General features: G+C 42.0%; 2 protein-coding genes across 2 annotated transcripts; both read left to right on the top strand.

Moving 5' to 3' along the window:
- Window positions 1-261: 261 nt before the first annotated feature.
- Window positions 262-756, top strand: LOC145398045 (uncharacterized). The gene has a single exon (XM_080271006.1). The coding sequence runs from the start codon at window positions 262-264 to the stop codon at window positions 754-756; it is 495 nt and encodes a 164-aa protein (XP_080127132.1).
- Window positions 757-33,422: 32,666 nt separating this feature from the next.
- Window positions 33,423-37,021, top strand: LOC145398044 (glutamate receptor ionotropic, delta-2-like). The gene is made up of 2 exons (XM_080271005.1): window positions 33,423-34,049; window positions 36,815-37,021. The coding sequence occupies exons 1-2, from the start codon at window positions 33,423-33,425 to the stop codon at window positions 37,019-37,021; spliced, it is 834 nt and encodes a 277-aa protein (XP_080127131.1).
- The last annotated feature ends 35,068 nt before the right edge of the window (window positions 37,022-72,089 follow it).

The following is a 72,089-nucleotide window of genomic DNA, read 5'->3' as shown; positions in this document are numbered from 1 at the left end:
CTTCTTACTATAGTGGATAGATTCACCAGGTGGCCAGAAGCCATCCCAATCTCAGACACTTCCGCAACAAACTGTGCCCGTGCCCTTATCTCCCACTGGATCTCCCACTTTGGCATACCAATAGACATCACATCGGACAGGGGTGCACAGTTCACTTCTGACCTTTGGTTTGCAGTGTTTCGACTATTTAGAACTATGCTACACTGTACGACAGCTTACCATCCACAAGCAAATGGCCTTGTGGAGCACTTTCACAGACACATGAAGACAGCTCTCAAGGCAAGGCTCACAGGCCCTGACTGGATCGATGAGTTGCCGTGGGTCATGCTTGACATTCGCACAACCCCTAAAGAAGACCTAGCAACTTCTTCGACTGAGTTGGTGTATGGTGTTCCACTCACGGTTCCAGGGGACTTCATCCCAGTAGCTCGTGGGGATCAAGAAACACCAGCAACACTATTAACACGCCTACGTCAGAAGATCGGGTCACTTGCCCCCATTCCAACTTCCCGGCTTTGTGCCACACAATCATACATTCCACCCAATCTTCTGGACTGCCAGTTTGTCTTCCTCTGCTGGGATGCACATCGCACACCCCTGCAAAGGCCTTATGAAAGTCCTTTCAAGGTCCTACAAAATGACCCCACTGCTTTCATCATTGATAGGGACGGCAAATCGGAGACAGTCTCAATTGACTGCCTCAAACCGGCACACCTGGACATTGACCAACCAGTCCAGGTAGCACAACCTCACTGAAGAGGCCGTCCTCCATCTAGGCCAACCCCTCCTGCTACCCATCAGGCCCCACCCAAGGATTCTGGAGGAACCCTTACAAGATCAGGTTGCTCCTCTCGGAAGCCGGACCGTCTTCAATACTCCAGTTCTGGGGGGGGTCATGTGGCTGGTTGAACAACACAGGTTACGAACAGTTGTCAAGTTGTAGTATGGTGCTTCAGTGCTTCACCCAACCATTTAAACGACTGGAGGTTAGCTGGCAGGATGTAACCACCTGGGAGTCAGTCATCCACACACAGTCGGCACAATAACACACCCGTGACTCAGTATCTGAATCACTTATTTGTAACTTAAGAATAAATTATATTTCTGCTGCCCAGCATTTCTAATCGCCTAAGCTGCTACAATATATATATATCAGCATGTAAGGATGTGCGGCACTTTCGTTCAATCGTTGATTCACTTGCGAAAGTGACAGTTCGATGTCTGTGTTGATCTTGATGATGATCAAAGTGTTATTATTCTTAGAAGGGTAGGGCTGTATTTCGAATACTGTGAACAGGTCGTCAGTTATGAATGGTACATGAACTACTACTGATGTTGGTGTTAGTGTTGCTTCTAAATATGGATAATATTGCATGAAATCCCTACTTCGGAACAAAGGCTCCAATTTATGTTTATGTATGCATTGACTAATTATCTGACGTAGCTCATGAACTGGAAGTAAGTCATTTATGATCTTGCCATTACCGGCATTCGAAATTCCTTGCATAAGTGCCCTGTAACGAACTCTAGTGTTGTCTAATTGGAGTAGAATTGTGTCAATGTGTTCCGTGATGATGGAGAAGTGTTGGAAAAGTGTTATGTTACCTTCCATGTCATTTATTTTATCTACACTTTCGAGAGCTATGTTTTCCGGCTTTTTCAGATTTTTCAGGATTGTCTTCATTGCTGAGTTATGTCTTGCGATGAATTTATCTTGGTATGTTAGTACCTGAGCTATTTTATTAAATTTTGTTGTTTATTTCTTGAAGGTCTTCCTCTGTAGCCAATCCAAAGATGTTCCCAAGAACTGCGCCACCCAGGTCGAACAAACCGCGCTTTTGGCGAGTACGTGTGATGTTGTTCTTGGTGCTCAATACCTCCGTTCCATGAGATGGGAGATCTTGGATCATGATGAGCATAATTGACGTAGCCTGTTCTATTTTCCATTTCGCTAACTTCATTATTTCATCCACTTCCTTTGTGTTATGTCTTTGTGAAACTTAGCCTCCTATCATGAAGTCCAGGGTCCTCTGGGGTCTCGCGATGTTATCTAGATAAAAAAGTAATTCGTATAAGTAATCCAAAGTGATTTCAGTACTCATGACATCTTTTACAACTGACGTCGTGGCCGTTGGAGCTATGAGGCAGCCTTGCCGCACTGTGTGTTGGGGGTCTAAGTGAACATATCCTTTTGCAATATATAGGAGAATCCATAGCATAAGTTTCTTCTATTAATTTTCTACTATGGTCATGCTGTGGTCGATGATAGTGACGATGTGCGTTACGGTTGACTAACTGAGAACAATAACTTGATTGTTATTTCTATTTCATTTATAGAAGGAGTTTAAATCGATATTCAAATCATGTAAATGATGTACCATAGATTTTATTGGAACACTTGCACCTATGTTTGATTGTTTGGTATATGACCTTAATTTATTTTTGTAATTATTGTTGTTTTCTTGATTGGTTTCATGAGTTATGTTTGGTTGTTCGATGGTATCCGAGGCTGTATAATTATTGGATAGTTCCCTTGAAACTCGTTTTAAATAGTCAATATGAACTTGTTTCTCTTTGCTACTTGACAGTGACCTAATTAAAACTTTGTTTGCTTTTATGTTAATTACTCTGTATGGGCTCTCAAATTTGGGGGATAATTTATTGTCTCTTGTATGAATGATACCATAGACAATGTCTCCTAAGCTGATAGTCGAGTCTCTTGCCTTTTTATTAAATGCCTCCGTCATTTCTTCCTTGGACATCGTTAATTGTTTTTTGACTCTTTTGTGTATATCCTGGAATTCACGTAAACGGAGTTTAGAGTAATCATCGTAATTGTTTTTGGGCAGACTTTCACCTTCTCATATGGAGCTCATATGGTAGTTTTTTTCTGTCCCATATATACTGAAATGTGGTGTGTCACCTATGGATTTATTTATAGATCCATTAATTGAGGCTTCTACTCTGTCAATCCAATCATCCCAGCTTGCATAATTTTCACTGAGAATGTGTCGTAGCACATCTAATACTTTTTTTGTTTTGTCTCTCTACTAACCCATTCGATGCTGGGTGAGGCTAAAACGTGAAACTTTTTGATGTATTGTTTACATATTCCTTGTAAGATATCAGAATTACATTCTCCTCCATTATCACTTACTAGTACCTTTGGGGTAGTAAAGCGACATATTACATTATCTCTTATTGCCTTTGCTACTGTCTCTGCTGTTTTATCTTTAATTGGAGCTAAAATGACATAACGGGAAAAATGATTCGTTGCTACGAATAAGTATAGGTTATTATTGTATGACAATGGCATCTTGAGTAAATCAACAGCGACAACGTCCCATGGTTGATGTGGTACAGGGTAATTACCCATCGGTGCAGGTGTGACTGGGTAACCTTTGTGTTTTGCACATGAATCGCATCTGTCTATGTGATTGTTTATATCTTTCCGTACTGATGGTCATTAATATAACAACTGTGCTTGTTTGAATGTCCTAGCCTTTCCAGGATGTCCTGCATGTGGGCTATCGTGTATCGTTCGTAAATCTTGGGGTATCATGTCATTGGGTACTACCAACTGGTTAGTATTTCTTCAGCATTTTATTTGTCCTGGGTTGATCTTGTATAAAGTATTAATGGTTATTGTGAATTGCTCGAGTGGTACATGTAGTTTGGGTAATTGTATGTCATCTCCACTTTCTAACTTGTATTCTTTAGACCATGTTGGATCAAATCTTTATGCTTTTGCGATTTCATCGTGGTTTGGGGTGCCTCCTTTGAGATCTAATGCCACGACCTGAATTGTGTTCGGGTTCCTAGATAACGCGTCGGCTACTAGATTAATTTTGCCTTGTATATAATGAATATGTAAATTGTAGTTTTCGACTGTACATGTCCATCTTGTTCTCCTCCCAGAGAGGAGTTTTTCTTTGAACATACCATCACTAGCGGTTTATGGTCGGTGAATAAGTGTATTTCGTAACCATATACCAAATCTCGAAACTTTTGTAATGCAAAAACCACTGCAAGTGCCTCTAAGTCTGTTGTGCAATAATTTTTCTCTGCACCTTTTATTTGTCTGCTGGCACATGCAATTGGTTGATTCTGTCTTCTTTTATCTTCCTGCATCAGTACAGCCCCTAATCCTTTAACTGGTGCATCTGTACGGATAATAAATGATTTTGTGAAATCCGGATATGCCAACCATAGTGCATTTGTTAGTTTATTTTTTAATTTGTTATACGCTTGTTTTTGTTCTTCTCCCCATTGGAATATAGCATCTTTTTTTAGTAGCTGGAATAGAGGAAAGGCTATATGAGAGAATTGTTGTACGAATGACCTATAGTACCCAGCTAGACCTAAAAATTGTCTAACTTCGTCATTTGTAGTGGGTTCAGGAAAGTCTCTCACTGCCTGTATTTTTTTCATTAGTGGTGTGAATACCATTAGCACTTAATGTGTGACCTAAGAATTTTATTTCCTTAAAGCAAAATTTGCATTTAGAATTTTTAAACCAGCATCACCAAGCTTTTTGTAAGAGTATGTCTAATTTCTGGAAATGTTCTGTGATATCTTTCGTTGCGATGATAATATCGTCAAGATAAACATATATTCCTTGTCCTAAAATTCCGGACAATACGTATTTCATAAGACGCTGGAATGTGCATGGGGCTGTCCTCAGTCCCATTGGCATCCTTCTATACTGATAGTGTCCTCTATTTGTGGAAAAGGCAGTGTATTTACGTGACTCCTGATCTACGGGAATTTGATAATAACCACTTAGCAAATCGATCGTGGAAAATGCATTATTTTTTGGTCCAATATTCTGTAGGATGTCGCAAAGCAATGGCATGGTATATCGGTCTGAGACTGTGTGATTCTTTAGTTTACGGTAATCTACTACCGCACGCATTTCTCCATTTCGTTTGGGCACGAAGAATAATGGGGCATTCCACGGGGAGACTGAAGGCTCAATAATTCCAAGTTTTAACATTTCATCGACATACTGATTTGTGAATGTATGCTGAGATTGTGGGATTCGATAAGCCGGTACGAAAATTGGTGGTGTATCTGGGTGCACGTTAATCTTGTGATTAATCAGGTAAGTACACCCTAATTGTTCTCCGGGTAATGCTACGGTGTCCCTGTGTTTTTCGAATAGGGTTAACAAATCATTTTCTTCATCAAATTCACCTGAGTGAATTAAATTCTCTTTTATGCTTTCTTTATCCCTAGAGTATATCTCACTTGTCACTCCAGCAACAACTATTTCCTTCACAGGGGCTGGACATTTTTAAATATTAACTATACAAGTCCCCTTTTTCACCTGTACTTCCCCATTCATGTGATTAATTATGATTATCTGAGTATACCCTTCATCGTTCATCTGACATAATGCGTTTTCTTCTGACAGCCCTTTTACTTTACATAATTCTTCTAATACAAAACAGAACTACTCCGTAATTTGCTCTTTATGGTAACTTTCATATATGAGTTAGGTGGTATAACTAAATCATTGGTCAGACGGACGGGAAAAACTGATAAATCAGTACCGTTACCTGGGTTTCTAGTCCTGGAGAGGGTGGTGTGAGTGGATCTATACACTCATCTGTTTGTGTACAGTATGTTTGTTTTAGCTTTTAATATTACCAATTCTTTTTGGTTCTCTTTTAGTAATCGGTGAGGACTCTGATGGTATTTCCTCTATGAATTCATTATCAAAGTTTATTCCATTCATTTGTGGGAGTAAAGTTATTTTCTCTGTTCTCATGCATCTTAAGCCCAGTAATATATGAGCTTTAATTGCTAAGTTATCAATGACATAGAAAAATGCAGAGATTGGTCTTGTAGTCTCTGTGAAACTGATGTTTAACCGTATGATACCTTTTACTGTGATTTGTTTGCCATCCACTGTATATAAGTCTAAATCAGATTCTTTCAGAAAAGTTACTTTCTTCTTATTTCTATCTCTCTATCTATCTATTGCCAGACGCCTCAATCCCTTTTGGGGTGGCCACAAACAAATCGCCTCCACGTCGCCCTGTCCCCCGCCATTTCATTGTCCTGCTCCCAACTCACACCCCCCTCTCTCCTATACCTCTCCACCCCATCCCTCCATCTCATCCTCGGCCTCCCCCTCCCTCTTCCCCCCTCCACCTCACTCATACACTCTCTTCGTCAGTTTCTCACCCTCCATCCTCTCCACATGGCCAAACCACCTCAGTATGTTCCTCATAACGCTTCCTATCACACCCACATCCACACCACAACGCTCCTTTATGTCCTCATTCGTCAGCCTCTCTCCATGTGACTCCACAGGCTCCTCTTAAATAACTCATTTCCACTGCTCTCACTCTTGACTTGTGTCCTTCCAACAACGTCCAAGCTTCACTTCCATACATTAGAGTTGGTATCATAATCCTGTCATGTAGTACTTTTTCACTTCCCTGTTTCTTATCACTGCTTTCAAGGAACCAGCAACCTTTCTTCCCTGCTGTACTCTTTCAAGCACTTCACCCTCCAAACCTCCATCCTTACCCATCACACTACCCAAGTACTTAAACGTACTCACATTTTCCAATTCCTCACCATCCAACCTCGCTGTACATTCACTGATTTCACCTCTCTTAAAGACCATCACTTTACCCTTCCCTACATTCACCTTTAGATTCCGTTTCTTACACACTCTCCCAAACTCATCCACCAAGCCTTGCAGCTCCCCTTTGTCTTCACTCAACAACACAGTATCATCTGCAAACAACAGTACAGGGAGTTTCCAAACACTATCCTCTCTCACCAGGGCCACTCCAACATCCACTACCCTACCTTGCACCTCTTTTATTACCCCATCCATGTACAGATTGAACAACCATGGAGACATGACACATCTCTGTTTCAACCCAACCTTCAAAGAGAAAAATTCACTTAGTTCACCATCCACATGCACTGCAGCCTTAGCACCATCATACATACTCTTCACAGTATTCAACAACTTCCAATCTTTTTTTTTTTTTTTTATGCATGGAAGAAGGAACCAAAGGCCATGAGCCCGCAGTAACAGTTCCCTCCAAGAGAAAAATAAAACACAACAGAGAGCCAAATTCAAGATCCGATCATTTTGAGATGCCTGGACACACTGCGTTTGAAAGACTGGAGATCATAGGCAGCAGCAAATACAGACAGAGGGAGACAGTTCCAGAGTTGACCTGTTGCATAAATGAAAGACTGGGAGTAACAGTTAACTCATGCATTAGAGAGTTGGACAGAAAAGGGATGGGAGTTTCCTGCCAGACGGGTGCTATGAGCCCGTCATAGAGGTGGAGGAATGCAATCAGACAGTTCAGAGGAGCAGTGACCATTAAAGTAGCGATAGAAAAGAGATAAAGATACAACAGCGCGGCGAAGAGACAGAGGTTGAAGGGAGTCAGTAAGAGGAGGAGAGTTAATGAGACGAAAAGCCTTTGACTCCACCCTATTGAGAAGAGCTGTATGTGGGAGCCTCCTCACACATGAGGGTTGTACTCCACACAGGGGCGGATAAAACCCCTGTATAAAAGCAGCAATTGTGCAGGGGTAAAGAAAGAGTGGAGTCGGCTTAGCACACCCAATCTCTTGGAAGCAGATTTTACAAGAGATGTAATATGATCTTTCCAAGATAAGTCCCGAGTAAATGAACCCCAAGCATGTTCAACGATGATGCAGGATTAAGCTAAATATTATTAAACATTAGAGGGTATACCTGTGGAAGATTTTGTCGGGTTGATGGGTGTAAGAAATGAGTCTTAGATACATTAAAAACAACCATATTATTTTTACCCCAGTCAGAGATACGAGCCAAGTCAGACATTAGGTGTGCCATAGCCTCATCCCTTGCTTGTTGAAGTAACTGCTGAGATGGGCGTTGCAGGAACTGAATGGAAAGGTGAAGGGTGGAGTCATCAGCGTATGAGTGGATAGGGTTAGATGTACAGCTTAGAAGATCATTGATGAATAAAAGGAAGAGAGTTGGTGATAGGACAGAGCCCTGAGGAACACCACTGTTGACAGATCTAGGAGAAGAACGATGGCTGTCTACAACAGCGGCTATAGAACGACAAGAAAGGAAGCTAGCGATGAAGGCACGGATAGAAGGATAGAAACCGTAGGAGGGCAGTTTGGAAATTAAAGATTTATGCCAGACTCGATCGAAAACCTTTGAGATGTCAAGTGCAATGGCAAAGCTTTCGCCAAAGTCTCGAAAGGAGGATGACCAGGAAGCTGAAAGGTAGGTGAGAAGATCGCCAGTGGAGCATCCCTGATGGAACCCGTACTGACGATCGGAAAGAAGGTTGTGATAGGAAAGATGCCTTAAAATTTTTCTATTGAGAATTGACTCGAAAACTTTTGAAATACAGGACGTTAAAGAAATTGGACGATAGTTGGAGGGTTGGGAGTGGTCACCCTTCTTTGGGACTGGCTGAATGAGAGCAAACTTCCAGCAAGAAGGAAAGGTACAAGTTGACAGACAAAGGCAAAAGAGTTTGCCTAGGCAGGGTGTAAGCACAGAAGCACAGTTCTTGAGAACAACAGGAGGGACCCCATCAGGCCCATATGCCTTGTTAGTAATGAGGCCAGTGATGGCAGAAAATACATCAGCTGAAGAAATTTTAATATCAGCCATGAGGAAGTCAGAGGGGGGAAGTGATGGAGGAATAGCACCGGAATCGTCTAAGGTGGAATTGGAGGAGAAAGACTGTGCGAAGAGATCTGCTTTATCAGTACAAGAAATAGCTACAGAACCATCAGAGTAGAAAAGAGGAGGGAAGGATGATGAGGTAAAGTTGTTAGAAAGGTTTTTGGCAAGGTGCCAGAAGGAGCGGGAAGAATTCGAGTTGGAGAGCTGAGAGCATTTAGTATGGATGAAATTATTTATAGCAGAGCGAAGAACAGACTTAGCACGATTCCGGGCAGAAACGTAAAGATGATGTGATTCAGTGGTGGGTTGGCTCCGGTACCTTTTGTAGGCCCTCTCCTTGTTGCGGACAGCATTAGAACAAGCATGATTAAACCAAGGCTTTCTTGAGTTAGTCTACTCCATATATTCTTAATACTTTCCACAGTCCTTATCTATCCACACTGTCATATGCTTTCTCCAAATCCATGAAAGCCGCATACAACTTCTTTCCCTTCTCTAGAAACTTTTCCACTAAAGATTTAAGAGTGAATATCTGATCTACACAACCTCTTCCATTCCTAAAGCCTCCCTGTTCTTCTCCAACTAATTTCTCTGTTCTTTCTCTAACTCTGTCAATGAGTATCCTATCATACACTTTTCCTGTTATACTAAGAAGACAAATGCCCCTATGATTACCACACAGTTCTTTTTCCCCTTTTCCTTTGTACAAGGGAATAATTATACCTAATTTCCAATCCTCTGGGACTCTACCTTCCTCCCAGGATAATCTGCACATCTTACACATCCATTCTACAACTATCTTTCCCCCATGCTTCAGCATTCCACCACACATTCCATCAATTCCTGGGGCTTTCCCCAATTTAACTTTCTTCATTGCTGTCACAACTTCTATCCTACTGATTTCTTCCTGTCTTCTCACCTCCCTCCTTCTCCCAGCCATTCCCCAGTCACTTATACTCGCATTACTTCCATCCTGTGTGTTCAACAATTCCTTAAAATGTTCTCTCCATCTGCTCACTTTTTCTCCCTTCTCCACTACAAATCTACCATTTTTATCTTTCACTCCCCTGCTAACCTCACTTCCACCCTGTCTTACTGTCTTCACCTCTTTCCAGAACATTTTCTTACAGTCCCTCCACTTTACACTCAAATTCCTTCCAAATTCCTCATCCACTCTCTTCTTACTCTCTCTTACTAATCTTTTCACCTCTCTCTTTCTTTCTGCATATACTTCTCTCTTCCACCTCTCAACTTCTTCCACCCCCCTATTTCTCATCCATTCATTGTATGCCACAGCCTGTCTCACCTCTTCAGTCCACCACGCTGTTCCTTGCACCCCCCTCCGTCTTCTCTTCCTCCCACACACCACATCACATGCTGCACATATTTCTTCTGTAAATATCCTGCACACACCTTCCACGTCCCCCATCTGCTCCAATTCATATTTGCCCAATCGTTCCTCCACTTCTCTCTTATACTCTGCCTTTTTCTCATCCTCTTGTAACCTTTCCACCCTCCTTGCAACTACTCCTTCCTCTTGTCTTTCCCTTCTTCTATTCCTCCATCTTACTTGGATCCTAATTCTGGCCACCACCAAGTAATGGTCAGAAAGTCCACTCCCCGAACCTCTATAAGCTCTTGCATCCATTACACATCTTCACATCCTTTCATCGACACACACATAATCAATCATTGCCTTCCTTTCATTCAGTTCACCACCCACCCCTCTCATCACTCGCCATGTATACCTGAGGAACATTTTATGCCTGAAGAGGGTATTGGCTATCACCAACCCCCTCCCAGCATAAATGTCCACTAACGCACTGCCATTCTCATCTATCTCAGCAGGCACACCCCACTCATCAACTATTCCATCCACCTTCACATTCCCTACTTTACCATTCATATCACCGATCAAAAACACTCTCTCATTCCTTCCAAACTTTTCCATGCACACTTCCACATTTGTCCAGAACTCTTCTCTCACTCTGCTAGCACGATCTTGTGTTGGCGCATACACACACACAATCGCCCACATTTGTATTCCAACTTTCAACTTTACTCACACAATCCTTGACCCAACTGATCCATACTGTCTTATGCTCTTCTTCCATCTTTTACTCACAACTATACATACTCCTTCCTTTGCCCTCTCATTCTCACCTACTCCTGCACATATACCCCATTCATACTCCCATTCTCTCACACTTTCTCCTCTCCATTTTGTTTCAGTTATTCCACATACATCCACTTTCGCATCCTCAAGCACCTCATCATTCGCTCCTCTTACATTCCATGTAGCCATTACCAAATCCTTTGTCTGGTCCTGGGTCGTCATCATTAGGTCAGTCCTTGTCCGAGGCTTCTTGTTTGTTTTTTTAGTTAGTTATTTTCCAGGGAGGGGCACTAACCCTCCGCCAACCCTTTTAGTCGCCTTTTACGACAAGCAGGGATACTTAATAACCCTTGTGTTATTAAGTTCAGTGGAGAGCCTGTGTCTAAAAATAAGGAAACGTTTTGATCCTCACATACAGCTGGTATCAAGATATACTCATTTCCCAACATGCCTCCTATGTGAATTTTAGATTTGCTTTTCTTTACGTTTGTTCGTTTTTTGTCACGACTTGGTCTTCCCCCGATTTGAAAATGGACACCAGTTTTTCTACTGTTTTGCAGTTACTGCTCCAATGCCCTTGGCACCGATGATGTCTAAAGTAGGGACCAAATCCTTGTGTCTTTTGTCTATCCTCTTTTGTTTTGATAAAGCATTAATTCCTTGTGTGTCCTGGTTTTGCATAATAATGACATAGAATGGACCTATCTCCTGACTGTGATCTGCGAGATGCCTTCCCGTATTTAGTGGTGTCTGTGGCGCAAGATCTGCTTTGACTGTGCGAAAACTTATGAAACTGCCCGTAGCCTGGTGTTTGTGATCATTGTCTCAATGCATTTGGTTGTTTGCTCTGCCTGCTTTTGGGTCGCGATCGATATTGTTCTCTGTTTGGGGTAGTTGTAGCTGTTTTCACAGCTGATACTGTCTCGGGCACTCTCATTCCACTAGAATGTAACTGTGTTTCGATCACTCCTGCTTTGCTACATTGTATCTCTACCTCGTTCATTAAGTCTAGTAAGCACATACCTGGGGTGTACGCGATCGTCTTGGCGATCTTAAGGGTCCTATCAGGTAATTTACATAAGACAGCTACATAACCAATGATGTCCATGACGAGGTCTGGGGACATCTTTCCATCTCCTGTCATCCAGTTTGAGTTCTCTAAGGTAGCTAATAATGTTCTTTTGATTGTGGAAACATCAGCAGTTATTTCACTGAGCACATGATTTGTAGTGTGCTCCCTTACAAGATCTACAATCTTATGTAATTCTGGGATTGTACCTGGTAAAAATTTCATGCCTCCAGAAAATTTCTTCAAAAATTCAGTTTTAAATGGATGATATGTCTTAGCTCTGAGGAGCTTATCTGACCTCAGCAAGTCTCCTGCTGGGCATCTTTCCTGACTAATCCAAGAGGAAAAAATAGCAATTTTCTCTTGTTCATCTGTAATGTGTCTTTTTACGAAGATCTGTTCGCATTGATTGACCAGTGAAATGACGTCAATGAGAACTTTTTCTGTGCCACAGATTTTCGGGGCAGTTTGATCCTCATGATAAACGTAAATATGTGGGGCTGTTTGATCTGTGGTATTCATCTTCACTGGTTGCTCTATTAATTTAACTTGGAGTTGTTTATCGTTGTGTGAGGGAATAGTCGAATAGATTTTCCCCCGTCACGTCCCGAGGTTTTCCGCACCTCCGACATCCCCCAGTCCCGAGGTATTTTTGAAAAAAAATTTTTTTGGCTAAAACCTTCGCTTTTGGTGAGAAACATCGAAGATTCATAGAGAAATCACTCACCTGAGGTTTAAAATACCCAATCTAGATAGGAGTTCCTCCTTACCTGACTGGGTTTTCTAACATGCTGGCACCAAAGAAAATGAGTTCTATGGGAGGGTAACTATTTTATCCACTCATAAACGGTATTTATTTATTTACTTGGTACGAATGTATATGTAGTATGAGAGTATATTGGTTTTCAAGCAGTAATAAAGGCATTATAAGCATTGTTTCACTCACTAACTAATCACCATACCTGACCTTTTTTTGCCACATTACCTGATCATTATTTCTGGCTGTTTCTTCTTCTAATGCTATGTAAACATTGTCCTCCACATTGTCATCGATTGGGGAATCACTCTGGCCCTGAATATCTTTACTAGCTAGGTCACTGGTAACAGGTCCTTTGCCAAGACAATGGTGTGAGGGGGGGAGGGAGGAGGTTATGCAGTGTAAGGCATTGTCCCTGCTTGGGATCTTGCAGAGGAATAGAGGAAGGTGTCCCGTGTATACGTACGAAAAATCACGCGCAAAAATTGAAAATTGTGCAAATTAAGGACCTTGCAATTGCACGACATACCGGTACGTCACCGGGACTGGCAAATGCAAATCGTTGCAATGTACCCATACGTCGACGGGACGGGGCGGGTTAAGCACATTTTCATAGGTATGCAAGTTAGAGGCAAAGTTCACTTGCTACATCAGAGGGGTTTTGCCAATCATCATCATTATCATCTAGAACTGAGGTATTTTTTTCTTTATCTTTAGTTTGAGGTGAATTTTGTAGGATGGGTGTGTTGCCCTGGTGCTCTCCTAATTAGAGGCTTCACCAAACTCTGTTTCAGAGGTCTGCCACCGGGTGGTCTAGCGTCGCCCAGCCTCAATTAAATATTTTTGCAGGGTTTTAAAGACCTGTGAAATTGTACCTAATACTAAGCTTATAACAATATTGCTATTTATATGAATCTTTTTTTTCCTGTTCAATCAAGTGCATATATATACCTGTAAATAAGAAAATAACCAGGCTTTCAGAGAATCTTGGCCTGGGGACTAAAATAGTGTGCTGTCTATTTACATACATCTGAATATATCGTGTGCAGTTAGTAAAAGGAGAGTACCTTCAGGACTTCTCATGTGTGTGTTTTAGCATGTTTTAAGGAAGGAAGCTGTTCTACTGAAAATAATGTACCTAAATGATTGCTTCGTTGGTGAGTCAGCCATGTTAATCCAAACAAATGGCGGTGCGGTACGACACTATAACCAGAGCAGAGTACGAGGAGTTGAAGTGTAAACTTGCTAGAGTGTGCAATGGAGCCAGGGAAACATAATTCTTTGTGTTAGACTTTGGTTACTAAGATGATCAAGACGTCCAACAGGTCCGTATTGATATGAAAAGTCATACGTCAGGCAGGGCAGCATATCGAAAGGTGTTGCTGAACCTGTGGTTACATATCTATTTTTTTTGTGTGTGTGTGGATACTGACGAAAGACAAATATTTTAATAATTGTTATCCTGCTTTATGAATGGTTCTAGTAAAACTGCCTAGGTTTCGTCTCTATGTTTTGTTTACAGAGATGAGTAAACTGACGAAAGCAGTATTTACAAAATGACACCTATAATACATTTTATATAATCAAAAGGCTCCCTACTGTAATTTCTTTGAACCATATCATGCCATCTGAGTAATTTCATGAGTAAATATGTTTTGGGGTGTTTTACTTTGTGTCAAAATTTATAAGAAATTAAGCACTGGCTACTTTTTCAATACCTACCCCGCATCAGAGCTGGGCAACGGCAGCAAACCTAGTGGCAGATTTCCGAAACAGGATCTGGTGAAGTGTCTAACTGTGTATCCGCAGTGAATGTTAACTGTGTATCATCTGGTAGTAACATGGGTGGGGGTCAAAATATTCTTGTCATATCACTCAGCTAAAAAGAATTCATGTTGCTAAAATATGGTGTTATGAAATACGTCTTTTGTTAATGTCCTAACTAAATAGATGAGTAAATGGGTTGTAATAAATGATAGATAGTGAGTGTGTAAGTGTATATATAAAAATAAGTAAAGGAGTTGATTGTACCTAATTTAAGCACTGAGAAGAAATGAGTAAGTATAATTACACCCACTTGATACAGATGGTCACTCGGAGAGGCGTGTCGAAGCAACTGTCGATCTCGGAAGATAAATACAGAGTTGAATGAAGATCTCCTTTCGATAATTCTAGGGCTTTGTTGATGGACAATATTACTCAGGAAATTCCATGGCCTGATGAATGTAGTGGTTAACAGCTGTAGTCACAGCCGAACCTCACCATAGAACGTCGAGATCCCACTCAATACTGTGGAAATAAATGAGTATGAGTAGGAGCTATGTGAATAATGAGTAACGAGTAGTGGGTGAGAAGTGCCTGGTGTCAGTCACACGTTGATTGGCGTGGCGTCGTCTCAGCGAACACGCATGGCGACATCGTCTCAGCAGATACACATGGTGATGTCGGCTTCCCACACTGGTAGCTGTGGTGAGTAACTAAGTAACGATGAATATCCTGAGTGAGGAAAGGTGAGTAAGATGTGATAAAAATGTGGCTCTGGTGTTTGCTGTGTGTATTGACCTCTGCATCAGTGATGAAGGTAGGGGGGCGGTAGGAGAGAGTGTTGGGGTTTTCGTGCTTGTTGCTTTGGTCTTGCTTTTCCTTTACTTGTTTTGTTTTTATTCTTCTTGCTGATACATGAAGTTGCGTGAAGAAGATTATAGAGTTGTCTTGTAGACTTGTTATTTGTAGTTAACTGTAGAGCTTGTTGATCCTCAGTCGTAACTCATCGTTGGTACTGTATGCTCGTAGACTCGTAGACTCGTTCTTGTTGTTGTATACTCGCTTGTGGTTTCTTGATCGTATAATTGTAGTTTCTTGATAATGTAGAATCAGCTGTAGAACTGGAGCTGATCTTGGTTACAGTTTCGCTTGCTTTGGTAGAAATGATGGTTCGTAGGCATAGAGTCGATCGTTACTGCCACCATTTATTGTAGAAACTTCGTAGCCTTCATTTATATATACCGGTATGTAACTATTTAGTCTCGTATTATTTAAGTCTTGAGTTTTGGTTAAAGATATTATGGTATTCGAAGAGCAGTAGGAGTTAAAGATGAATACAGAGAGTTGATCTTGATTTATTATCTTCAAAGTAAAGTCTAAGTTGAGCAGTGTAATTATTACACAGGGACTTATACTAAGTCTAGTTGGACCCCTCTTCTTATTCAATCTCTCCACTACCTGCCGGTTCTATGGCCAACCCCTTTCTGAGCTCTGATTCCTACTTTCTCGTTTAGCAGAGGTCATGTCATGTGTGCTATACTGTTGTGAAATGTTTTAGAAGCCTGTGTGTGTGTATGTGTGAGTATGGTCACGAGGTGCTGTCTGTAGGCTATTGTGCTGGTGTGAGACATTCTGGAGAGGTGCTAACGTCATTTCCTTTTGGCCCCTAGGTTTGACATTGACCTAACCTCTAGATTATATATGTATGTTGCTAGCTATTATGTATTAAGATATTTTAGAGTCTTGACAACTGGAGTTCTCTCCCTATCGCAAAATCACTAAGGCCTTTTTTTTTCTGGCCTTTGGACTTCATTGGTGTTGAAGTTGGTGACCACGTGTGCTCACCCAAGGGTCCGGATACAGGAAAAAAAAATTTGTGTAGGTCTGTTCATGACAGGTATACAGGCAACTGGAGCGTGACTGGGATGCATGCCAAAGGGTTGCCAGTGGCTGCGTGTGGTGGAAATAACCAGCTGAATATTCAAACAAGGATGCAAATTACTAGGTTATGTATACATGTCACCCGGACGGTCCTGGGAAGCCATGTGTACCTGACACCCTGATGGGATGGGTTAAGGAAATAAAATTCTTAGGCCACAAACTTGATGCAGAAGTCATACACATCCCTGACAAGAAAATACAAGCAGTAAGGGATTTCCCTGAATCCACAAATGTGGATGAAGTAAGAAATTTTTTAGGACTAGCAGGATATTTTAGATCATTCGTGGAACAATTCTCTCACATAGCAGAACCATTATTCCAAGTGAAAAAAGAAGCTGTATTTCAGTGGGGAGAGTGAAAAAAAAAAAAAAAAAAAAGCATTTAATGAATTTAAAGACAAACTTACATGTGCAGCTTGCCTTGCCTATACTAATTTCACCAAACCATTCATAATTTGCACAGATGCATCTCGTAAAGCAGTGATTCTCAAACTATGGGTCACGAGCCAAAGGTAGATCATGAGAGGAATTTTGATGGGTCGCAGGGACATAGAATAGGCCTAATGCTTTCAATGTATTTTATTTATGTAATTGAAAATGTAATTATCCTTATTACACTATAAGCATATTCAAAATAACTATGATAGGCTATATACCAGTTACTCTCTCTCTCTCTCTCTCTCTCTCTCTGATTTTTTCTTTTACCCTATGGGTTGCAAAGTCTTGAAAGATTCCAAATAGGGTCACCCACTAAAAAGTTTGAGAACCACTGTATTAAAGGATTAGAGGCTGCACTGATGCAAGAAAACATGAAAAAAATCAACCAACTGCATTTACTAGCAGGTATCTAGAAAGTGCCGAGAAAAATTATTGCACTACAGACCTAGAGGCACTTGCAGTGGTCTTTGCATTACAAAACACTCGTGGGCATGTTCCAAGAAAAACTCCTCTCTGGGAGGAGAGCAAGATGGAAATGTACAGTTGAAAATAATAATGTACATATACACTATATACAGAGCAAAGTCAATTTAGCCACAGACACATTATCGAGGAGCCCAACGACAACTCATGTTGCAATGTTAGGTCTACTGGAAAAATCCTCAACCATGACGAAATCCTGAAACACAGAGGCTTGATTCAATGTGACCTAAAGGTATATCCACTTCGGAAAGTGTCAATGATAAACGTTACCCATGCCACATATACCACTTGAACAATTCACAGCTGTTGACAATGCCTTATATAGGCTCAACCCAGGACAAGGGATAACTGATGGTGTAAGAGGCTGTCTGGAGTCCAAGAGATTATACATGCAACAGAAAAAGCCAGACAGAAGGTGGAGAGATGAGATACAGATGTTGCAGGCAAAATGTGGTGAAGCTTGGCTCAGTTACCCTGCTGCATCCCACTGACGTACATATTCGACCAAACGTTTTGTCACTGTGACTCCTGTTGATGTTTATAAATGTGCTGCAATTGCAAGATCTATCACACGCACATTTTTCACATTTCACGCGTGATTTGTGGTACGTATACGCGAGACCCCTTCCTCTACCCTAGGCCAGGCAGGGACAATGCCTTACCCAGTGTGACCTCCCCTCACCACATGCCATTGTCTTGGCAACTCACCTGTTACCAGTGACCTGGCCAGTAAAGACATGTTGTGCCATGGGACGAAATTCAAAGCGAGAGTGAGTCCCCATTCGATGACAATGTGGAGGACAAAGTTTATATGGTGTCAGAGGAAGAAATGTGCAGAAATGATGAGGAGGTTACGTCACCAAAGAAGGTGCGGTATGTTGATGTAATTGGTGAGAGAAACAATGCTTTTATCGCCAACATTACTTTGTCAAACCCAGTATACTCTTGTACTACACATAAATTCATATCAAATAAATAAATATCTACCTATTCTGAGTGGTTTGGAATACTAACTCCTCCCAAAGAAAACGTTTTTCTCTGGAGCCTGGGTCCAGAGAACACAGTACCAAGTGAGGGTATTGTCACCTGTACCAGGCATTTCTAAGCGCAGGTGAGCACTTTCTGAATTTTAGATGTTTCTCATAAATAGCAGAGGCTTTAGCCAAAACAAAAAAAAAGAAAGAAAATCTGCCGGGATTGGGGGAGGTCATTGGTGAAAAATCTGCCAGAACACGGCGGGTTAAGGATTTCATTGAAAATTTTTGGAAAGGCCTTTATTGAGCAGTGGACTTACAATGGTTGTTGCTGCTGCAGGACCATCAAGGATGATACAGCCAATGAATCTCTACCCAGTGGCTTAGGCTGTCTGGTAGAGACTGGATGTAAGGTGAGAAGTGCTTGTGAGTGTAATCTTAACCCCTTCCCTCCGAATTTTATTTATTTTTATTTATTTTTATCCAAATTGGTTTATTTTTAGTGTACTACTTTTCTAGGATCATACAAAATGAATCCTATGTTTATAGATTTTTTACCCATGTAGTTTTTCAGATATTACGTGTTGCCAGATGGCAATGCTTGGAGAATATGAGTACAAAAGTCTAAGGTACGCAAAACCATTATTTTATTCATATTTCATCATACAATGCAACTCAAACCTTGCATATGTATATAATACTAGATTCAGGTAAAAGAAACATAAATTAATATCTCCTTTGTCATTGCTGCAGGCAATGTATTACTCATTTTTCACAAGTAAGCATTTCCATTTTCACTGTTTTGTGTGGTAAGATATGAAGCACTTTACACATACTCCAACATTACATTTTGTACACTGAGTTCGCATAATTGATGTACAACCAGTATATGCACACCTCCTTTTCTTATTATCAGAGACAGGCTCAACAAAGTGTCCACAGTTGTCATATCTTACAGCAATCTGTCCTGGAATATTGCCAGATTTTCTTCCTTTTCCTTTTGGGGAAGTTCCAAACTGTTGTAGGTAGCACATGGCAATTTCCCGGCGAAACTGCAGTTGTGTTAGTGTACTACCGTGCCCTTTTGACAGCTGCCAAGCATTATGCACTGCCACATCAAGCATCCAAGTAAACAGTGGCCAACACCACTTCTTGCTTTTAATCGTGATTCTATAGGAATTTATGTTTTGGTCCAATCTGTCTGTCCCTCCCATGCTTTTATTTTACATGTTGACCGCATGAGGAATACTGATTTTTATTTTCTTTTTTCTCAACTCTACTTCATCTCTCCACAGATCCAATTGGTTCACTACCATAGAGAGATGAAGCAACAGTTACAACAGAATTATCTTTCCACCGCGAAAGCACTACTGATTTTCCCTTGATTGATGCCGAATTGGTCATAAAGTACCCTCTTTCTCTTTTATCCATTGTTTTTGTGTCCATTAGGGAACAGTCTCTACCTACACGGCTGACTCTTATTGTGCCAGTTACATTGTAACCTCTCTGTTTTAGTTCCACTAACAGTAGTAATGTAGTGAAATAGTTATCAAAATACAAACTATATGGCATATTCTTTTTCTCTTCACTGTATTCATCTAGAAGTTCTAATATTGTAGCTGCAGGTTTTCCTAACCTCTCTTGGAGGTCACTGTCACCTTTGTGTATTTCTCCCTGATATGGTTCAAATGCAATGAGATAGCCAGTCACAGAATTCTGACACCAGATCTTATATCCAAATCTTTTAGGTTTGTTGCGAATACATTGCTTACAACCATGTTTGCCAGAATACTGAACCATAGCCTCATCATGAGCAACAGCCTGCAAAGGAACAAAATGATCCATAAACCTCTTTTGTAGGTGTTGTATGAGGGGCCGCAGTTTTGTATATTTGTCCTCCTTGTCTAGATCAGAATTGCAATTGAAATGCAGACACCTCATTATGCATTCAAACCTGTCCCAGCGCACTGCATTACAGACAGCCTCGTTACCGAGATCCTTACCAGTATACCAGAATGAAGCTTTACTGGGCAAGGAATTGTATCCAGAGACAATCAGAATGCCCATAAATACCTTGATTTCTTCTTTTGTTACATTGACAGCAGGCCAGTTCTTATAATTACAGTAAATGGTGGACTGCTGAACTATAAACTCACATAAATCATAAAAAAACAACTCAAACAGTTCTCTAGGAGAAAAATCTCTTTTCTTGCTGTAGTCTTGTTCAGGAAAAAGAGGCAGACCTTCCATTATTTTCTCACCAATACTCCATTTTGCACCTTCATTATGCCTCTTAAGTTTCTTTTTTGGAGGTTGATTATTTTCATTCTGAGATAGAGTTTCGTCTTCATCGTTTTCATTGGTTCCTTTTGGACAACGAATTTCTGCCTTGGCTAAAAGCTGAGATCCACTAAGTCCTTCTGATCGTCCTTGCTCATCCTCACCGGCAGAATCCTCATCAGTCAGCTCTCTAACTTCAGAAGGGTCAATATATACGTCACGTGGCTCATCATCTTCCTCCAAGATATCCAAAATCTCGTTCAGTGTGGGGCACCTGAAAAACTGTGTTTGTACATGGATTATCCTAGCGTGTCCATATGGCAACACTGAGTTTTTGTCATTTTTTTACAATATACAGTCACTGATCTCTTTCATGTCTGGTGTATCACGCAGGTTGACAATTAATCAAAAAAAGGCAATAAGAATGAAAGCTATGTGACTAACGGTATAACAGTGAAACACATACCTTTTACTACTTGGCATTTTGAAGACCAAAATAGCCTATGTTCTGCCACAACAAAGTACTGCAAAGAACTAAGGCGCGACTAAGTAGCTCAGCTAATCTGTTGGGTGGAGGAAAACATATCATACAGCACAAAAATTTGCAGCAAAGTTAAATTCATATGTTATGAACAATTATCCATTTCAACTCGTGTGTTGCCATATGGCAACACTAGGAGAGAATGGGTTGTTGGAGTGGCTTTGGATGTGTGTGTAATCAGAACCAACTGTAATCGGCCCACCTTAAGCTGACCGGGTGCAAGCATACTAGTATGCGACACTGGTTCAACCACAGCACCCCTTATGTCCGCAATAAGTGGTTCGGTGAATGCTTTCCAAAGTTTTTACAACTCTGGCGGGAGGCGAACCAACGTTCACTAGCGTGCGAGATGCACACTGTACAACTGTACCACAGAGGCTGCAGTTTATATATATATATATATATATATAGAGAGAGAGAGAGAGAGAGAGAGAGAGAGAGAGAGAGATTCTCTCTCTCTCTCGGCGCCACCTAGTATAGGAGCGACTGCGCCAAATCATTGTTTTAAGATAAGGCTAAACATCACATATCTATAGCACTATTGAATACTGACCAAATTTAGTCAAATTACCCTCATTTTACTTGTGTGGACAAACACTTCCGAGTTAACGTAATATAAATATTTTGTAATTATGAATAACAGCTTTCTGCTCTGTTATATTAACTGTTCTGTTGTTTAACCCTTCAGTCAATATTTTGCCTTATTTTCTAGTATTCCTCAAATCACCAGACGAAATTCTTGAGCTCTGGAGATACTTTCCGAATCAGGAAGATTATAGAAACCTTTCGTCAATCGTTCACTAAAAAAATGTCCCCGAATGTTGGATAAACTCTCTCTAAGGCAGCAATAACATATCAAGAAAACATATAACCTGGCTGAAGGGGTCAGTGTCATAATAAATACAGTAATTCTTTTCTAATAGTTAACGCAGGTATAATTAAGCCTCTCTACAAAAATGTGAAGAGAAGCCTACAGTACACTTGGTAGCTCTGTGACCCTCGGCGGAGTTGCTGTGGCGTCCACCTGATAGTCAGGTATCCTATTTTCCTGCAGTTTGTCGTGGCAACAGAGTGAGTGAGTTGAGATTTAACTCCGCCAAATATGGGCCCGCCTGACAAAAGCTGCTGTAGATGTTTAGATGGTGTGAGGCACGCCAAACTCCTAGCAGAAGATGGAGGAACCGAGGAGGGAGGGCCATCGACGTCCAGGGCGGCACTGAGGAGGGAGGGCCCTCAACATCCAGATAGGCAGGAGTGACGGAGGGCCATCAACGTCCAGATCGGCGGGAGGGACTGGAGAAGAAGACCTTCCCCCCCGCCTGCTGTTGGCGGAGAGTTGGTCACACTGAGTTCTGGGGTGGAGGTGTTGACTCGGTGAGAGTTGGACGGCGACCTCCCGTGGGAACAACCCTGGTCCACTCCTGGCGATGCGCTGTCTAGCACAGAAGGATTCGGTGTATGTGTTTACTGTATTACGGAATTTTCGGCTGTACGGTATTTATTAAATGCAAAACGAGTAGGAGAATAATAGGCATAGTTTAAAAAATGTCATTTACCCTGCATAACACAGCTCAATGTTATGCTTCTCTTTAAAAAAGTAGCTTTGTATTTTACTGTTATTTGAAAAGCCTTTGATAATGAAAATGGGTAATGATTGTGAATAAAGTTTTAAAATATCATTAATCTTATATAGTTAAAAGATATAAGAAATGTTGCCTGATTCACTGAATATTCCATTTTACAAGATGTGTCAAGACTTTTAAGGGACTCTGAACAAACAGCACAGTGTATCTTATCTTGTTCTGTTGACAAACATCCTGATGACAATACAATGCCATTTTGGAAGCGCAAGCCTTCCCTAAATTAAGCAGCCTTTGACGTTACTCGCTGTTCATTGAATCGCCTGTATCGATAGTAACTTCATTTTCCTTTCGAGATACAAATGGATTTAGATACTGTATAGCTGTGCCAACTGTTAAACTGTAGATACTGGGGTGGACCAGTCAGTTTTCACCCTAGGTAAAAATGTGTCCTCTGAAGCAACGCTGAGTTTTATTTGGTTCACCAATTTGACGTAGCATATTCATCTTTTTCTCAGCAGCAGCAAGATAAGCTGAGGCATTATCAGATATGAGTGCTTGCTTGCTTGCTTGCTTGATTGATTGATTGATTGATTTTAACTAACTCAAGATAATAAACAAAGGGAACTTCATCTGGTGTGTCAACACGTTTACTTTTGGTTGATTACCTAACGTTCTGAAAAATCTTTGACTGAGGATCGTATTCTACATTGCACATATGTTTCGTAATACCTCTTCCTTTGCTATTTATTCTGCACTTAACACCTTATTAATTCTTATCCTATTGAATGCAACTGATGAAACCATGTCGACATTAAGATGATATAAACAACACAAGGCTGTGTTAAGGTGCAACATACCCAAATAAAGCACTAAGGATGAGGTGCCTGGAAAGAGGATGTTGCAAGGGCCGTATTGTCGTTGGGTAAGGAGGCTCCCCAGTACCTCTTCCTTAGCGATATATATTTGGACATGGCTGGTTAATATCCTTCTGTACGTTATTTATGCAGAGTTGGACGATAATTTATGCAACACAGAGGAGGACAGCAAGGTGCAATAAACAAAATAAATCATTTAAGAAAAGGTGTTAGGGAGCTGCCTCAACCTACGAGAATACGGATCCAAGTCTTGCCAAGAATACAGAGGCATCACTATGAATATCATTTCTTACTGCAGTGCTACTTCCTCCCTCTCTACTTATCTAGACACTATGAACGGCCGGAAGAACATTGGCAAAGAGGACAACACTCATATGTTGACAGACTGTTGACATAATACTGAGATATGATACAAATATAAATAATTTTATATCAGGTCGCAAAGATTAACTGTTAAAAAGTATACTTATCGTATAGACTACCTGTTATGAAACTATTTAGCTCATGTAATAATTAAAAAAAAAGTGCAGTGCAGAATTTGCCATTAATCACAGGTATAAAGGTATGATTATGATTTTTTTTTGAGGATTTTATTACGGTATTCCTCACTACATCGTTTTTTCCTGATTTCTGTTATCCACAAAAACTTGGTTCTTTTCAACGAGCATTGCAAACACGCTTACATGTTTCTCTCTCTTTGAGAGGCTATTAGATTAAAAATAAAACACATACAGTACAGCTGTATAACTTTCGTACAACTTTTTACTTATCTTTTAGTAATCCACCTTTTTACTCTTCAGATTCATACAGATTACACTTTATATAATGAAAAAAATATATGTGAAATTAAATAATGACAAAAATAGGAATATCATTTGCATCAGTACTCATTTTCATTATACCAAATTAATTGGTATTTATCTCTTTCCTGTGCTACTTGGTTTTATTTTGCTGATCGTGAAAGTTACTGTCGAACTGTTATCTCTCTGACACTACTGACTGCACACACACATGATTCAAAAGTATCTCGTAGCAGAAAACAGATTATGTGTTCGATAATGCAGAGGAGACCTGTGTTGTAGTGGGACGATAAAGGTTGAGATGATGTCAATGATGGTAGTTTGGTGGTGAAGGTGACGTGCATCTTACGGGAATAAAAGTAGTTACTTATGTTAATATTTTGACTAATGACATGCGTTGTAGGTTATGGTAAAGGTGGCGGTGTTAACGTGCAGCATGTTTGTGAAGCGGCACGCAGTTTGTACAGCACGTCACCTTTTTTTTTTTTTTTTTGATAATCTATCTATCTATCTATTGCCAGACGCCTCAATCCCGTTTGGGGTGGCCACAAACAAATCGCCTCCAAGTCGCCCTGTCCCCCGCCATTTCACTCCCCTGCTCCCAACTCACACCCCCCTCTCTCATATACCTCTCCACCCCATTTCTCCATCTCATCCTCGGCCTCCCCCTCCCTCTTTCCCCCTCCACCTCACTCACATACACTCTCTTCGTCAGTCTTTGACCCTCCATCCTCTCCACATGGCCAAACCACCTCAGTGTGTTCCTCATAACACTTCCTATCACATCCACATCAACACCACAACGCTCCTTTATATCCTCATTCGTCATCCTGTCTCTCCATGTGACTCCACAGGCTCCTCTTAAATAACTCATTTCCACTGCTCTCACTCTTGACTTGTGTCCTTCCAACAACGTCCAAGCTTCACTTTATGATTTTTGATAATCATAAAGGTTAAAATGTTGATTTATAATAATGTTTTGTTTTATAACATGCGCTGTGGGGCAGTGAAAGTGAATATCAACGTGTTTGCTGAAGATAGTGTTCTGGCAGTAGGGACATGAGCAGAAGGAGAACTTTGCTGTCTGTAAAGGTAACGATTTGACACCATGACGTGAGCACTAGGATCACAAAGGTCGATGTGTTTACTGTGTCTAGTGTTTTTCCCACTGACATGCGCAGTAGCGATGCGTTGAAGGTTGATCTGTCAATAGTAATGTGTTGAAAGCGATGGTGTGGTTGTGGCTGCTTCACTCAGCATGTCGCACTCCGTCAGACAACTCAGCCTCCTCCTCCTCCTGCTTATACCCGTCCCTGCAGTGGTTGGATTCGGCTTCCTAAGGCTGTTCGCTTTCCTTACAGGTCAGATACAGCAGCCATTAATCTCATCAGTTAGGCAGGTTCCTAACACCTTTACTTGCGGATTTTTTTTCTGTATATGAGACATTAACATTGTCTTGTATGGTAAATTGTGGGGCGCATACTATGTGCAAGGGGAGCCAAGCTTCATGGTAAATGATTTAAGAAGTAACATTAACCCTATCAGGTGTTTGGGCCGGGCAGAGTATGTCTTTGCCAGAGTCAGCCACTCACGCTGACCCACATCTTCGCGCCCCGGTATTTTACTTTGATTGCCCTGTGTAAATATATTTGTCATGATAGAATGTTGGTTTTGGTATCATTTTAAAGCTGAATAGTTGTACTTTATCGCAGTATGATAAAAAAAAGGAGAACAAAGAAAATAAAATGTCAAAATGATGAGTTGAAGTTAGGCAAAAAGCAAAAATTTTATACCTTGCCGTAGAAAAATATTTGGCAAAAAATAATGAGTAAAGATACATAAATTTGGTTTAAACCATGCAAAAATACAATAAATTACCTTTACAATGATATATAGATTATGGTAATACTTGGATTTCGTTGTGCAGTAAAGCGAAAGGAAAGCTATGCACAATTTGATTTTAGTGTCTGCCGCATACTCGCTTCGCGATGTTTTTCTTTGATCGGTCAGTGTAAGTACACTTTTTATGATAGGATGCTGGTTGTGGTGTTATTTTAAAGCTGAATAGTTGTATTTTATCACAGTATGTTCATAAAAGGAAAATAAAGAAAATAAAAAGTCAAAGTGACGAGTTGAATTCAGGCAAAAACCCAAAACTTTATACCTTGCTGTAGAGAAATATTCACGAAGAATAAAGTTATAAAGGAACAAAGCCATGAGTCAAACCAGCTGTGCAGGACCGCCACACATAGAGCAATCATTCCGCGACATCACGCTCGAGCCTCGTTGTTATGATAACGTAAATGCGATTTATGGTGAATATTTAACAAAAGTTTCTTAAAATGACTATTAAAAGCGTCATCCGAATCTCTGAGGTTGGATTTGAAATGACGATCGAAATTGTATTTTGAATCTCAAAGGGTTAACATTCCTTGCTGAGAACGAGCTGAAAGTCGCAAAAACATTTATTTCTTATTAAACGTGTAATGAACTTAACCCTCTTTAGGAAATATTTCATAATGGTAGCAAGTTGTTCGATGAAGATGGTATGAAAATAAGAATCTAAAGGATTTTACTGAGTACTGGAACATGCGTGGTCGTCACCATCAATGCATTAAACGTTTTCAGTTCAGTTCCGTCATGCTGGACGTCTTGGGAGTTTCAGTCGTCAGCACAAGTTCCCTGCAAGCCTGTTCGAGTGATTAGGGTCGTTTTGTCTGGCAACAGTATATGGAAAATACTGTACTTTGCCACAGTTTTTTTTTTTTTTTATGCTTGAAAAATCTATTTGTAAGAATTAGTGCTAAAGACCAGCTATAATACAATGTTCTTTACATCTGATTAGCATAAAAATGTGGAAAAGGCGACAGATGAACGTTATGAAAAGCTCCTACTCTCTCCCCGATACCCATTCCGATGATCCTTCCTAACCTTACTCTCACCTTCCCAGCGTCCCGCTCTCCTTCATCTATACTCCCCACTTCTCCTCCAACCTTTCAGTTATATTTTATGCACTGTACTATCCAACTTAATGAACAGCACTTTTCTGTATTTCTGTTTCTGTAAGTTTCTTGCTTCTCTAGATTAGTTTGTTTCTTGCGATGCCAGTCTTTTTCTCACACACTACTCCAAACACGATGCAGCAATTTGAAACATTATCGCTGCTGATCCTGCTTCATGAATCAGTGAACAGTATGAGGTAAATGGGAACACTTCCCTAGGGAGGGGAGAGAGAAGTAAGAGGAATGGGCACACATGAGTCTTTAATTCAGACCACTGAAATATTAGCCACCGACTGGCAGGTTCACTCAAACAAACATCAGTGAGGAATATATCACACGAACTTTTTTTTTTCATTTTTAGTGTGACTTATATGGCCATCACCCGTTATGCGGGTGCGGGGCATTAGGCCATATTTATTCTTCGGTGTTGGCAAACTAACTGAAGACAGCTTGTTCGTCCTAGATGTAGCGAATGTGACTGGGAAGATGGACCGAATCCTTGTACTGAGACCTGGAAAGAGGTAACTCTGTAGCTATAGCTTGTCTTGCAGTTTTGATACAAATGACGGCCTCCTGGGGCGACGAAAACGCCTTCAAATGGCGCGGGCGGGAGTTCCCCCGACGCCACTTGGACTGCAGGTCACGTCTGTTTCTGTGTTGGTTTCTGTTTGTTTCCGGATTCTCACTGTTGGATTCTCTCACAAGAGCGAGACCTCCGTGTTCCTCAATCTAGCTGCTGTTGACAGTGACAAGGGGTGGAGGAAAAAAAAAAAAGGACACTGGAATAAAAGGAGTGGGAACGAGACGGGGAGGTTGAGAATGGGACTCAATAGAGAAGGAATGTTGATTATAAACGTTATATGTAACTGGCTTTATTAACGTACTGTGAGCAACTGAGAATGAAGCAGGCTGGGTTTAGTAAAGAGACAAAAGAATTGCTGTGCACCAAACAGGTTAGTATCATGGATAAATAAATGAAGGTAGAGAGTGGGAAGAGGAGAAAGTGAAGAGGCATAACAGGGCGTGGGGGGTAGGAGGGAGAGGGAGGGGTGGGGGAGGGACACTGAGAGGAGTAAGGGGGAGAGTGAGGGACGGAGTTCAGAGACTGTAGTAATAAGGAATGCTCCAGTATTATTCTCATACGTCTTTAAAATTCTTCTGTCACCTCTTGCACTTTTTTATGCTACTGAAATACGGTATACAGAATATTATATTTTAGGCAGTCGCCACTGCTAATTCTTAAAGATACGTCATTAATGAGTATAAAAGCCTATGTGTCAATTAGCGTCCATACACTGTTGCCAGTCAAAATGACTCATATACAGGCTGACGACCGTACGTCATTTCCCCTACCATATTATTGTTTTTTTTTTTTCGGAAACAAAAGTGTTTAATGGTTTTCACCTTTTTTTCTGCAGGCGTAGATACCTATGAAATTAAAATAAAAAACAAATAGAGGAAATGGTGAAAAGAAAAATTCAAACGCAAAACCCAGTCTCAGAGCTAAAACAATATATCGTATAAGCATGAATCATTTTATTATTATCTCACAAGTGATTATGTGGAAAAAAAAAGTGCATGTATGTGGAACAACTGAGACAAAATGGGAAGGTGAAACTGTTAGAGAATGGCTGTATGGATACTATGGATGGTGTGTATGTGAGTGGTAGAAGGTGAGAATGAGAAAGCAAAAGAAGAAGTTTGTATTGTTGTGTGCAAGAGACGGAAGGAGAATATACAAGAGGAGCTTTTTTTTTTTTTTTTTTTTTCCCCTGTACCTTTTCTGGATCTTGCAGTGTCGTGGGTTGGATCAAATTATTGGTAAGTTATGGGGGCAGTATGAGTGAAAATTTGGAAGCCACTGTTATATGGGATTTGGATAGTTTATAACAGTAATCAAAAGACATGATTACACGCAAGACAATAATGGGGTGCATAATACCTCTCTTCCAAAATCTGCATACAAGAGATTAGGTGTGCTAAGCAAACGTCATGTCTTCTTTACCCCCGTACAGCTGCTGCGTTTATACAGTTGTTTTGTTCGCTACTGCGTGAAGGAAAGATTCCTGGCTTCTTGCGTTTGGTTACTTATTCGTTGAATAAACTTTGTAAGCAGACTAGGAGATGACCAAAGAGCACTAATCTAAGGGTCGTATTCTCATCAGCTTACAGGGTAGGGGCACCTACCGTGTAGTGCCTCTTCCTTACCGATTTACTTTTGCAAAAGACTGAGAAGCTGAAAAATTTGGGTTGTGTGCATCTACATCGTTTGGTGATAATACATACTGTTAATTCGCACGATAAAATCGTCAGAGGTATCGCTGTTTTCATCTTTTTTTTTTATTTATTCAAACAAGAAGGAATCGAAGGCCAAGAGCAAACAAATTGTTCCCTTTAAGAAAAAAAAAAAAAAAAAAGATAACAGAGACCCAAATTCAAGATCTGTTCATTTCGAGATGCCTCGACACATTGTGTCTGAAAGACTGGAGATCATAGGCAAAAGGAATACAGACAAAAAGAGATAAAAGAGCTGACTTGTTGCATACATGAAGGACTGAGAGTAACGGTTAACTCTTGTATTAGAGAACTGGTCAGAACAGGGATGAGAGTTTGTTGCTTGACGGGAGCCACGCCCCACCGTAGTGATAGAGGGATGCAAGCAGACATTTCAGAGGAGCAATGACCATTGAAGTAGCGATACAAAAGAGGTAAAGATGCAAAAGATATAAAGATGTGAGTCGAAGAGACAGGGGTTGAAGGGGGTTAGTAAGAAGAGGAGAGTTAATGAGACGAAAAGCCTTTGATTCCACCTTGTTGAGAATGTGTGCAGTTTCCCCACTCATGAGAGTTGTACTCTACATAGGGGCGAATAAAACCCGTGTAAAATGTCAACATATGCGCTGGGGTAAAGAACGCACAGAGTTGGCTTATCACATCCAATCTCTTGGAAGCAGATTTTACAAGAGAGATAACATGATCTTTCTATGATAAATCCTGAGACTTTGAAACCTCAAGTATGTTTAAAGATGATGGAGGATTGAGCTGAATATTGTTAAAAATTAGAAGGTACTTCTGTGGTAGAGTTTTTCGGGCTGATAGACGTAGGAACTGAGATTCTGTTGCATTGAAAATATCATTTTTACCCCAATCAGAGATATGAACCAAGTAAGACTTTAGGTGTGTCATAGCCTCATGCCTTGTTCGTTGAAGTACCGTAACTGTTGAGATGGACGCTGAGGAAAGCGAATGTAAAGGTTGAGAGTGGAGTCATCAGCGTATGAGCTGACAGGGTTTGATGTACAGCTTAGAAGGTGATTGATCAATAAAGAGAAGAAAGTTGATGATATGACAGAGCCCTGAGGAACCTTAACCGTTCTAGGAGAAGAACGGTGGCCGTCTACAACAGCAGCTATAGAACGACCAGAAAGGAAGCTAGAGTTGAAGGCACAGATAGGATTAAAAAAAAAATAAAATAAAATTAATGCCAGACTCGATCGAAAGCATTTGAGATGTCAAGCTCAATAGCAAAGCTTTCGCCATTGTCCCGAAAGGAGGATGACCAGGAGTCTGAAAGGTTAGCGAGAAGATCGCCCGTGGAGCGTCCCTGGCAGAACTTAAACTGGCGATCAGAAAAAAGGTTGTGATAGGAAAGATGCTTTAATTTTTCTGTTAAGAATAAACTCGAAATCTTTTGAAACACATGATGTTAAAGCTATTTGGCTATAGTTAGGGGGGTGCGAATGGTCACCCTTCTTTAGGACAGGCTGAATGAGAGCAAACTTCCAGCAATAAGGAAAGATGCAAGTTGACAGATAAAGGCGAAGGAGTTTACCTAAGCAGGGTGTAACCACAAAAGCACAGTCATTGAGGACGACAGGAGGGACCCCATCAGAACCATATGCGTTGTTAGTACTGAGGTCAGATGTGGCAGAATGTACGACTATTGAAATTTTTATGTTAGCCATGAAGAAATCAGAGAGGGGTAGTGATGGAGGAACAGCACTGGAATCGTCTAAGGTGGAATTGGAGGAGAAAGTCTGAACGAAGAGTTCTGCTTTATCAGTATAGGAAATAGCTACAGAGCCATCAGAGTGGAAAAGAAGAATGAAGGATGGTAAAGTTGTTAGAAATGTTTTTGTCAAGGTGCCAGAAGGAGGAGAAAGAATTCGAATTGGAGAGGTTAGAGCATTTAGTACGAATAAAATTATTTTTAGAAGAGCGAAGAATAGACTTAACACGATTCCAGGCAGAAACATAAGAGATGAGGTTCAGGAGTGGGTTGGCTCCGTTACATTTAGTAGGCCTTCTCCATGTTGTGCACAGCATTAGAACAAGCGAGATTACTCTATCTATCTATTGCCAGACGCTTTAATCCCTAAAGGGGTGGCCACAAACAAATGGCCTTTATGTCCCCCTGTCCCCAGCCATTTCACTGTTCTCCTTCACGCTCACACCCCCCTCTCTCATATACCTCTCCACTCCATCTCATCCTTGACCTCCCCCTTCCTCTCCCCCCCTCCACCTCACTCGCATACATTCTCCTCGTCAGTCTCTCGGTTTCCATCGTCTCCATATGGCCAAACCACCTCAATGTATTTCTCCTAATGCTTTATATCACATCCACATCCACACCACAACATTCCTTCACTTCCTCGTTTGTCAGTCTGTCTCTCTATGTGGCTCCACATGCTCCTTTCAAATAACTGCATGATTGAACTAAGGTTTATTTGCATTAGTCAAAGGATATGAGCAAGGAATGTATGATTCCATGCCAGAGAGAATAACCTCTGTAATGTACAAGGCACACACTGATGGTTCTTGGCCATGGAAGCAATAATCATTCCAGGGAAAATAAAAAAAGTATTGCCTAGGAGCCTTCCAGTCAGCAGCTCCAAAGATCTACAACCCACCCTCTTTGGAGGGTCCAGAGGCCTTACTGGAGCGATAGGACAGGTTAAGGTGGTAAGGTTGTGACCGGAGGAGCCTAACAGAGTGACAGATTAACAGCATAAGCAGAATGGTTAGTTGTAAGGAACAGGTCATTTATGTTGGAATTCTGTCCATGGCGGTCAGCGATACTGGTAGGGTATTGTACAAGCTCCTTTAGGCTGTTGTTATAATTACGTTGTTTCTCTGTTCAGGCTTTCATTCTCAAGCGATCTCAAACGATGTTCATTTCACGTAATTTTCTGGCACAGTATGACAACACTTTGGCTCTACAATATCCACACAGGTATATTTGGTGTACATTTTGTTCTGACTTAGCCAAGTTATAAAGTGACTTTAAGAAACTGCACTTCGTTACTCGCAGGATAAGGCACGCCAGTGTGGTGTTTCTCTTTCAGTTATGCAGTTTTTTTTCCAGGTTTGGAGATGCTAGAGTGTGTTTCCCAAGTTATATTGAAAAGTTACTACTTGACTTAATTTCGTCACTACTCTTTTTTCTGCCAAACTCCAAGTGCTAACCATAAATCAATGTTTGGTGGCCAGTAACTCGAGGTGCAATGTGGTAAGCAGCATCACACAATTTCTAGTCATTCTGAAGGATCCAGTCTGTGTGCGTGTTTGCTCAAAAAAGTAATCATACAGTGATGCCAAGTTTTAATAATTATTGTATTTCGTCTTTATACCCCAACATCGACTTGGTGGATCAGTTTACTCTGAATAATGAGCTATTCAGGAAAGTATTACCAACAGAATTTTTGTGATAACATGCCTCTTTTCCCACACAGATGGTCACACTACAATTGCACAGACTCTTTCATCACTGGTTAGATGTCCACTGTGCGGGCATGACCTCCTGATTGTGAGCGAAGACCTCGAGCAGCACCTGCTTGACATGAGTCAGGTAGTGGGGGTCGCTGGAGCCTGTTTCAGGCCAGTCTTCCTCGCTACTCAACACTCGTTCTTCCACACCACCCGTCCACCATACCGCATCAAAGGTTCCCATCTCATCGTCATAATTATCTTTTACCACAACCCCACTGCCTTCTTCCTCAACCTAGCAAATAACAAAGAGTGGAACTCCAGTTGCCTCACCCTCTTTTGCCTCAACCCGCACCTAAACACCACATCAGTAATTCTTCAACCTGTCGTCCAGCGCTCGGAGTACAGTACATCTTGATGCTGCAGCCAGAAGACCGAGCGGGACATCAACCCATAATCGCCTACACCAGTTTACCTACAAGCACTAGGGCACCACTGGGAGTCTGGAGCACTGAGAAATTCAAAACCAGACAGACACTCTTTCCTTACCGCTTCAAGAACTTTGGGGGGCGGATTTTGAAGGTACCAGTTTCCTGCTACGACGAACCCTACTTGAACTATAGAAAAGACAATGAATGTGGTGGTGGAAACCCAGACGCACTTCAGGTCATAGGTGATAAGTACAACTTCACTTATGAAATCACCCTCATTGACACAGTTACATGGGGAGTCAAGGAGAATGGTACCTGGAATGGTATGCTGGGTGATATGATGTACAATAAAAAGGACATAGTGATCAGTTCAATGAGGCTTAACACAGATCGGTTCAGTGACTTCGACTACACCTACCCCTACTGGCGATACAGCTTTGCGATCCTCCTACGTGTACCACCACCCGTACCCCGCTGGAGGAGTATCTTGTATCCTTTTTCCACCCTGCTGTGGGGCTTAATCCTGGCGTCCACCATCGCAGTTGCCTCTCTGCTCTCCTGCTTACTCCACTACCTTCACCACCTCAGCGACCCCATCGACATCACTCTCAAGGTGATTAACCCCCTAGATCTGCTATGATATTTGGTGTAGCTAGCAACATTAATATTATATTTACCTTACATTCAGCATATCGGGGTGCTCAAGTTTTGCTGTGATTGTAGATACGGTGACACCATACTGAAATGGACAGTTTTATTTAGAATGTGACAAACATGGTGACTGAAACTACTGTCAGGTTGAAACATGAGATTATTGAGCGCAATGTCGTCTTTATGGAATGATTATATAATTCTTAAAAATAATGTAATATTTGACATTATTTTGTACTTCTTGACCATAACCTCTGTGGAATTATTTAGTCATTTCTGCTAATGAATATCTATATGATATTACAAACAATAATATAAGATAATTCATATTTTGAAGCTCAGCTCAGTGGTCAACAAGACAAACATGTAAGCTCCGAATATCTATGTTTAAATGTAGAAAAGCATAAAGACATGACATACGCAAAGTAAACGTAAATATACTGTGTCAGAAACAGTATATCATTTTCAATATCAATATAATTATGGTTACCAATCTATAAAGTAGATAATTATAATGAAGAATCAGCCAAGTCACTGTGCCTGATTACATTATCAGACTAATTCCTTCATATCTGGCCCCTGTTGAACAGACTGAATGAACACCTTCAGCCCAATGGATCACTCTTGAAGTCAATAAAATTGTCTAACTACACAGAAAATACAAAGGAAATGTTCTCAGGACAAAGGCATGAATTCCACCACCACATCATAAATATAGTCACGAACTAGTTTCAGCTCCCTCCCAGTGATGTCAAAACAGCCAGGTGCATGAACAATGTTCATCATTCTGCATCGGTCAAGTGTAGGACAAACAAAAGACGTAACATTTACCATTCCAGCCTAGCGATATTGAACCCGTTTAATCACAAGAGTTTGGATTCACACACATACGACCAACTGTCTTGTAACTAAAGTTTGTTTTTGTATGAAGAATTAGAAACATAAAGATCCAGCTCTTTCCTTTCTCTTGTCCTTCCTGTAAAAACAAATGCTAGTTACGACAAGGTTTTGATCCGAGAAGTTATTTGGCAATGCAAGAACATCAAGAGATGTGAATATTTTGAGCTCTCGTTTCCTTGTATTTCTTGCATGAACAGTCCTTGTTACGACATAAAATTGATCTTAAGCTTATTATTAAATCCGGCACAGGCAGACAAATTCATTATAAATTAATCTAATTCCACTTGGGTTACAATTCTGATTTATTTGCAGTCTATCTGTTATCTGTAACAGGAGATTTGTGATCCATCCATGTTTTTTCGTCTTCATTTTTCTGTGCCTTTATAATAAAAGAACCTAATTTATTTCATTCTTCTACATGATACCCAATACTCTTTTAGAGGAAAACTACGAGAAGAACCACTGTCTGTTTTTTTTTTTTTTTTTTTTTTGCATTTGAGAAGCAAAATTTTTAGTCTTCTAATCAACTTTACCTACATATTATTCCTTGCTTACTTTTTACTACTGTGTCATGATCAGATGCTTTATTTTAATCTTCTGATCCATAAGCTACTGTAGAATAGTAATGAGACACATTATTGTATAATTCTTTACAAAAGATAGTGACACTTTAAATGTGATTCTGTTGAGCAAACTCCATTAATCTATCTCATTAACTTCTTTTGCACGATTTCCTGCAGTCAGTTCGGATAGCATCAGTTTTGTGATATACTATACCCTGCTTGATTGACCTGTGCAGCTGAGATGTATGGGGCGAGTAGGGTGTGTTTGTTTCGCTGCTGGTGATTGGCCGTTGAAGATGTAAATCTGCAGTCTTCTTATTTTAACAGATATATATTTATATTTCTCAACTGCCTGCAATATAAGCAGCCAGTTTAAGTGTGGAATAATTTCCGAAGCTAAAGAGGTCAAAATTAGGTGGAAAAGTTCACTATTATCAAAGAAAATTTTAGTTTATTATAAATTTTATAAACGATGAGTGACGTTTGAAGTAAATTATCTGCCCACTGTGTACACCCACGTCTGCATGTTGCACTGCATCCACCCACGGTGTACGCCTACATCCGCACTTACACTACAATACGAGTACATGCCTGCATTTACTTGAGTGACATAATTGGCCGACAATCAGAAGGCACAAATCAAACACACCCTATTTACCCCATATATCTCAGCTGTGCAGGTCAATCAAATAGGCTATAGTATGTGACAAATTATACTACTATTTGTAAAATCCACAGGAAGGCATATGGTACACAAAGTGGTAAGGAGCACTGTCTGGTGCAACTGCCCTTTGACAAATCTGAACAGAAATGAAACTAAAGGAGGAATCAAGGATTTGCTTCTGTGTCATTTTGATGCACTGCACAACGCTGTCAAACTGCTTTGGGAACATTACCCAGAGTTACCAAACTATGGTAAAAAAAAATAATACAAAATATTATGTGTCTGTGAACCCGGGAATTTGGCATTATAGCAACAACTCCCATTAACCATTTCAAAACAATGCCAGGTAAACATATCTATTCAACTTGGGGGGGGGGAGATCTTCTAATGCAAGGGCTAAAAGTGGTCTCCTTCATTGTGTGGGACAGCTGGTGTCGAGGGTGCTGAGTCAGGCCATGAATACAAAGATGGTTTCAACTACAATGAAGAAAATTCGCAACTAATTTTCCAAGCTATAAGTTTCCATCAAAATTCCCAGTCTGAACTTCCTCAGTTCCCTACTTGAAATTCCCAGATCACTAATTCTCATTTAAACTCCAGGTTGTGTCGGGTCTGCTGGGACAGGCCATGAATGACAGTAGGGTGCGGGAGTTTTCGTGGGCGCATGTGTGGCTGATTTTCTGGTGGGTGGCTGTGGACATCCTAGCAGCTGCCTACATGAGCAACCTTGTGTCAGTGCTTACCATGCCTGTCTACCCACACCGTATACAGACGCTGAAGGAACTGGCTGAATCTGACATTATGTAAGAGTAGCATAATTTCGTGTTTTATCCATTTACTTTTATATATAATCTCTTATTATCATTAGTGTACTTTTTGTTAAATTTGTGTCAGTGCTCACTGAGGACTTCTACCAGCACCGTGTACAGACGCGGGAAGAACTTCCCAATTCGCATATTATTGAGGGTTCATTCCTTCATTTCGTCTTTATTATCGCTCTTTTGACTTACCTTGCTGCTGGGGAGGGTCGCTTTGATGTGATGGCACCTACATATGCAGATGGATTCATTGGTTATACAAACGTCCCACTGCTACTTCCTTGTTTCCGCCAAAAAGGATGCAGTGCAGAAGGGCAATTTGAGTCTACAGTCCACTGGGTTTACATGTCAGCTGAGCCTGGGGTTCCAACTACTACCACTACTCTACTTGCATTCAGACCCTGAAACAACTAAAAAACTCAGATATAATGTGTGAGTAGCATATATTGTATTCGTTTATCTTTTAATCAACACATCTTTAAATCAGCTTATTCTTTTGTTAATCATATGTCTGTGCTCACTGTCAGACAAAATGCGTGAGCATTAAGAAATTCTGTCATTTGCTAACTTTAACCTGCGGCGTCCCGTCGACGTTCTTCAACGTCCACACGTTTTGTCACTGCCAATCCCGTCGACGTACAGAAATGCGAAAAAATTGCAAGGTCCCTAATTTGCACAATTTTCAATTTTCGCGAGTGATTTTTGGTGCGTATACACGTGACACCTTCCTCTACAAGATGCCAGGCAGGGACAATGCCTTACCCAGCATGACCTCCTCCCCCCCTGCATGCCATTGTCTCAGCAATTCACCTGTTATCAGTAACCCGGCCAGTAAAGCCATGTCATGCCACGGTATGAAATTCAGGGCCAGAGTGATTCCCCAATCAATGACAATGTGGAGGATTAGAGGAAAAAACAGTCAGAAATGATGATCAGGTAATGTGGCAAAAAAAGGTCAGGTATGGTGATGAGTTAGTGAGTGAAACAATGCTTAAAATGCCTATATTACTGCTTGAAAACCAATATAATCTCGTAACATATATAAATCGTACCAAGTAAATAAATAAATACTGTTTATGAGTGGTGTGAAATAGTTATCCTCCCATAGAACTCGTTTTCTTTGGTGCCAGCCTGTTAGAAAACCCAGTAAGGTAAGGAGGTACTGGTACCTGTATTGAGTATTTTAAACCTCAGGTGAGCGATTTCTCTATGAATTTTCGATGTTTCTCACCAAAAGCGGAGGTTTGAGCAAAAAAAAAAAAAATTTCCAAAAATGGTCAGGATTGGGGGGAGTCAGTGGTGGAAAAGTGGTCGGGATGGGGCGGGTTAATAACACATAATCTGCTCACCAGTCTTTTTGGAGGCATGGGTTTGAACCCCACCGCTACCACCAAAGGATATCGTAGCCATCATAGAGTTTCCAAAATTGTATTAGATTGGAGGTATTTTGACCCGCCCCGTCGCGACCACTTTTCGACCACTGGTACCCCCCAATCCCGACCATTTTTCGACCTTTTTTTTTTTTGCTTAAACTTTCGCTTTTGGTCAGGAACAATGGTCGGTGGCAAAGAAATTGGTCCCCGGGGTCCCTAATTAGCTTAACCAGTTATGCCTTTGTCCCACCTGGCCCCATGTTCTCCCTAGGCGGTCTGAGCCTCAAACGTTTTCTATGGTATTATAAGTCTGGGAAACCAATGAAAGTAAGTAGAAATGAATTTATTACAAACATAAAAACATGTGATAAAAGAGTATATTGGATTTTATACAAAAATAGAGCAGAAATAAGCATTGTACCATCGTGCGAAACGAGCAAAATCGGCCAACTTGGTCACAATGAATCGCTAACATTCTAAAATCATGATACATATAATTTTCTTTACTTACATAATACTTCTACAATAACATTATACCATTTTACATTTTATTGAACTGTTTTTACGTATTCACAGGCCTTTTGATAACATTTAGCGTAATGTTAGCGCTTATTTACGTAGTGAGTGAACTCGCTGTGACTGTTGTTTCAACTCGTATTGTGCTTTTTCTACTTACATAATACTTTTCTAATATTATTATACACTTTTCAACTTTATAGAACTGTTTTGAGATTATTTCAGGCCTTACGTAAATACATAGCGTAATAATAGCGCATAATAACACACACGGTGAAGTCGCTATGACAACTATTTCAACTTACAACCTATTTTTGTACTTACACAATAATTCTCCACTAACATTGCACATGTTTACACTTGATATAATTGATATCACATCATTTCTGAACTTACGATGGAACTGAGCGTCATATTTGTGCGCACTTACACAGGGAGTGTTATTGCGATATCATTTGTTTCATCTTACACTAGAATTCAACTTATAAAATACCTTACTACTAACATTACAACATCTTCCACTGTATATAATTTCTATCACATACTTACTGACCAGAATGTGGGTGTACTTGTGACATCAATTATGACAACTTCACTAATGTTCAACTTATATGTTTTATTCATGCTAACATTACACCCGTTTCCACTTTATTTCCTTGCTATCACATATTTACTGACCAGATTTACACAGTGGGTGTAGTTTTGATAACAATTCTTTCCACTTACACTAATTCTCATCTTATACATTACTTTTTTGAAAAAATAACACCCGTTTCAACTTTATATTTGACTTAGCACCTACTGACTGGCCTTACCATTATCATGAGCGTCATTTCGCCTTCCCACACAGTTTCAGTAGTGTAGGAAATTATGATACTCCTTGAAACAAGGCTGATGGGTGGGGAGGTGAGGGTGGTGGGGGAGGTTGGGGAGGTGGAGAGCGGCGCCTCTCATCACTCGCACTTCTCTTCCCTCTCCCTTTTCTTTTACCCTTTCCCTTCCCTTTCTTTCCTTTCCCCACATCCTGGGGCTGTGGGGAGGAAGTTTGGGAATATTCAGGGGCGAAAGAGTGCTGGGGAGTGACTCAACCTCCTCTCCCCTAGGCCTATGAGCACCACGTGCTCGTGCTGCCTCCCTCACACCACTTGCCCCTTCACCCCGCACTACCCCCACACCACTCTCACTTTCACTCCGCGCTGCCACCACAACACTTTCCCTTTCTCCCAGCAATCCCACCACACCACTTGCCACTTCCCCAGACAAAGTACTTTCACCATACCTTATGTGTCATCTCGCCCCACCTTCTGATCCTCGTGGTGATATTTTCTCTTTTCCCAACCACGCGGCGATATCACGTCCTAGGCCTCTGTCATCCTCATCGTCCTCATCCTCGTCCTCATCAGATTCGGGATGGAGAGATAGCTGTGCACGTGGTTGGGGAGCAGGCTGGCCTTCCCTTGCCTTACGGTTTGTCACATACCGCGTTTTTCGGGGCAAAGGGACCTCCTCATCACTGCTACTTATTTCTTCCTCTGGCTGGACGTAATCGCGATCCACCACATCATCATCGAGTGGAGAATCACTGTCTCCAGTGAAGGCTTCCAAGACGGATGCGATTTCCTCGTCTGAGAGACCTTTCCGCGACATGTCTGACCTGGGTCACTGCTAGCAGGTGAGTGACCAAGACAAGGGCGAGCGCGGGTCATGCGGGGTCTAGGACGCTGCCCGCCTGGCAGCAGGTGGGGGAGGCTTGGGTACCCGGGCGAAACGAAAATCTAGCGCGAATTTTGAAAATTGTGGAAATTATGAACCTTGCAATTACAGGACGTTGAAGTACGTCGCCGGGATTAGCTGTGACAAAACGTGAGGACGCGGAAGTACGTCCCTGGGACGCCGTGGGTTAATGATATATGAACTATTACTGATGTTGGTGTTAGAGTCGCTTCTAAGTACGGATGATATAGTATGAGATTCCTGTCCTGAAACAAAGGCCTCAAAGCATGTTTATGAATCCCTTGACTGATTATTTGACACAGATTGTGAACTGTAAGTAAATTCATGGTGATCTTGCCTTTCCCAGCATTTGCAACACCTTTCATCAATGCTTGATACTGAGCCCTAGTGTTGTCTAACTGAAATACTATTATGTCAATATGTTCCATGACCAGTGAGAAGTGATGAAAAAGGGTCATGTTTCCTTCCACTCCATTTATTTTGTCCACACTCTGTTGAGTTATCCTTTCAGCCTTTCTCAGATTTTTCACAATCGTCATCATTGCTGAATTTTAATTGTTAGCTAGTTTATGTTGATATGTTAATACCTGAGCTATCTTATTAAAATTGTTGTTGATTTCCTGAAGATCTTTTTCCGTAGCTAGTCCAAAAATATTCCCTAGAACTGCACTACCCAGATCGAACAAACCGCGTCTCTCACGTGTATGTGTGATGTTTTTCATGTCCCTAAGTGTCTCAGTTCCACCAGATGGGATATCTTGGATCATGATAAGCATGGTAGCTTTTGCTTGTTCTAATTTCCATTTTGTTAACTTCATGAACTCAGTCACTTCATTTGTGTTATGAGCTTCTGAAGCGGAACTTCTTATCATTGCTTCCAGTGTCCTCAGTGTCTTAGCAATGTTCTCCAACATTACCGCTAATTCATATAAGATATCCAGACTAATTTCAGTACTCATGATATCTTTCATACTTGCTGTCGGGGCCGTTGGGGCTACAAGACATCGTTGCCTTATTATATGTTGAGGGTCTAAGCAAGCTGATCCTCTTGCTATATAGATAAGAATCAATGGTGTAAGTCCCCTCATCGTTACCTACCGAAAAAAAAAAAAAATCTATTAACTAACACAGTCATACTGAGGTCGATGATAGTGATGATGCAAATTATAAACTGCCTCATGGAGAACAATAACTTTGTTCGTTGTATTACTGACGGGAGTTTAAATCGATACTTAGATCATATAAATGCTGTATTGTGGCATTTGTAGCAAGAGTTGCACCTATTTTTGTTTGTTTGTTATGCAGTCTTAATTTATTTCTCTATGTATTGATTTCTTCTAATTTATTTTCATGCTGTGTGTTCTGGTGTTCGGTGGTGTCCGAGGTTACATATTTCTATCTATCTATCTATTGCCAGACGCCATATCCCCGTAAGGGGTGGCCATTTGACTTTATTTTTTTTTTTTTTACGGGGAGGGGCACTAACCCTCCACCAACCCACTTGTTGACACGCAGGGAGCACGTATGGTTTGGTTATATGGTTACCACCTAGCGTTGTAAATGGTTTCTTGGCTTACAGGAAACCATTTGGCTTGTCACTCAATGTAAAGCCACCTGTGGAGGAAAGAAAAACAAAAAGAAGTGACAGGAAAGATATGAGAAATAGGAAGAGAGGAGGGCAGGCACAGAAAAAGAATGATAAAGGCTAAATAGGCAGCACTACATCAAGTGAGTGGATGATGGTAGCCACCACCTACCACTACATATTTGCTGAGTAAATTCTTTGACACCCTTTTTTAAATGATCAACATGAATTTGTTTTTCTTCGCCACTCGACAGTGCCTTAATTACTACCTTATTGGCTGTTTTCTTAATTACTCTGAATGGGCCTTCAAATTTTGGTGAGAGTTTATTGTCTCTTGTGTGAATGATACCATAGACAATGTTTCCTATGCTGATAGTTGGTTCTTTTGCCTTTTTATTACATGATTCTGCCATTTCTGTAATGCTGTGTTTTTAAGGCGACTTCTCGTCGTAAAAAACACTAGCTACTGAAGCGGGGTCCTCTTTCTAGACCGGAAGTAAAGCACTAACAAAGGAACAGGACATAAAAACCAGGCACTATACCGTATCACATCTATTACCTAGGTCCTACTCATAACAGTACACAAAGAATGATATTTAGGATACAGAGACACAGAGATACAGAATTAACACTTGGCTTCACAGAATGATCATATGCACTATCATTATTACACAGGGAGATTGTGAGTATTCTTTAATAGGGTTCTTATGTCACTTGGAGGTAATATATAAATGGGGTTGTTCATTTTAGGTTCTTTAATGGGATTCTTATGTCACTTGGAGGTAATATATAAATGGGGTTGTTCACTGTAAGAATATCGAGATTGAGAGTCTGGTTCAGGGATATTACTATAAAAGAGGTAGGGTGTGGATAGCGACATTCGACACTGTCACCTGGTCACGGAGACACGTACACTTATCTTTCGACTCGCCCACGCTCCTACCTCTAGACTCACAGAAAACTCCCTGGTTCCTTAATGTGGGGAGGGACTAAAACAGTTCACAAAATGCACTTTCTGCCCTGATAGCACTAGATTCTAGTGGGCCACTGTTTACTATATTCTCCTGCGTAGGCACTGTCACTGTTCTCCTGGTTACTGTCACTGTCACTGTTTCCCCTTGTTTCCTGGGTATAGTCACTATCACTGTTGCACTTAGGATACAGGGAGGCTCTCCCGTCTGGGGGCCTCGACCTGAGAGGCGTCCCTCGTGTTAGGGCCGCGTCGGTGGGGTGCAGGGAGGCCCTGTGGTCTGGGGGCCTCGACCTGATAGGTGGCCCTCAGGACTGGGGCCGAACAACTGGAGCAGTCGGGCCTGTTTCTTCCGACTCCGGGGAGTGAGGGAGCCTTGATCGCCTTCATCGTGGGTTGTGGAGTCGGGCCTGGGCGTCCTGGGACTGCGGGTACCAAGAGGGAGAGGTGCCGTCAGGACTGGACTGCGGCAGCATCTCCTACGGGGCTCCGGCAGGAACAAGGAACTCCTGGGTGTGGGCGGTAGGTCTGATATCGGGCCTTGCCACCACTCTAATGTCTCATCCGGGGCTATATTCCCGGATGGTGACGAAGGGCTCCCCGAAGGGAAAGAGGCTAGAGGAGGACTCACGTTGCCCGTGGTCTCTCGAGTGTGTCTGGAGGCCTGAGCTGGGGATCTCCTTCCCCTATTGCACACCTTGGCTGTAGCCGTGAACTTGCCTGGCATACGGGGTACACCTATAGGATGATCGGTGTCGCCCTTTTGCCGTGGCAAGGTACCGCCGGCGTGGTGTTCCTCCCGTAGTAGGAGACAAGCCAGAGGGAGGGGCACAGAGGCCGCACTCTCTCCAATACGGACTGATCCTACCTGCAGGGAATTCTCTATCCTGGTACGTGCCCCGGCCGGAGCCGAGTGTCTGCCCGTACGGAAGACAACTAACGGGCGAACTGGTTCGCCTGTCCGTTGTGGCTGGGTACCAACCCCGGGACGTCGCTTCCGTAATAGGGTAGTGCTACACGTACGGCAGCAGGGGCTCCTTACCCTGGTCCATATTCTGGCCGTAGCCGAAGAACAGCAGGAGAGGGATGCACTAGGGCAACTCTCTCTCCCTGGTGTGTTAAGGCCGGAGCCTGGGGTCGCCTTCCCCTTTGCACACTCTGTTAGGCCGTAGCCTAGGTTTGTCTGTCTCTTTTTACTTTTGTTTAGGCCGTAGCCTTGGGCCTTCTGCCTTTGGGCCTCCTGCCCTTGGGCCTCCTGCCCTAGAGGGTGTAACAAAGCCGTCAATACGGTGTTACCTGGGACTGATTTAATTTCAGTCCCACCCCTATTCTGTCGATCACTGCTCCGCCCGCACAGTAGTTCAGTTCCCCTGATCACCTGGGGTTGGGGCACTTGCGGGGAATAGGGACCCAGGGCCGTGATGACTGGTGACCCTCTTGACTGGGGTCACTAATCCCACCGTTGTGTCCTCCTGGGGTGGTGGTGCGGTGGCGGCCCGGTGGTGGTGGGGGGGGTGGTGAGGTGGGAGGTCCGGCGGCGGGCACGGCGGGCATTTTAATTTCTTCCTTGGACATCGATAATTGTTTCCTCACCATTTTCTGTATATCCTGGAATTCAAGCAAACGAAGTTTAGGATAATCGTCATAATTGTATAGAGGCAAATATTCACCCTCCAGAATCTCATAGGATGATTTTTTTGTCTGTCCTGTAGATAATGAAATGGGGTGTGTCTCCTAAAGATTTGTTTATTGCACAATTAATTGATGCTTCCATTCTGGGAATCCAATCATCCCAGCTTGTATAATTTTTATTGAGAATGTGTCGTAACACATCCAACACTTTTGTGTTTTGTTTCTCTACCAACCCAGTGGATGCTGGGTGATAGACTAAGACACTGACCTTTTTAGATTGTATTGTTTACATATTTCTTGTAAGATTTCAGAATTAAACTCACCTTTGGTGTGGTGAATCTACATATATCATCGTCTATGATTACCCATGCCACTGTTTCTGTTGCCTTATCGTTAATTGGGCCCAAAATCACATATCTTGAGAAATGATCTGAAGCAACGAAGAGATATTGGTTATTATTGTAAGATAAGGGTAACTTATGCAAGTCAACAGCGACAACAGCAAATGGTTGGTTAGGTACAGGATATTTTTCTATAGGTGCAGGTGTTAACGTATAGCCTTTGTGTCTCACACATGACTCGCATCTGTCTATGTGATTGTGTATGTCTTTGCATAATGATGGCCGGTAGTATAGCATCCGGGCTTGTCTGACAGTCCTGCTTTTGCCAGGATGTCCTGCATGTGGATATTGTGTACTGTTCTTAAATCCTGTGGTATCATTTCATTACGTACCACTTGTTGCCTGTTATTACATCTGAGGCCCTGCACGCCACAAGGAGTAAAGCGCCACACCTGCTGAAACCTGTTATTATCAACCAGCGGCTCCCTCAAACACTTCCGTCTGACTGTGCAAAGTCGTTTCGCTTAATTCCAATTAGTGAAGTAAAGATGAAAGTCTAAAATGAGAAGTGTGCCCCAAGTGACCTTTGTGACACTTGGTCTAGAGTGAAGGTTCTGTTGCATGGCAAAAAGGGTAAACTCCATTCGTATGTCAATCTATCTATCTGTCTATCCATCCTTCAGCTTATTAATGGTGTCGTGCTTCTTAAATAATAAACTAAGTGTGCTTTGCATTTTTCTTTTTCTTCTACACAGTAAACCACAAGTTTTGATATATGTATTTGTGTGCCCTTTGAGCACCAATGCAAGGATTGAACTTTGCACTTTATCGTTTAGTTCCATATTGTCCTTAAAAAACAACTTACCTTTATCATAGTATTGAACGAATATGATACTATATTGGTTTGAATAAGAAAAACAACACAAAAATGGCTGCAAAATGCTCACAAAGTCCGACAAGACACTAGCAAAAAACATTTTTCTGCTGATGACGTAATTTTAACAATGAAAATATTATTTTACCAAATTTCTTAGATTTTGCACTTAGAGCACTCACATTTATGCACCTTATATCCAAATTTTAGAAACTAAAACTAAAAAAATACATTTCATGAACTTTCTTATGCCGCCAGACTTTGAAGGCAATTTTTGGATGATTATAAATGTGTCACTTTGCCCCTTGCTGCGTGCAGGGCCTCTTTTCTTCAATGAATTGGTTGTTCTGGGTCGATCCTATAAAAGGCATTGTCGGCTGTTGTGAATTGTTCGAATAATATATTTAGCTAGGGTAACTGTATGTCTTCACTCCTCTCTAACTTGTATATAACTGTAGACCACGTTGTTTTGTAATGCAAAGAACACTGCAAGTGCCTCTCGGTCTGTAGTGAAATACTTTTCTCTGCACCTCGTATTTGTCTGCTAGCGAATGCAGTTGGCTGATTTTTTCCACGCTTATCTTCTTGCATCAATACGGCCCCTAATCCGTTAAGAGATGCATCTATGCATATTACAAATGGTTTTGTGAAGTTAGTATAGGCCAGGCAAGGTGCATATGTAAGTTTATCTTTTAATTCATTTAATGATAGTTTTTGTTCCTCTCCACACTGAAATACAGCTTGTTTTTTCGGCAGGTGGAATAATGATTCTACTATGTGAGAGAATTGTTGTATGAATGATCTGTAGTATCCAGCTTTCATAAAAACTGTCTTACTTCATCCACATATGTGGGTTCAGGGAAATCCCTTACTGCTTGTGTTTTCTTATCTGATGTGTGGATACCTTCTGCATCAAATCTGTGGCCTAAGAATTTTATTTGCTTTAATTCAGATTTGTATTTAGACAGCTTAATTTTCAAACCAGCACTGGGAAACTTGTGTAGCAGCTGGTCTAATTTCTGTAAATGTTCATCTATTGTGTGTGTTGCAGTTATGATGTCGTCAAAGCACACAAAGACACCATTTCCCATCATTTCTGATAGTACACAATTCATTAATCGTTGGACTGTGCCAGGACCTGTCCTTAACCCCATCGGCATTCTTTTATACTGATAAAGCCCTGTATTTGTAGAGAAGGTAACGTTTTTGTGCAAGACATCATCAAGCGCGATCTGATGGTATCCATTAAGCAAATCAATTGTGGATAATACATTATTTTTTGGTCCAATATTTTGCAAGACATCACTTAATAGATGTGAAAACCAGTCTGGGATTCAGTGTTGGTTTAATTTACGCTAATCTACTACCGCACGCATTTCAGCATTTCCTTTGGGCATGAAAAATAATGGGGCATTCCACGGGGAGACTGATGGTTCACTAAGACCCGTATTTAACATTTCATCAACATACTGATTTGCAAGGGTATGTTGTGAGTGTGCTATCCTATTTGCTAGTACATAATTGGTTGTGTGTCCTGGTGTACGTTAATCTTGTGTACAATCAGGTTAGTACACCCTAATTCTTCTCCATGTAATGCGACTGTCTTTCGGTGTTTTTGTAATAAATCCAGTACATCATTTTCCACATCAAAATTTCATGGGTGAATCAAATTCTCCTTTATGCACTCTCTGTCCATTGATTTTAGCTTACCTGATGTTCCACCTATTGTTACTTCATGTATAGGAGCTGGACAAGTCTCTAAAATGCATTTGGAGGAGTAGACTGTAGCACCAGTCGAGCAGGGCAGTACTCCCAAGGTGGATGGAAAGCTGATGACAGGGAATGCTGGAGCTCCCGTTTCATCAGCCCTCAGGACAAGTTCCTGACCATCCCCCTTTGCTGAACTTTTTCAGTGTCTCAGTTACACAGAGAGTAGGCCAGCATGCTCTCCAGTACAAATTTTTCTAACTATCTCCACCAAACTACATGCACAGTACACATTAAACTTCCTATTCAAAATTCAACTAAAATGGCGTCTCATCACCAACCCTCGGAGTCCCCGGGGGGGGGGGACCATAAATGACCCCACCATCCGCCCCTCTCCCGGTGACGACTCGAGGTGCCTGGAACCACTGTCTGACTCTCTTCTTCTTCATTTCTGCAACATTCGCGGCCTTTCCTCTAACTTTCGCTCTGTTGAGCACCACCTCTCCTCCTCTAAACCTCACCTTCTTTTTCTAACTGAGACTCAGCTGTCTGAGGCAACTGACGCAAACCCTTTTCTGTATCCTCCTACTTTCTCTATACTCATTTCAAAGCCAAAGGTGGCTGTTGTGTATATATACGCAACGACTTATCTTGCTCTCGTGTTCCTGAACTTGATTCTTCTGAATTCTCTACATTCTGGCTTCGGCTTTCCTGTCATTCTCTGACTAAATATATCTGTGCTGTTTACTTATCCCCTAATTCTACTGACTATCAAAAATTCTTCCACTACCTTACTTCTACAATGGAACACATTCTATCCATTTCTCCATTCTCTGAAATCTCCATTCTAGGAGATTTCAATGTTCACCACCACCTTTGGCTCTCCTATCCTTTCACTGATCCACCTGGTGAACAAGCCTACATCTTTTCTATCCTTAATGACCTAGAGCAGCTTGTACAGCACCCTACCCGTATCCCTGACTGCCTTGGGAGAGCTACAACATAATTGACCTCTTCCTCACAACTAATCCTTCTGCTTACTCTGTTAATCTTTTCTTTCCGCTGGGCTCCTCCGATCACAACCTTATTACCTTAACCTGTCCTATTACTCCGGTACGGCCTGTGGAGACCCTCTAGGGAAACGTCATCTGTGGCATTTTGGGGCCGCGGACTGGGAGGCCCTCAGGCAGTACTTCTTTGATTTTCCCTGGAATGATTATTGCTTCCATGGCCGTGAGCCATCTGAGTGTGCCTTGCACATTACGGAGGTTATTCTCTTGGGCATGGAAGCATACATTCCTTTCTCATATCCTTTGACTAACACACGAAAGCCTTGGTTTAATCATGCTTGTTCTAATGCTGTCCGCAACAAGGAGAGGGCCTACAAAAGGTACCGGAGCCAACCCACCCCTGAATCACATCATCTTTACTTTTCTGCCCGGAATCGTGCTAAGTCTGTTCTTCGCTCAACTAAAAATAATTTCATCCATACTAAATGGTCTCAACTCTCCAACTCAAATTCTTCCCGCTCCTTCTGGCACCTTGCCAAAAATCTTTCAAACAACTTTACCTCATCATCCTTCCCTCCTCTTTTCTACTCTGATGGTTCTGTAGCTATTTCTTCTACTGATAAAGCAGATCTCTTCGCACAGACTTTCTCCTCCAATTCCACCTTAGACGATTCCGGTGCTGTTCCTCCATCACTTCCCCCCTCTGACTTCCTCACGGCTGACATTAAAATTTCTTCAGCTGATGTATTTTCTGCCATCACTGGCCTCAGTACTAACAAGGCATATGGGCCTGATGGGGTCCCTCCTGTTGTTCTCAAGATCTGTGCTTCTGTGCTTTCACCCTGCCTTGGCAAACTCTTTCGCCTTTGTCTGTCAACTTGTACCTTTCCTTCTTGTTGAAAGTTTCCTCTCATTCAGCCAGTCCCAAAGAAGGGTGACCACTACCAACCCTCCAACTATCATCCAGTCACTTTAACATCCTGTATTTCAAAATTTTTCGAGTCAATTCTCAATAGAAAAATTTTAAGGCATCTTTCCTATCACAACCTTCCTTCCGATAGTCAGTACGGGTTCCGTCAGGGACGGTCCACTGGCAATCTTCTCACCTACCTTTCAGTCTCCTGGTCATCCTTCTTTCGGGACTTTGGCGAAAGCTTTGCCATTGCACTTGACATCTCAAAGGCTTTCGATCGAGTCTGGCATAAATCTTTAATTTCCAAACTGCCCTCCTACGGTTTCTATCCTTCTATCTGTGCCTTCATCGCTAGCTTCCTTTCTGGTCGTTCTATAGCCGCTGTTGTAGACGGCCATCGTTCTTCTCCTAGATCTATCAACAGTGGTGTTCCTCAGGGCTCTGTCCTATCACCAACTCTCTTCCTTTTATTCATCAATGATCTTCTATGCTGTACATTTAACCCTATCCACTCATACGCTGATGACTCCACCCTACACCTTTCCATTTGGTTCTCGCAACGCCCATCTCAACAGTTGCTTCAACAAACAAGGGATGAGGCTATGGCACACCTAATGTCTAACTTGGCTCGTATCTCTGACTGGGGTAAAAATAATCTGGTTGTTTTTAATGCAGCTACGACTCAGTTCTTACACCTATCATCCCGACAAAATCATCCACAGGTATACCCACTTATGTTTAATAATATTCAGCTTAATCCTGCATCATCCTTGAACATGCTTGGGGTTTCATTTACTCAGGACTTATCTTGGAAAGATCATATTACATCTCTTGTAAAATATGCTTCCAGGAGATTGGGTGTGCTAAGCCGACTCCGCTCTTTCTTTACCCCTGCACAATTGTTGACTCTATACAGGGGTTTTATCTGCCCCTGTGTGGAGTACAACTCTCATGTGTGGGGAGGCTCCCCACATACAGCTCTTCTCAATAGGGTGGAGTCAAAGGCTTTTCGTCTCATTAACTCTCCTCCTCTTACTGACGCCGTTTAACCTCTGTCTCTTCGCCGCACTGTTGCATCTTTATCTCTTCTATCGCTACTTTAATGGTCACTGCTCCTCTGAACTGTCTGCTTGCATTCCTCCACCTCTACGACGGGCGCGTAGCACCCGTCTGGCAGCAAACTCTCATCCCTTTTCTGTCCAACTCTCTAATGCAAGAGTTAACCGTTACTCCCAGTCTTTCATTTATGCAACAGGTCAACTCTGGAGCTGTCTCCCTCTGTCTGTATTTCCTGCTGCCTATGATCTCCAGTCTTTCAAACGCAGTGTGTCCAGGCATCTCAAAATGATCGGATCTTGAATTTGGCTCTCTATTGTATTTTGTTTTTGTCTTGAAGGGAACTGTTACTGCAGGCTCATGGCCTTTGGTTCCATCTTCCTCGCATAAAATATATATATATATATATATATATATATATATATATATATATATATATATATATATATATATACAAGTCCCCCTTTTGATCTGCATTTCTCCATTCATCTAATAAATTAAAAAAACATAAGTTTTTCCATCGTTATTCACCTGACATAAGGCGTTTTCCACCGAGAGTCCTTTTCATTTTACATGATTCTTCCAAGACAATAACAGTACCATTCTTCAATTTACTCTTTATGGTGACTTCCATACATAATTTAGGTGGAATACCTACATCATTGGTGAATGAATGAATGAATGAATGAAAATGTGACATGGCGGTGCAACAGCAGAGGTCATGTGCCACAAAACACAAACATTAAAAGAAAGTCAAAATACATATAAACCATAAAAGGCAAGAGGAAAATGTTATATAAAACAATGAACAGAATAAAAGAAACAACAGAAACTAAAACGTATTGGAAAGATTGAGGTTAAACGAGAAAATTATCATTTAAACACAAACTAAAATTTGGTAAAGGCCTACAGCCTGTGAAGAAGGCCAGAGCTCAACATAAATGAGCAGGTGCCTCCCCCTTTAGCTCAAGCTTCTTCCCGAAGCACCAAGTAGAGAAGGTATGATCCATTGCCGGCTCGGCACCCGGAAAGGTACGGCCTACGAGGGTCCCCATGACCAGGACATTCCACATGATGCCGCACAGTCAAAGGAACCAGACAGTCAACACAATAGGAAGGGGGTGCCCTCTCCATTAAAAAACCATGTTTCAGCCTAGTGTGGCGAATCCAGAGACGGGCCGAGGCTGTTTCCCACTGTAGGGACAGTCCCACATACTCCCCATCACCTTGGTTCCGACGAATGCTGCGAAGTTAGTTTGCCTCTGCTGCATCCCACCTTCTCTGCCAGCAGAAACAGACAGCCTCCACAGTGGCTGTACATAAATCCTCAGATGGGACACGGTAATGAGGAGACAAAGGGCGAGAGGCAGCTGCTCTCGCCAAAGAGTCAGCATGCCCAATGTCCACGACCCCCACATGTGCAGGGACCCAACACAATGGTACAGAGTATCCTTGCCTATGTAATAAGTAGAGCCACTCCAAGACAGACAAGACTGGGGGATGTGATGGGAAACCACAAGGCTTGTAAGGCACTGGCTGAGTCACTAAAAATGGTAAAAGAAGCTGGCAGAAAACTAAAATACCAATTCAACTGCAACTAATATGGCAGTAATTTCAGCGGTAAAAACAGATGCAGAAGGAGGGAGGCTCCCACCACAGCTAAGATCATGAAAAATGACACCAAAGCCTGTCCCCACACGGGATTTAGAGCCATCAGTATATTCAGGAATTGAGTCACTGTGAGCAGAGGCATGTTCCGAAAAATAGAACAAGGCTGCCTGAGAGGAAAGAGAGGCCTTCCTTTCAAGAAAGTATTCACATGGTTGTATCTCTGGGAGAAGCCAGGGAGCCACTTGGGGGACATGCATAGGGCAAACAGGGGAGGACTGAACACCAACTCCCCCATGACAGCCTTTGCTCTGTACCCAAACGGGTGTGGATAGCGAGGGTGGGTTTTAAAAAAGGGGAGAAGAGTGCCCTCGGAGACAGCCTTACAACTCAATGAGGCCAGAACATGGTGAAGGCAGTGCCAACACTGCACTATTACGGACTGCCGGCGGAGATCCAATGACGGTTCGTTTGCATCAACCAATAGGCTTTCAATTGGGGAAGACCGGCAAGCCCCAGTTGACAGACGAATCCCAGTATGATGGACCGAATTTAGTGGCCGTGACCATGTCTCAGTAGCAAAAGAGTATACCACTCACCCATAGTCCAATTTGCAAGGTAAAGGTGGAGCGGGATGTTTCTATCAGCGCCCCAAGACAAGTGAAACAGAGTCCATAAGAGAGACAGGGCATGGAGGCATGATAATTGTAAGGAACGGATATATGGTACCCACGTCAGTCTCTGGTCAAAAACAAGACCAAGAAGCCTTGTCTCATACACACATTGCACCCTGTGACCATATAACTGGAGATCTGGGTCTGCGTGTATACCTCTCAAACGGCAGAAATGCAAGACCACCGCCTTTGTTGAGGAGAAACGGAAGCTGTGCATGGTGGCCCACCGAGAGACCCTGTCCAGAGCGAGCTGCATGCGACGTTCACCCTTGGACATTCAGGATGCAGCATCCCACAGAGCCAAATCATCAACATACAGTGAGGCCGACACCCCTTCTGGAATTGAGTACACAATACTGTCCTGTGCTAAAGCAAAAAGGGTCACACTGAGGACACTTCCTTGAGGCACCCCTTCTCCTGAGGGTATGAAGGAGACAGGGTGACACCAACCCTAACCATGAAGGAGCGGTCATGCAACCTGCCACGTAAACCTAAAGAATGGAGTTGTCGGAAGATACCAAACTTCCATTTTTTTTTTTTTTTTTTTTTTATGTGTCCATCTCTGGGCATAGGCTTCACAGCCTGCTATCAAGGCCCAGCAGTCCTCCTACATACCATACACCTCTACATGTCACCACTTCGGCGCTAACACCCACCGTCCATATTGAATACATGCTAGGGCTGTCCCATACAGGACTGGTGTATTGGTATTAGCGGGGGTATTTTTACGACATGTCGGCGGGTCTTCTGGTAGATCAGTAAAGCCTGATTTAATGAAATTCAAATCCTTCAACTGTTCCCTGCCCCAGCCGGGATTCGAACCTGGGTCCGTTAGGACTACAGGCCACCTCTTTACCGATTGAGCCACCACCTTTCTAGGTCAAAGAAAATGCTCACCAGATGCTGCTGCCTACCAAAAGCATCACAAGCTGCAGCCTCAAGATGGACCAGTGCATCCATTGTTGAGCAATATTTTCGAAAACCAGACTGACACTGAGAGAGACATTCATTGCTTTCTTGGAAATACATTAGGCACATGTTGACCATTTTCTCAAATACTTTACACAGGCAGATGTTAAGGCAATTGGTCGATACTCCAGGGGACTGTAACCTGCCTTCCCCCGCTTCTGGAATGGCAGGACAATAGTCTCATGCCAACAGGAGGCAAGAGAAGATTCCTTCCAGATTCTGTTAAAAAGGCTAGGGAGAAATGACAGTGCATCATCATTCAGGTGCCGAAGTATCACGTAGGAAAATCATCCGGCCCTGGTGAGATGTCATGACAGAGGGAAAGGGCAGATTGGAGTTCACGATAAGAGAAAGGGAGGTAGTAGGACTCCACATTCCCTGAACAGAAGTCCAGCACCCTTGCCTCCTCTATTTCCTGTTGTCTGGCAAAAATTGGTGAGCTAGTGTTTCTATGACCGACCGCCACAAAGGCAGATGCAAAAATATTGGCCACAGCTGCAGGGTCACCAATAGGCTCACCATTAGACATCAGCACAGGGAACCTGCCTTGAATGAAGTTTCCTGAAATCTTTCGCACCCTCTTCCACACCCGAGACACTGGCGTCTTTGAGTTTACAGATGACACTCAAGTCCTCCAAGAATCCCGCCTAGCTTGTTTCAGTATCCAATGAGCCTTAGCCTGCACCCTTCTGAACTCAACAAGATTATGCTCTGTCCTGCACCTATGATAATGGGAGAAAGCCAACTTCTTAGCATGTACAGCTACACTGCAATCCTCATTCCACCATGGGACAGGTCAATAGCGATACATGCCAGAGGTTTTAGGAATAGCATGAAGGGTAGCAGAATGCAGAACGGAGGTAAAGAACGAAATAGCCTCATCAATATGCGGATAGTCTTGAACTGAGGCATTAATAGAAATCAAAGAGAAAAGGGACCAGTCTGCCTTATCGACTCACCACTTCAGTAGACAAGAGCAGGGACTAGATACTGCTGCAGTAAGGAGGATGGGAAAGTGATCACTTCCATCGAGATCCTCCATAACCTCCCAAGTAAAGTCCAGGAGACAGTCAGGAGAGCAGATAGAGAGGTCAGTTGCAGTAAATGAACCCGTAATGTGTAAATGCCCCAGTATTGAACAGGTCAAGATCCTCATCCTCCAATAAGGACACCAACAAACTCCCACATTGGTTAACAAGATGGGTGGTGACCATTAAAGTCCCCCAAGAGAAGAAAGGGCGTAGGTAACTGGCCAAGAAGGTTCTCAAGTCCCACCCTACTCATTGCTGTGTTGGGCAGGAAATAAATGGAACAAACTGTATACCTACGGTGGGCATACAATCGCACAGCAACATACTGGAGGTCAGACTGGAGGTGGACCGGCCGATGAGGGATGTCAGATCTCACCAAAGCAGCACCATCTCCAACAGGACCCTGGGTTGGCACTGAGTACAAAGCATTGTACTCAGGTTGTGCATGGGGAGTGGAAACCCTACAAAAGTTTCCTGGAGACACACACACACAGGGGAACAAGTCAGGAGGGTCCGCAGCTCCTCCCAGTTACCACGCCCTCGACAGTTCCATTGTAGTATACTGGCTGAGAATGCCATAGTACCCATAATGAAAGAAGAATCAGGCTGAGGGGCAAGACAACTTTGCCCCCCCCCCCAGTGAGTCTGGACTGATGCTTATGAGAACCCTTTGGAGGAGCCTGCCCAACACCAGAAACCTGCACCCTCTGTCTCACATCCGAAGACAATCATGAGGATGAGGGAGTAAGTTTTACAACATTCTTTCTTGGATTGGGCATACCAGTTTGTTTGGAAGGCGGATTGGGGGCTGCCTTTGCAGATGTAGGACTGCCAGTGCTCCCACCAGAAGCCTCAGAAGTGGAAGTAGAGTCCACAGGACTCGAATCTTTTGAGGAGGCCATCCTCCATCCTAGGTGGTGCTTCATATCTGAATCACCAACGAGCTGTCCAACAACATCCCCAGGTAGGATGGGACCAGAGGTGAACCTTCAGTTTCAGATGTCGCCTGGCTTTTTTTTTTTTTTTTAATGCGAGGAAGAAGAAACCAAAGGCCATGAGCCTGCAGTAACAGTTCCCTCCAAGAGAAAAACAAAATACAATAGAGAGCCAAATTCAAGGTCCGATCATTTTGAGATGCCTGGACACACTACGTTTGAAAGACTGGAGATCATAGGCAGCAGGAAATACAGACAGAGGGAGACAGTTCCAGAGCTGACCTGTTGCATAAATGAAAGACTGGGAGTAACGGTTAACTCTTGCATTAGAGAGCTGGACAGAAAAGGGATGAGAGTTTGCTGCCAGACGGGTGCTACGTGCCCGTCGTAGAGGTGGAGGAATGCAAGCAGACAGTTCAGAGGAGCAGTGACCATTAAAGTAGCGATAGAAAAGAGATAAAGATGCAACAGTGCAGCGAAGAGACAGAGGTTGAAGGGAGTCAGTAAGAGGAGGAGAGTTAATGAGACGAAAAGCTTTTGACTCCACGCTATTGAGAAGAGCTGTATGTGGGGAGCCTCCCCACACATGAGAGTTGTACTCCACACAGGGGCGGATAAAACCCCTGTATAGAGTCAACAATTATGCAGGGGTAAAGAAAGAGCGGAGTCGGCATAGCACACCCAATCTCTTGGAAGCAGATTATACAAGAGATGTAATATGATCTTTCCAAGATAAGTCCCGAGTAAATGAAACCCCAAGCATGTTCAAGGATGATGCAGGATTAAGCTGAATATTATTAAACATTAGTGGGTATACCTGTGGAAGATTTTGTCGGGTTGATAGGTGTAAGAACTGAGACTCAGCCTGCTGGGCAGAGGGAATAGGAGAGGTGTGGACAGAAGGGTCAACAACAGAGAACTTAGGTGGCTGATCTTCATCCTCAGAGGACTCTGATGAACAACAGTGAGATTTGCCAGGTACACGTAGAGCCTTGGGCATACTGGGTAGGACAGAAGTCTGGTCAATGTGGACATCTACCACCACCACAGAAGTGTGCAAGCCATCAGCCACCGAATCGGGGTGGAAACATTCTGAGTAGGGAGTGGGCAAAGTTCATTTTCACAAACAGTATGAATGGCAGGGACAGCATCCTGCAAAGCACTAGATGATGAAGTGGGCACTGATTGGGTCGAGGCCATCTCAGAGGTACAGAGTGGTGCATTGGCATTCCAGAAAGGACAGAAGCATAAGTAACACAGGGCTGGAAGAAGCGAGTTTGGGCTCTCTTCTTAGCCTCAGGAAACAAAACCTTCTCAAGAGTTCGAATTGACAAAATCTCCTCTTCTAACAATATCAAGGATAACTTTTAGAAGGTACAGCATGAGGGCCTCCACAATGATAGCATTTAAGGGGTTCTGGACAGTCACTGGTATGACAGTCTGCCACTGAGATACAAACACCAGGGAGGCCAGCCAGTGCACAGCGGCAAAAACAGCTATCATGTCCATACCCCTGCCCAGTGAAGCAGCGCTTTGGGGTTGGCACATACGCCTTCTCAGGAATAAAAAAACATGTTAATTTCACAGATCTAGGCAATGCCAATTTGTCAGAAGTTAAGAACAATGTTGGAGTAGGGCTCAGAATCCCATCTATCTTTTTCTGAAGGTGCTCAACCTTCACCACACCAAAGTACTGCAGCTCCTCCAACAGTTGCTCCTCTGAGTAGTGGAGGATGTCACGAGAGCAAATGACTCTCCTACTTTGGTTTAAGGTTCCATGAGGAACATATGTAACAGCAGAGCCAGCAACAGAGGTCAGAGTCTTTAGGCAGGAGATCTCTTCTGGGGAAGACACCTAAGTTAGAATACTTCCATCTTCCTGGGATGAGATCTTGGGCTCTCTTCCAAGGGATGACACAATGGCACGGTGTAATTCGAAGATATCACTATCTAGGACTGACCCTCCTACGGTAGATTTCAGCACCAGATATTGTGCATATGATGTGGACAATGGTTCTTCTGTGCTCAGCCACAGAGCTGTACCTACCCAACGTGACCGCCTCCCAGCCTCAGCTGAACACTGGGGCAAAGGAGGACATTCACCAGGGGCCTGGCAAGGCTTTAAGGTAGCAATAAGGGAGCTTCCATAGACAAAGCTAGAGTCGTCAATAAAAGTTTGTTTATTGTCAGCCATATGCATCTTCAAAAACTTCATTCCCCCACCCCTCCACCCACCATGGAGCCCAACAAGGGGAGGTCTTATGCCAGGGACAACACCACTGGTGACCGCAGAGGTCACAGGAGAGTATACGCTGGTAACCACTGGGGGACCTGGGCGAGGGTGACTCCAGGACGATAGGAGCCACCAGGCCCCCCAGTGCCCATTTGACCCTAGCCAACACATGACCAGCTGATTGACCTGGTCGGACTCAACCAGGCTGCCCGTCTAACCACAATAAGGGACCAAAGAGGTGTATTGGTAGCTGCAGGACGCAATATTCAACATCATTCAACTCCCAGGACTCCCGTCTCGTAGCATTATGGGACACCACGCACGGCAAACACGTGGGGAGGCAACAGTCGTACCCTAGATGGCAAATGGGCAGGGACTAACATCACCACCAGGCCTCCTCTATTAGTGATGTAGGGTAGGGATGTGCTGATAGTATCGGTATCGATCTTTTTTTGTAGTATCAGTATCGGCAAGGTAAAAATATGGACAAACTCTGAAACTTTTCTGGTTTATTATGTGATTCAAGACACTCGTGTTTCATGACATTGATAAACAGATGGTTATGATATTGTATTATATTACAATTACATGTATGATGTAACATTATCATATATCAATACAATATGTCGATTACTATATTGCTCCTGCATTAATAATATTAAAATACAAGTAATTCAATACTTTTATAATATAAGCTTACAGAAGTTACAGATTAAACGCAGGGTAATAAAAAAAAAAAAAGTATTGGTATCGGTATTGGCAAAGTATCAGCCATTTGTTAGTATCAGAGTATTGGTATTGGTATTGGCTGAAAAGTGGGTATCAGTATCGGTATCAGTATCGGCCAACATCCTTGTATCGGCACATCTCTAATGTAGGGGGTGCTTGGTCCACGAGGCCGACAAATGCCAAACCCTACAAAGGTAGGCACGCCTCCAAAGTAGGTGGCACCACCAACCATGCTTCATGCCCCACCACCACGTCAAGGTGACCTCCCGCAGCGGGGACATCATTAGTGAGCTGTGCAGGAATTAATGTTGGAAGTTTACTGTCACCTCGGTCCCTGGGTAAAGAGGATCATAGGTCTGGGAGGGTATGTATGAGTGCTACAGTCTACTCATACTTTGGTAGGAGTAGACTGTAGCACCAGTCGAGCAGGGCAGTACTCCCAAGGTGGATGGAAAGCTGATGACAGGGAGAGCTGGAGCTCCCGTTTCATCAGCCCTCGGGACTAGGTCCCGACCATCCCCCTTTGCTTAACTTTTTCAGTGTCTCAGTAACACAGAGAGTAGACCAGCATGCTCTCCAATACAAGTTTCTCCAACTATCAACACCAAACTACATGCACAGTACACACCACACTTCCTTTTCAAAATTTTCAAAAAATCTATCTATCTATCTATATACCTAGGCTGCTTCCCACAAGGAAAGGGAGGTAGCCGAGACAGGACGACACACTCCCCATTTACTCATTCATTCAAACACATTCATTCACATCTTAGCCCCAAAGGGGAGAACAGACAGATCCTCACTGCACCACACCACACAGGGGTCAACTGCGCAATGCAATCAGTGACATCCGCAGCAGGGCCCGACAGCAGAACTGGTTTACCCCTGCCACATCATAACAGACCCATCCCCTTACCCGCAAGTGACCCGACTAGCTGATCAGACCAAATGCGGGAGAATATCCCCTCAGGGCTGCGTCATCATTTATTCATTCACAATTTCCATTTATTTCTGTCACGCACAGCCACTCTTTCTTGCTCAACAGACATCCCTCTTGCATCCAGCGCTCTCTTCACACTGTCCATCCATCCTATTCGTGGTCTTCCTCTCAGCTTTACACCTCTCACATCAGATCTAGTTATCTTTTTCACCAATCGCTCATTATCCATTCTCTCCATATACCCAAACCATCGCAACACCCTCTGCTGAACTCTACCAGCCATCTCCCAAACAACTCCAGATCTCCTTCGCACTTCATCATTTCGCACTCGATCCGTACGTGTCACTCCACACATACTCCTCAGACACCTCATCTCCATTACATTCAAACTTTTCCTCTCTGCTACACCCATATTCCATGTTTCAGCCCCATATAACGCAATCGGTACCACAACACCTTCATACAGCCTTCTCTTTACATCCATTCAAAGCGAACGACATTTAAATACTTTTTTCATTCTTCCCAGCACCTTTCCTACTTCATTTATTCTAAACTTCACTTCTGCATCTATTCTTCCATCCACAGCAACATGTGACCCTAGATATTCAAAACACTCTACCTCCTCAAGCAACTCACCATTCAAAACTATACTCATCCCTCTACCATCTACCAACCTCGTACACTTCATCACTTTACTCTTATTCTCATTTACTTCCAATTTCCTCCTTTCACACACCCTTCCAAACTCCTCTACCAACTGTCTCAATCTTTCCTCTGAATCAGTCACCAGTGCAGTATCATCTGCAAACAGCAGCTGCTTCAGATTCCACTCTCCACCATCAACATTCACCATACTCAGACCTCCACCTAAAACTCTTGCATTCACCTGCCTTACAACACCATCCATGTAAATAATAAACAACCAAGGCGACATCACACATCCCTGTTGCAGCACCACTCTCACAGGAAACCAATCACTCACAGCATTTCCCACTCTTACACACGCTCTACTATTTAGATAAAAACTTTTCATCCCTTTTAGTAACCTACCATCAAGTCCATACAATCTTAAAACAGTCCACCAAGCCTCCCCATCAGTTCTATCATACGCTTTCTCTAAATTCATAAATGCCCAAAACACAACCTTGCCTTTCGCTAAATACTTTTCACAGACGTGTCTCACCGCAAACACCTGATCCACGCATCCCTCCCTCTCCTAAAGCCACACTGCTCATCACCAATCACTCCCTCTGTACCCTCCTTAACTCTCATAATTAACACTCTACCATACACCTTATCTCAGAGTCCCCAGGGGGGGGATCATAAATGCCCCCACCTTCAGCCCCTCTCCCAGTGACGATTCAAGGTGCCTGGAACCACTGTCTGACTCTCTTCTTCTTCATTTCTGCAACATTCGTGGCCTTTCCTCTGATTTTTGCTCTGTTGAGCACCACCTCTCCTCTAAACCTCACCTTTTCCTAACTGAGACTCAGGTGTCTGAGGCAACTGACAGCAGACCCTTTTCTGTATCCTCCTACTTTGTCTATACTCATTTCAAAGCCAAAGGTAGCTGTTGTGTATATATATGCAACAACTTATCTTGCTCTCGTGTTCCTGAACTCGATTCTTCCGAATTCTCTACACTCTGGCTTCGGCTTTCCTGTCATTCTCTGGCTAAATATATCTGTGCTGTCTACTTATCTTCTAATTCTACTGACTACCAAAAATTCTTTGACTATCTTACTTCTACGATGGAACACATTCTATCCATTTCTCCTTTGTCTGAAATCTCCATTCTTGGAGATTTCAATGTTCGCCACCACCTTTGGATCTCCTCTCCCTTCACTGATCCACCTGGTGAACAAGCCTACAACTTTTCTATCCTTAATGACCTAGAGCAGCTTGTACAGCACCCTATCCGTATCCCTTAACGCCTTGGAGAGAGCTCCAACATACTTGATCTCTTCCTTACAACTAATCCTTCTGCTTACACTGTTAATCTTTTCTCTCCGTTGGGCTCCTCTGATCACAACCTTATCACCTTAACCCTTTAACTGTGGGTGTCATTCCAGAATGACATTGCCAAAACTGGACCAAACCGCGGGTGTCATTCTCGAATGTTTGTGAATATTTTGAATACCCCGCGTTTTTTCCGTGCGCCAATTGTTGCAAGGGAGAGTAGCTATTAATTTCTTTCACTCCAGCCGACCTCCACCTCCCTCCTCCCACCCCCCGGGCCCCCCACCCCACCCCTGACCAACATGCATCAGTATCTGTCCAGCTGTGTGAATGACAACATCGCTGATGTGACAGTGAAGTGAGGGCAATTACAGTGCCTTTTACCTGCCTCAGTGAACACAGAGTGGGTGTTTACCGTATGTGCAGTGTTCATATATGTTTATAGTATTATTATCAGAATGAGGTTGGCATTTGGTAATGGTGTGTGAGCGAAAAATAGTGATTACAACACTGCTGATGTGGCAGTGAAGTGCGGGCAATTACAGTGCCTTTTACCTGCCTCAGTGAACACAGAGTGGGTGTTTATCATATGTGCAGTGTTCATATATGTTTATAGTATTATTATCAGAATGAGGTTGGCATTTGGTAATAGTGTGTGAGCGAAGGTAATGGTGTGTGAGCGAAAAATAGTGATTTTAGGCACTGCCCATCCAGTGATAGTCAGTGAAATCATGAAACCTACATCAATGCAAAGCCGAAGGTTAGTACTTTCTAATGGTACCTTATTTTTTGCTCTAGATTAATTCTGTGCAGAGTTATAAAGGTTTAAAGTTTGTTTACATTTTGGCTGGAACCCCCGCGGGAGAGGCCAGTCGGGGCAAAACAATGCCCGCGGTTAAAGGGTTCATCTGTCCTATCGTTCTGGTACGGCCTGCAAACCCTCCAAAAAAACTTCGTCTCTGGCACTTTGGAGCTGCGGATTGGGAGGCCCTCAGGCAGCACTTCTTTGATTTTCAGTGGAATGATTATAACTTCCATGGCTGGGAGCCATCTGCGTATGCCATGCGCATTACGGAGGTTATTCTCTCGAGCATGGAAGCATACATTCCTTTCTCATATCGTTTGACTAATGCACGAAAGCCTTGGTTTAATCACGCTTGTTCTAATTCTGTCTGCAACAAGGAGAGGGCCTATAAAAGGTACTGGAGCCTGCCCACCCCTGAATCACATCTTTTATACATTTCTGCCCGGAATCTTGCTAAGTCTATTCTTCGCTCTGCTAAAAATAATTTCTTCCATACAAAATGCTCTCAATTCTCTAACTCAAACTCTTCCCGCTCCTTCTGGCACCTTGCCAAAAACCTTTCTAACAACTTTACCTCATCATCCTTCCCTCCTCTTTTCTACTCTGATGGCTCTGTAGCTATTTCTTCTACTGATAAAGCAGATCTCTTCGCTCAGACTTTCTCCTCCAATTCCACCTTAGACAATTCCGGTATTGTTCCTCCATCACTTCCCCCCTGGGGAAGGGGGGATAGAATACTTCCCCGGTATTCCCTGCTTGTCGTAAGAGGCGGCTAAAAGGGACACTTTTATCTACATTCTTTTTGCTCTCTTTCTTTCCCTTGTACTTTGTCTGTCCAAACCCTCTGCATTTTACTTTCATTTAGTTAATTTCCTCTCTCCACTGTCTGGTTCCTGCGAGCCACTGGCATTGGCTCCAGGGTAAAATATTTTTTTGCCTAAAAAATCTTGATGAACTCTGGTGACGAAGCAATGGCCCTCAGTTCCGTGCAGCCCTTAAGTGGGCAGGGGGTGCTAAGAATCCCACGGTGTAAAAATAAGTTTATATATCCAAAAAGAACCTTGAGAATAGGAAACTGGAATGTTCGAACTCTCAATCAGGCTGGTATAATGGAAGAACTTATTTCAGTGTTCAAGGAATACAAGATGGATATTTGTGCACTTACAGAAACGAGGTTGCTTGGAGTTGATAAAATGAATTTGGAAGATGATATTACTATGTTGGTTTCTGGTAGGAGTGATGGAAATCATTACCAAGGAGTAGGCTTACTGCTGAGTAGAGATGCTTGTAAGGCAGTATGTGAGTTTGAACCAATTAATGAGCGCTTGCTTTATGCTCTTTTAAAATCTGACCATGGTAATATCAGTATGGTTGTAGGGTTCGCTCCGACAAATGAGGCTGCTGATGAAATGAAGGATGACTTTTATGAGAAGCTGCAGGATGTAGTGGACAGAGTGGCAAGACATGATGTGTTAGTTTGCATTGGTGATTTTAATGCGATTGTTGGCAGTAGTAGGGATGGCTTTGAAGATTGTATGGGTAAGGAGGGTGTTGGAATAAGAAATGAAAATGGGGTGCGCTTTGGAAGCTTTTGTTTGGCAAATGACCTTATAATTGGTGGAACTATCTTTGAGCATAGAAAAATACATAAGACTACTTGGATTTCACCATGTGGTAAATATTGTAACTAGATTGACCACATTGCAATTAGCAGAAGGCATAGGAGTTATTTGCAAGATGTTTGCGTAAGGAGGGGGGCAGATATAGGTAGTGATCATCAACTTGTGTCAAAGATTAAAATAAAACTTAACAGAAACGTTAATGGTAATTGTATAGGAGGTAATAATTACGATTTTGATGAGCTGAGAAGTGATGAGAGCACGAGGGAAAAGTTTCGGTGGGAATGTAGGAACAGGTTTCTAGTCCTGCAGACTCTGATGGAATCTGAAGACAATGATATTACTCAAATGTGGAGAGAGGTAAAAGAGGTTTTGCATGAGAGTGCTAAGGTTACTATTAAGAAAAAAGGGAAAGCGAGAAGGAAAAAGTGGATGTCAGATGAAACATGGAATGCAGTTCAGAAAAGGAAAGAGGCTAAGTTAAGAAGTGAAGAACAACATGCTGATGGCCAGGTAGTTGAAGTACTTAGAGCAAAGTACTGGAGTTTACATTCTGAAGTAAAAAGACTCGTTAGACGTGATAAGAGGAGGCTATATGATGAAAAAGCGACAAAGACAGAAATTAAATTAAGTAAAAATGACGGTCAGAGCACAAGAGCAGCGTATCAGGCCATAAAGGAGTTAACTGGGACTGAAAAGAGAAGGAAGGAAATACCTGTACAAGATAGAAATGGTAATTTGATGACTAAAGATTTGGATATAAAAGGAAGGTGGAAAGAGCACTTTGAATCTCTTCTAAATAGACCAATCCCAGCTGAAGAGGACATTTTGCCAGCCGAGAGAGATTTGCAGATAGTAACAGGGGATATAACTTTTGAAGAGGTAGCAAAATCTATAAAGGAGTTAAAGAATTTTAAGGTCCCAGGAGAGGATGGAATATTCCCTGAAATGCTTAAGGTGGAAAATGACGAGTTGATGAATGCGCTTTTGAAACTTTTTTATGTGGCTTGGGATAATGGTGGAATTCCAGAAAAGTGGAAAAATGGAGTGATTATAAAAATGCCAAAAAAGGGGGAATTAAGTGTGTGTGGCAATTGGAGGGGGATAACTTTGACACCTGTAGTTGCAAAAGTCTTTTCCAAAATCTTGTTGAACAGAACAGAGCCAGTAATTGATAAAATTTTAAGAGAAGAACAAGCGGGATTTAGAAAGGGTCGAGGTTGTAATGATCAGATTTTTATTGTAAGGCATCTAATGCAACAAGCTAATGAAATGAAAATGCCACTTAGTATGTGTTTTGTGGATTTTGAAAAGACGTTTGATAGTGTTTCACGTGGAGCTATGTTGAAAATTATGAGATTCTATGGTATACCAGAAAAGTTTGTAAATATTATTAGAAGCCTGCATGAAGGTACTTTCTGTAAGGTAATGGCTGGTGGTTCTTTGAGTGATCCATTTCAAGTTAGGTCAGGAGTGATTCAAGGAGTTCTTTCGCCATTGCTGTTTGTTTTGGTTATGGATTATGTTAAGAAAAAGGTTGTAAGGAGAACAGGTGCAGGAATTAACTGGAAAGAAAATAAGAAGCTGATGGATTTGGACTATGCTGATGATATTGTACTGATTTGCGGAAGTATTTACGAGATGCAGAGGGTGCTTGATTGTCTGGTGGAGGAAGGAGAAAAAGTGTGACTGGTAATAAATTGTGGAAAGACTGAAATTATTAATATGAACGTGGAGAACCAAATCGATTGTGTAATTGGGAATAATGTGGTGAAGAATGTAGAAAACTTTAAATATCTGGGAACGATTGTATCATCTAATTGATCATTAAACAGTGAAATTGAGGAGAGGATTAGACAGGCTTGGCGAGCAGTTGGAATGTTGAAATCTATTTGGAATAATAATATGCTTTCGGTACATACTAAAGTGAAAATTTACAAGTCCATGGTTAGACCAATTTTAATTTATGGGCATGAGTCATGGTACAGTACAATTGCAACAGATCTAAAAGTATTAGGATTTGAGAATAAAATACTGAGAAGGATTCTTGGGGTAAAGTGGCAAGACAGAGTTACAAATGCAAGAGTACGGGATATTACGAGAGTGGAACCAGTTAATGAATATGTGAGACTGTCTCGCTGGAAGTGGCTGGGGCACATATACAGAAAAGAAGGTAGTTTAATACACGATGTGCCAGAGTGGACTGCCAGAGGAAGAAGAGGTAGAGGTAGGCCGAGGGAAACCTGGTTGAGGACAATGAAAAAAGAAGCAGGAGAGGAGTGTTGGTGGGACCTGAAGGAGATGGCAAGAGACAAATATTGGTGGAGAGAGTTCATTGAGGCCCTATGCATCCCATGGGGTGCCACAGGAAATGATTGATTGATTGATGTATTTTCTGCCATTGCTGGCCTCAGTAGTAATAAGGCATATGGGCCTGATGGAGTCCCTCCTGTTGTTCTCAAGAACTGTGCTTCTGTGCTTATACCCTGCCTTGGCAAACTCTTTCGCCTTTGTCTGTCAACTTGTACCTTTCCTTCTTGCTGGAAGTTTCCTCTCATTCAGCCAGTCCCAAAGAAGGGTGACCATTCCCAACCCTCTAACTATCGTTCAATTGCTTTAACATCCTGTATCTCAAAAGTTTTTGAGTCTATTCTCAATAGAAAAATTTTAAAGCATCTTTCCTATCACAACCTTCTTTCTGATCGTCAGTATGGGTTCCGTCAGGGACGCTCCACAGGCGATCTTCTAACCTACCTTTCAGACTCCTGGTCATCCTCCTTTTGGGACTTTGGCGAAAGCTTTGCCATTGCACTTGACATCTCAAAGGCTTTCGATCGAGTCTGGCATAAATCTTTAAATTCCAAACTGCCCTCTTACGGTTTCTATCCTTCTATCTGTGCCTTCATCTCTAGCTTCCTTTCTGGTTATTCTATTGCCGCTGTTGTAGACGGCTATCGTTCTTCTCCTAGATCTGTCAACAGTGGTTTCCTCAGGGCTCTGTCCTATCACCAACTCTCTTCCTTTTATTCATCAATGACCTTCTAAGCTGTACATCTAACCCTATCCACTCATACGCTGATGACTCCATCCTTCACCTATCCATTCGATTCCCAGAATGTCCATCTCATCAGTTACTTCAACAGGCAAGGGATGAAGCAATGGCACACCTAATGTCTGACTTGGCTCGTATCTCTGACTGGGGTAAAAATAATCTGGTTGTTTTTAATGCATCAAAGACTCAGTTTTTGCACCTATCAACCCGACAAAATCTTTCACAGGTATACCCACTTATGTTTAATAATACTCAACTTAATCCTGCATCATCGTTGAACATGCCTGGGGTTTCATTTGCTCGGGACTTGTCTTGGAAAGATCATATTACATCTCTTGTAAAATCTGCTTCCAAGCGATTGGGTGAGCTAAGCCGACTCCGTTCTTTCTTTGCCCCTGCACAACTGTTGACTCTATACAGGGGTTTTATCCGCCCCTGTGTGGAGTACAACTCTCATGTGTGGGGAGGCTTCCCACATACAGCTCTTCTCAATAGGGTGGAGTCAAAGGCTTTTCGTCTCATTAACTCTCCCCTTCTTACTGACTCCCTTCAACCTCTGTCTCTTCGCCGCAATGTTGCATCTCTGTTTCATTTCTATCGCTACTTCAATGGTCACTGTTCCTCTGAACTGTCTGCATGCATTCCTCCACTTCTACGACGGGCACATAGCACCCGTCTAGCAGCAAACTCTCACCCCTTTTCTCTCCAACTCTCTAATGCAAGAGTTAACCGTTACTCCCAGTCCTTCATTTATGCAACAGGTCAACTCTGGAACTGTCTCCCTCTGTCTGTATTTCCTGCTTCCTATGATCTCCAGTCTTTCAAACGCAATGTGTCTAGGCATCTCGAAATGAATGGATCTTGAATTTGGCTCTCTCTTGTATTTTGTTTTTCTCTTGGAAGGAACAGTTTTGTGGGCTCATTGCCTTTGGTTCCTTCTTCCTCACATAAAAAAAAAAAAATTGTATACTTTCGTCAGGCTGAATCGTTCTGCTAAGGTGTTTGATCATTCCAACTCTCTTCGATATTCTGCAATTGTCGGGTGAAGTTTCTGGTGAAATATCTGTTATGAATCCGTTGTCATTTTTGTTCCCGTCCATGTGTGGGAGTAATACGATAGTCTTTTTCCTCACGATTCTAAAACCCAATAACATGTTAGCTCTCATTTCTAAGCATTCTACTTTATAGTAATTAATGGTGATTGCTCTCGCAGTCTCTGTAAAACTGATGTCTAACTGTATCAGACCCTTCACAGTTATTTGTTTGCTATCTGTAGCATATACTTCTAAATTAGATTCCTTCAAGATGCAAGCTTTCTTATTATTTCTAAAAACCCTCTCTAATTCCTCTTGTGATATTAAATTCATTTGTGATCCTGAATCCAAGAATAATGAAATCTTTTGATCTTCACAGGAAGCAGACACCAAGATACACTCATTTTCATGTATGCTTCTTATATGCACTCGAGGATTGGTATTCTTTATGTATGGTTGTTTTTTTGTAATGGCATGCCCTTCCCCAGCTTCAAAACAGACACTAATCTTTCAACTGCAATGATGTCCAATGTCCTGTGTTTTTATGTTTTCTGCAATATGGCTGCATCCATTTTTCTTTATATCTATCCTCCTTGTATTTAATATAGCATTCAGATTTCAAGTGACCAGGATTCGCACAGTAATAACATAGAGTAGACCTATCTCCCGAATGTGACCCACGAGATGACTTTCCATTGTTTTTCTGTGGCACAGTTTCTGCTTAGACTACGTGCACATTTTTGAGGCTGACTGTGGCATGGTATTTGCAACTGCTGCCTTGATGTCAGATATTGTTTTGTTTTTCTGTTCTCATGTCAGGATCATTTTTGTTCTGTACTTGTACTAGATGTATTCATGGCTGCTACTCTGTAATTCTCATCTTGACTGTACTGCATTGTGATACTTTACTCACCCCTGCTTTGCTGCAGTTCATGTCTACCTCGCTCATTAAGTCTAATAAACATATTCCTGGGGTATAAGGAACTGTTTTTGACATCTTTATGACCCTATCAGGTAACATACACAATGCAGCTACATAACCAACGATGTCTACTAAATGCATTGGTGACATCTTCCCTTCAGCTGTTAGTTTGAGTTCTCAGTTCTCTTGATTTTGGACACATCTGCTGTTATTTCACCTAAGACAGGATTTGTGGTATATTGTCTCATAAGGTCCACGATGTTATGTAATTCTGGAGTTTTACTTGGCAAAAAATTTAAACCAGCAGATAATTTCTTCAGGAAATCTGCTTTAAACTCCTCGTATGTCTGAGCTCTTAAAAGCTTATCAGATCTAAGCAGATCACCAGCTGGGCACCTTTCTTGGTTAATGCTTGATGAAAAAACAGCTGTCTTTTCATTCTCATCTGTTATATGCCTTTTAACAAAAAGTTGCTCGCACTCATTTAGAAGTGTCATTATAACAATGCGGTCCTTGTCTGTGCCTGAGAATTTTGTGAGATTTTTATCTTCAAGGTACACAAATACTTGATGTGAAGTTGAAGCTGTGGTGTTAGTTCTCCTCGCCACTGTGTTTGTTTGGTCAGATTCACTTGAAGTCCCTTGTTGTCATAAGAAGGAATTGATGCGTATGTATTTCATGACCTATGTATCCTATTGAATATGTTTTCATAAGTATGTATGACAGATTTATAATCTTTGCTCTCTACGTCAAAGAAAACTGTCCAAGAAGAGTCATTATCCTCAGTTGAATTCACAGTAGTGTTTGTTTCTTGATCTTTTGTTCATGGAGAACTGTATCTGTTAGTTACGTTTTCCTGTCGTTCTATTGACATCGAATCTTCATTGGGTAATGCAAATGCTGTCCTCCTCTGGCAGTAAAGTTGGTGTCGCTTTAAACATCCCATAATAACATTTGTCACTAATTAAGAGGTACATTTTGCTTAGGAATGTTGTCTAGTTGTACTCATGAAACACTTATTTTATTTATGTGCTAACAGTATATAGATAACAGCAACGGTTAGGAATATATATATATATATATATATATATATATATATATACAGTATATATATATATATATATATATATATATATATATATATATATATATATATATATATATATATATATATATATATATATTGTTACGGAACAGAGAAAGATGATGTACACTTTAAGTGAGAATACTAAAAATCACTACTGTCCCGTAAAGTTCCAGGTTCAAAACAAAAGAGTTAGGTAAAATTACAAGTTAAAGTTTAATGCTCAAACTAACAACAAAACATTCAGGACTCATAAGGATAATGTAATGGCAAATAAACAGGTTAAATATATGGTTAACTGCAACAGCCTCTATTAACACGAAATTAGCAAGAGTAAATTTATCTAAGTCAGCCCTGATAAAATGAGATACCAGATAATACTCAGTGAATGCCAGATAAATTATTACAGATACAAACTGTTATCAAAAATGACTGACATAAAACCCAACATTAATCAAAAACCTCACTAGGCCTAAGAATTAACCTTATGCTACACAGTACAAGAAAAAATGCAATAACACTTATACTCAAATTACACACAGCTGCTAGATGTTTGGAGATTTCTTGAGCACTCACAATAATAATATCTGTACAGGGGAGGACAGAGATGTGAACAAAATGAGGAGCAGATCTAAGTGGCAATGATGCAGAGACTGAGCTCATTATATAGGGGCCGGCAGAGCTTGATACAACTTGTAAGAAGGACGCGTAAATGAAGCCATGGGGACAAAGAGCTGAAAATCCCGCTCTGAATAACAGAGAGAACGACTTACTCTACTATACCGGTAGAATGGGGGGACTGAGGCAGAACACGCTCGTGATCAAACATGCAGCAACTGTGCGTTAAAATTACACAAAGAGTGATGATTTCATAGGCTATGTAACACCTCCCCACAAAGAAAAAAGAAATTTACAAAGGAAATTTCTTATTACTCTAAAACAATCTGTATATGGCATTACAGACCATGCAAAGGTCTTTCCTAATGTTACAAAAAATGAGATCTCCCTAGCACGTTCAGTCATAGGTACTTGCCAGTATCCCTTTAACAAATCAAACTTACCTATGTACCTAGCCTTTCCAATCTTGTCTATGCAATCTTCCACGCGAGGGAGAGGGTAAGTGTCTGTTTTGGTGATCTGATTAACATGTCTGTAGTCAATGCAAAGCCGCTGTGACCCACCTGGCTTAGGGACCAGAGTGACAGGAGAACTCCACTCGCTCTGACAGGGCTCAATCATCTTGTGGTCCAACAGGTACCAAGCTCCTTCTGGATGAAAGGAACTTTCACTGGGTTCACACGGTAAGGAGGCAATTTAATTGGCTTTGCGTCTCCAACATCGACATCATGCATCAACACAGTGGTTCTTCCTGGAGTAGCACTGAACACTTGCGGGTACTCCTGCAGTAATGCCGAAAACTCCTGCCTTTCCTCGGGAGGTAGATGAGAAAGCATAGTCTGGAGATCATTCATGATATCAGGATTCTTCCCCAGACTATCACTCAGGCTCATGCTGCATGGGAGAACTTCACTTGTAGACTCGGGTGGAACAGCTACAGTGCAGACTGGATTATTTTCGTCCCGCCTGTGATATAACTTTAGCATGTTGCTGTGACATAGTTGCTTGCTCTTTCTATGATCTGGTGTGGCGATGACATAGTTGACATCACTGAGTTTCTTCTCCACGAAATAAGGGCCACTAAACTTGGCTTGAAGAGGTTGCCCATGAACTGGTAGCAGAATCAAAACCAGA

Source organism: Coenobita brevimanus, chromosome 44 (assembly GCF_032717465.1).
Source record: "Coenobita brevimanus isolate Jiangsu-jjx chromosome 44, ASM3271746v2, whole genome shotgun sequence".
Taxonomy (NCBI): Eukaryota; Metazoa; Arthropoda; class Malacostraca; order Decapoda; family Coenobitidae; genus Coenobita; species Coenobita brevimanus.
Note: the sequence above shows the minus strand (reverse complement) of the source record. Positions and strands in the feature narration are given on the sequence as shown.

Excerpts from the sequence above, each read along its gene's own strand:
- LOC145398045 (XM_080271006.1), top strand. The coding sequence starts at position 262 with ATGAAGACAGCTCTCAAGGCAAGGCTCACAGGCCCTGACTGGATCGAT.
- LOC145398044 (XM_080271005.1), top strand. The coding sequence starts at position 33,423 with ATGCTGCAGCCAGAAGACCGAGCGGGACATCAACCCATAATCGCCTAC. Across the intron at positions 34,050-36,814 it reads CCATCGACATCACTCTCAAG|GTTGTGTCGGGTCTGCTGGG; the intron begins GTGATTAACCCC and ends TTTAAACTCCAG.